This window comes from Aegilops tauschii, chromosome 4, assembly GCF_002575655.3.
Source record: "Aegilops tauschii subsp. strangulata cultivar AL8/78 chromosome 4, Aet v6.0, whole genome shotgun sequence".
NCBI classification, from domain to species: domain Eukaryota; kingdom Viridiplantae; phylum Streptophyta; class Magnoliopsida; order Poales; family Poaceae; genus Aegilops; species Aegilops tauschii.
Genome location: NC_053038.3, coordinates 227,829,484 through 227,901,572, shown reverse-complemented (window position 1 = coordinate 227,901,572; position 72,089 = coordinate 227,829,484). Strand labels below are relative to the sequence as shown.

At 47.2% G+C, this 72,089-nt stretch overlaps 1 protein-coding gene across 5 annotated transcripts; it reads left to right on the top strand.

The window, feature by feature from the left end:
- Window positions 1-35,020: 35,020 nt before the first annotated feature.
- LOC109736337 (1-phosphatidylinositol-3-phosphate 5-kinase FAB1B) lies at window positions 35,021-67,656 on the top strand. 5 transcript variants are annotated; one of them, XM_020295563.4, is made up of 12 exons: window positions 35,021-35,482; window positions 36,507-37,166; window positions 37,439-38,179; window positions 38,408-38,561; window positions 38,642-38,986; window positions 39,368-40,336; window positions 40,437-40,768; window positions 40,896-41,019; window positions 41,181-41,336; window positions 57,172-58,656; window positions 59,199-59,459; window positions 67,025-67,656. In XM_020295563.4, exons 2-12 carry the CDS (start codon window positions 36,559-36,561, stop codon window positions 67,367-67,369), a joined length of 5,520 nt encoding a protein of 1,839 aa, XP_020151152.1. In that variant the 5' UTR covers window positions 35,021-35,482; window positions 36,507-36,558; the 3' UTR covers window positions 67,370-67,656. The 5 variants fall into 5 exon arrangements, with proteins under 5 accessions (XP_020151152.1, XP_020151159.1, XP_020151166.1 ...); XM_020295570.4 differs by having other exon boundaries at window positions 36,504-37,166; XM_020295577.4 differs by lacking the exon at window positions 38,642-38,986 and having other exon boundaries at window positions 35,026-35,482.
- Window positions 67,657-72,089: the final 4,433 nt, after the last annotated feature.

Here is a 72,089-nt window from a genome sequence, read left to right as displayed (position 1 = left end):
TAATAACTCATATATATATATATATCAAATGGATATATGTGCATGGATCTTTCCCCAACATACAATTTTTCCAAGTCGAGAGTATTTGAGGATGGAATAAGAAGAAGTTAACTCAACATAAAAAAATGACAAGAAAAGTAAAAGATAGGCCCTTCAGAGAAGGAAGCAGAGGTTTTCATGCATTTTTTAGTTAGATGTTTGAGTATTTAATGAAAAGGAACATCACTTTAATATTGCCCCCCTGTGATAATAGCCTTCATTTAGCATTCCAACATTTTTATTACTCTATCATCACAAGTTCGTACAAAGCTTATTTCCCTTCCAATAAAAGATCAAACATATTTAAGGCAATTTTTATTGCATGCGCTGATGAAAACTTACTTGAGGAATCTTACTCAATCCATAGGTAGTTATAATGGACTCTCATGAAAGAAACTGAGTTTACGGGTTTTGGATGGGCAAGTAGTATTCCCACTTAGTGCGGAAGTATTTGGCTAGCAAACATTATAAACAAACACCATATGTTGGAGGACCCATGACAATATAACTTCTATGCAAATATACAGAAACATAACTCATTACATTGTCTTCCTTGTCCAGCATCAACTATTTGATCAAGTGTGAAAATATTCATTAAGGGTTCACAATATAAAAAGATTGTCCAAGATAGTGTATTTGCATGTGAAATCTCTCTTCCTTGTAGTGATCCTTCATTAATTGTTCAAATGACCAATGTTGTGTTTGTTAAATTTCAATAGATCATACTTCCTAAACCCAATGCGAAGCCACTACTTCCCACAAGATAAGCGTATGAAATTGAATTGCAATGCTAGGATACACAATAGCAAAAAAGCAAACAAGATACTCATACTATACTTTCTTACAGATACTATCACGAACTGATACAACGAAAACACAAAGGAACGACAACACAAATTGCAAACTATTTCATACTAGAACTTCTCCTAAACCACAATATAACTAAGGATTGAACTAATAGATAATAGTAGTGATGATACGATACCGGGGAACCTCCCCTACGCTTGAACAAGCCAAGGGTGGTGCCCATCCCCAAGTACTCAAACTTTCTTCTTTGGTGATGGGGGTGGTAATGGAGGACGCTTATCATCTTTGTTCTGGGGCATAGGTTTTCCATCAAGAAAAGAAGAAGCAGTCTCTAGAATCCTATCACCAGAGAGGGTCACCTGCCCTCTCACTCCACACCATGGAGCACCAATCCTGCTAGAAGGCCACGAGGACCAAGAGCAATGCCAATGATTCATGTGTAAAAGATAGGAAGTAGCCGTGTTCGCTGCAAGCCAAAGTTGATGGAGCTTCGAGAAGGGATCCGACCGAGCCGATGAGACATGACCAACAGGTACCTGAGCTCCACGACAATGCTCCCAAGAGATTGACAACGCTACGCGTCGACGCCACCGAGACCAAAGCACCGGGCAAGGGTTTTCGCCCGGAACCCTGATGTGGGGAGAGGGACCACAACGACACCCCCATGAGGGATATGACACCCACAGGCATCGCTGTCGCTGGCACCGAAGCGCGAAGCTTTCGCTCGGAGCCTCCCATGCCACACCAAGGTACCACGGGCACCAAATCCGTCGCCACCAAAACAGACCTCCATATCTCGATTTGGGAGACGCCCCTGCCGAAGCACCGACACCACCAGGATCCCCGTCGCTTCACTCCATGTTGTCCACACGACCATGGAGGAATGCCACCAGCACCACCACTCCGCCCCTTGCTGAAGAGCTGGTCGCCCAGTCCACCTTCTAGGGCCGCCCCCGACATCCTAGATCTTGTAGCCCCTAACCCCCACCACACCGCCTGACAACACCCACCGGAACACTGGGAAGAACCTTGAACCCTAGGCAAAGAGCAGCTCAGATGGTGGAAGAGACCACACTGAGCCCCCGATCCAATCCCCCTGGATTTGAACATGGTAATGCTCCTCTCATCGCTCCCGTTAACCATGATCTGCACCAAAGGCCCCAAGACCTCAGATCGACGCTGCCCCTTGCAGGATTGGATCTGAAGGTCCTGGCCAACCCACCTTGGGTGGGACGGAGTGGCCACCGCACACCGGCAAGTCCACCACACGATGGAGAACCTCCACATCTCAGGACCCAACCAGCCAGTGGTGCACCCATAGAGCTGGAAGAGAGTTCAGGGGGCCTAAGAGACACCCATTGAATATGCGCTGGTCGTGCACCGAGAAGGACGCACAACCACCGAAGTCGACGCGCGACAACACCGCCGCCCTGCAGCCACTCCAGCCGCGCCATCGTCCCACCGCCATGCCCTGTGCCAAAACGTGACACCCCCACCGAGATCCGCGCTCACGTCATGAACCCTCAACCAAGGGACAAGAAAAAATCCCTGCCACCGCCGACGCTGGCTGGGCTTCGCTCGACAGCGCACCCTGGCCGCAGTGAGGGGAAGAGGGGGAAGGGAGGTGACAGGGGAGGGTGACGGCGCCTAGGGTTCGCCCAGGCCTCTCACTGAGACACGCGAACGAACCAGTCTATCATAAAAAAGGCCCCTTTTTGTTACCTACAACCATTGAAAGGAAGAAGAGCAATAACCATCTTACAAAGAAATCACACACCAACTACCTAGATTTGTAGAGAGCCTACAAATCTAGGGTCGCAAACTCCCATCGGCCATTCACCGGCATCGGATTGAACGTCAAGGTTGGGGGAACTGGAGAAGACCTTATTCCAACAGTCATCACCGCCACTGCTTCATCGATGTCACCGAGAAAAACAAAAAAAACTAATAAGAAAAAACAAGACGGATGCACAGGTCTTCACTCATCTCATCATGGCCGTAGAACGGAGAAGAGAAAGGGATTCGCGAGGGGGTGGGGTCTATGCTCAAATAGAAAAGCAACATCTACAGACTGGAAAACTTCGAATTTTTTCTACTCGCAAGGAAATTGGCGACGGGAAGGAACGCAAGAGCTATTTATCGCATTAAGCGATTCTACAGACTGGTCTCACGTCGAGGTTTCCTACCCTGGTCGTTTACCAGGGATCGATCCGTGTGGTCGCGCACGGACATATGAAGAGCACTAGCCACTGCGCCACGCTAGCCGTTCGTGATAATAGAAAGGGCGTGACCCACTTGAAGTAAGACATGTCAGTTTTCTCCTTTTTTCTTTTGTTTCTTTCCTTTTTTCTTCCCCGGTTTTTTTTCATTTTTTTTCTTTTGTTTCTTCATTTTCTTCTTCTCCGTTTTCTTCATTTTTTCATCGCCCGAACGCTTATTCAATATTTTTGAAATACTTGTTCAACATTTTAATACTTATTCAATATTTTTTTCAAATACTTGTTCAACATTTTCAAATACTCGTTCAACATTTTTTATACCTATTCAACATTTTTTTCAAATACTCATTCAATATTTTAATACTTATTCAATATTTTTCAAATTGTTTTTCAACATTTTTAATACTTATTCAACATCTTTTAAATACTTGTTCAACATTTTGAATACTTATTTAACATTTTTCAAATACTTATTCAACATTTTTTAAATAATCGTTCAACATTTTAATAATTATTCAACATTTTTGAAATTATTTTTCAACAATTTTCAAATACTCATTCAACATTTTTTAATACTTATTCAACATTTTCCAAATACTTATTCAACATTTTTCAAATACTCGTTTAACATTTTCAATACTTATTCAAAAAAATTTAAAACTTGTTCAACATTTATTTCAAATGTGTTTTGAAGAGTGTTTTTTGTAATATATACATACATATATATATATATATATAATATTTTAAAGTATAAAGAAAAGTACAAAAATATATCAAAAAAGGACAAAAGAAAAACGAAAAAATAGGCCGTGGCTCCCGCGTGGCTGGGTCGTCCCGTCTGGGCTTCTCGAGACGCTAGCGCTCCCCCTGTCTCGCGTCAAGCGAGAAATATGGGTGCCCGAGAAGGAAAGCCAACGCTACCGATTCACGCTAATTTTTATTTTAAATAATACATTTTTAATTAATTTTCAGAAATATTATGCCAATTTTTTTTAAATAATACATGGTCATCTGGTAGCCGACTGGGTCTAGTCGGCCAGGAGGAAGCCGATAGGTACCCTGTCGGCTAGGAGGAGGACGATTGGTGCCCTATTGGCTACCTAGACTAGAACTAATTGTCTTTCAGTAGGACTATAAGGTCTAATTGTCTTCTAGTAGGACGATTAGTTCTAATTGGTTTGCAAATAGGTGCATGCCCCATTTTCTCAGCCTTATGTTTTCTGCTTTTTCAGCACCGGTCTGTGCTACAACCCTTCCTGACACGCATTCAGAACAGGATACGAGCTATCTACGAGGCTATCACGTGCAGTCGGACAAGCGATGTTGTTCACCACCAGCATCAGCGGCAGTCGCGTCCCTCCACGCACCGACATCAGCCATGTCCCCGTTTAGCACATCAGCCGACGACCAGGCCACCTTGTCCCGACCAAGCTGGCAGTTCGACGTGGCAGTACTGTAACACCCCTAGTGTCGTGCTATAGTAATCCCCTGTTAATGGTGCCATGTCATCACATTACTGTTGCTAATCTTCACTTGATCCAAATCACCATTCAAATTCAAATCCAATCTAAAGTAAAAAAAATCATATTTGTCAGACATGAAATCTAAAATGTTCATCTTGTGCCAAATAATCCCATAACTAATATTGGTAGTCAACCAACATTTTCACAAAGTGTTTAAGTGCACTAAATTAGCTAAAACAGTGCTTATAACTTTTGTTTAAATGCTTTTTAATTTGTAAAAATGCTAACCTGTTTTTATTTAAGTGCTAAACTAATTGTGGCAGTAGCCTAAAACATGATGATATTTTAGGTGTAAGTTTTATAATTTATAAAACTATTTTGGTTCTGAAAAGTTTTCAAAAGAAAAAACTAAAAGAAAAAGAAGAGGTGAGAGTGAGAGAAAGACCCCCGGCTAACTGGGCCAACCAGCCCAGCCGGCCAGCCCACTGGCCCATCCGGCCCCACTCCCTCCCCATAACCCCCACCGACACGGAACCCTAACCCCCCATCGCCCCCACTTCCCTCGGTCCCCTCTCTCTCTCGCTCGGTTCCCCTCCCCCTCGATCTGGATCGGGGGGCGCACGCCGCTCGCCCCCGACACCATCGCCGGACCTCCCCGCCTCGCCGGTGCCCCGCCGCCACTGGATCACCCTCGCTGCCATTCGCCGGGTCGCCCGCCACCTCGTCGGCGCCGCCTCCATGTCGAACTGCGTCGTCCTCGCCCCCGCCGCGCCGGACTGCCCCATCCCCACCTCTCCTTCGCCGGTCCTCCTCACGCCTCGCCGCCCTCTTCTTGTCAACGGGGGTGAGCTCCCCGTCGGACCCCGTCCGTCTCCCCCCTCCGAACGCTGCGCCCCACGCTATCCCGTCACCGTGCCCGCCTCTGCGTGGCCGCACCTCGTCGCGGCTCCCGCACGCCCGCGCGCGCCTCGCCCCAGTGCGCCCGCCGCCTGGGCCGGTGCTCACCACTGCCACCGCCTCCACTTGCGGATGGCGTTGTTCCGACCACCGCCGGCTCCAACCGCTCGCACTAGTGGGGGCGGCGCGTCGTGCACCTCATGTAGGTGGCGGCCACCGCCCGTTCGGTCGCCGGAGTGCGTCTCCGGTGGGCCGCCGTGACCTCTGTTGGTCGCCGGCGTGCACCAGCACGCGCACGCGTTAGAACCCGGCCAGTGTCTTATGACGCGTGGGCTCGGGTCATTAACTGCACTAATCCAACCACTAACTCCCACTGTAATCGAACCCCACCGCGCTAATTAGACCTTGCTAAATTAAAACTATGTTTAATACTACAGCAAATTACATGTGGGACCCGCTGACTAATGAGTAAACTTAAAACAATATTAGTTAGTTTCAGTTAAAGTTTTTGTCTATGACAGGTTGGCCCCACTTGTCAGTGGACCGGTCAACAGTCACGGTTGGCTGCTGACTGCGCGGTTGACCAAGTCAACTGTCCCCACCTCTCAGCCCCCAATACACTCTGTTGTGTACACATGCTGGATGCACTTAGCAATTTAACTATTTATTTTGAAATAATAATAAATTTAGAAAATGATTTAAAACTTTAAAAATTAATATAAAATAATCCGTAACTCGGATGAAAAAACTTTGTACATGGAAGTTGCTCAGAACGACGAGACGAATCCGGATACGCAGTCCATTCGTCCGCCACACATCCCTAGCATAGCAAACTTGCAACTTTCCCCCTCCGGTTCATATGTCCAAAAACGCGAAACACCGGGAATACTTTCCCGGATGTTTCCCCCCTTCGCCGGCATCGCCTAGTACCACGTTAGGGCATACCTAGCACCGCGTATTGCCTCGTTATGTTTTGTGATGCTTTGTTTGCTCCGTATTTACTGTTTCTTCCCCCTCTTCTTCTCCGGTAGACCCCGAGACCGACGCCGCTACTACCCAGTACGACTACGGTGTTGAAGACCCCTCCTTCTCGGTTGAGCTTCCAGGCAAGCCCCCCCTTGATCACCAGATATCGCCTATTCTACTCTATACTGCTTGCATTAGAGTAGTGTAGCATCTTACTGCTTTCGGTTAATCCTATTCTGCTGCATAGCCTGTCATTGTTGCTACAGTTGTTACCCTTACCTGCTATCCTACTGCTTAGAATAGGATGCTAGTGTTCCATCAGTGGCCCTACTCTCTTGTCCGTCTGCCATGCTATACTACTGGGCCGTGATCACTAGGGAGGTGATCACGGGTATATACTATATACTTTATATACATGACACATGCGGTGACTAAAGTCGGGTCGGCTCGTTGAGTACCCGCAAGTGATTCTGATGAGGGGGCTGAAAGGACAGGTGGCTCCATCCCGGTAGAGGTGGGCCTGGGTTCCTGACGGCCCCCGACTGTTACTTTGTGGTGGAGCGACAGGGCAGGTTGAGACCACCTAGGAGAGAGGTTGGCCTGGCCCTGGTCGGCGTCCGCGGATACTTAAAATAACACGCTTAACGAGTTCTTGGTATTTGATCTGAGTCTGGCCATTTGGTCTATACGCACTAACCAACTACGTGGGAATAGTTACGGGCACTCGACATCGTGGTATCAGCCGAAGCCTTCATGACGTCAGCAACGGAGCGGCGCGCGCCGGATTGGACTGGAACGCCTGCTAGGCTAGGTCTGCTTCCGGCCGCCCTCGCAACGTGCAGGTGTGCAATGGGCGATGGGCCCAGACCCCTGCGCCATAGGATTTAGACCGGTGTGCTGACCTCTCTGTTGTGCCTAGGTGGGGCTGCGACGTGTTGATCTTACGAGGCCGGGCATGACCCAGGAAAGTGTGTCCGGCCAAATGGGATCGAGCGTGTTGGGTTATGTGGTGCACCCCTGCAGGGAAGTTTATCTATTCGAATAGCCGTGTCCCTCGGTAAAAGGACGAACCGGAGTTGTACCTTGATCTTATGACAACTAGAACTGGATACTTAATAAAACACACCCTTCCAAGTGCCAGATATAACCCGATGATCGCTCTCTAACAGGGCGACGAGGAGGGGATCGCCGGGTAGGATTATGCTATACGATGCTACTTGGTGACCTTATCATCTACTCTCTCCTACATGCTGCAAGATGAAGGTGGCCAGAAGCATAGTCTTCGACAGGATTAACTATACCCCTCTTATTCTGGCATTCTGCAGTTCAGTCCACCGATATGGCCCTTTACACATATACCCATGCATATGTAGTGTAGCTCCTTGCTTGCGAGTACTTTGGATGAGTACTCACGGTTGCTTTTCTCCCTCTTTTCCCCTTTTCCTTTCTACCTGTTTGTCGCAACCAGATGCCGAAGCCCAGGAGCTAGACGCCACCGTCGACGACGACTCCTACTACACCGGAGGTGCCTACTACTACGTGCAGCCCGCTGACGACGACCAGGAGTAGTTTAGGAGGATCCCAGGCAGGAGGCCTGCGCCTCTTTCGATCTGTATCCCAGGTTGTGCTAGCCTTCTTAAGGCAAACTTGTTTAACTTATGTCTGTACTCAGATATTGTTGCTTCCGCTGACTCGTCTATGATCGAGCACTTGTATTCGAGCCCTCGAGGCCCCTGGCTTGTATTATGATGCTTGTATGACTTGTATGTTTTAGAGTTGTGTTGTGATATCTTCCCGTGAGTCCTTGATCTTGATCGTACACGTTTGCGTGCATGATTAGTGTACGATTGAATCGGGGGCGTCACAAGTTGGTATCAGAGCCGACTGCCTGTAGGAATCCCCCCTTTCCAACTCCTTGGCCGAAGTCGAGTCTAGTCATTGAAAAACTTTTACTAACATGGTTGTGTGTCTTACGGGCCCACGTCGCCATTGGGTGGTATTAGGATCTTTTACTCCTTGTCTATACTCTGGGACTCTGATCTCTCTTCTATTCGGGTTAAGTGAATTTTGCTAAATCTAACATTAGGATCTCGTTATCACTTTCACCTGGAGAGCCCCTTTTTACTGATGATCGTCTGCTGCACGTGAAGACCCTGAAGATACTCTCCGCTGATAACCCAAGAACTTGTGTTCATCGCTTTTGCAATTCCCTTTCATCGATAAACTCCTATGGATAACCACGTATACTCGCCATTCATACAATGTTTCCTAGTTGATCTTGTTATTACAAGATACCTCGAAATTCTCTCTGTTGTTCCGAGAATCCTTTGAGCTTACTGCCTTGTTGTTCTTTGTCACCTGAATACCCCTACGGATAATTCTCGCACTTACCGAGTATCCGCTCATCCCCGGTTGATTCAAGTATTTCACAAAAGTGTTCAAAATACCATTCGATCTTCCGAAAATCCTCAGGAGCCTTTTTGCTCTTGAAATTCTTGCTTACTTGCATTATGATTAATCTTAAGTCTCGTAATCTTATTGACATCTCTTGTCATTATCATTTTGAGTTCGTTGATTCAATTTGTTGCGAATGCTCGCAATCCTCAATCAGAACCTAGAATTCATCCTTCCGGCTCAGACGTCATTTGAAACGTGAACTGGTTATCGACCAATCAAATTGCCGTCGATTGTACCCCTAAGTCTATTCAACTTATCCATTCTTAATCAGACCATTGGCTTCTGATCCCTTGATTTGGAAATGATAATTCCTTTGCATTTGAGCTTTGAATTACTCAGTTGTTTTTATAGTCTGATGCCCTTTCGTTCCTTCTTCCTCTGATAGAGTACCGATACTCGCATCAGCTCCGTTGTAGACCACAAGACCCCTTGTTGGGTTATTATCCGACAGTGTCCTTCATATTCAATAACCTTGTGATCATTTCCATGGATATATAATGCCTTTGGTAATTTGTATCCTCTGCTTGATAACAATACTCTACTTTTGAGCTGGTGATTTTACACTTGAAGTTTGAGGTATATGTTTCTAAGATGCCCCGATGGATTGAACCTATACCTTCCCTAAAAACCGTATGAACCCGAAGTTTTTCACAAGCCATACCCTTCTGGTATTTTACCAGATAATTTTCTACCATACAACTTCATCGAATGCGAGAAGTGAATGAAAGGTTATGCATTGGAGTAGTGGGAGTCGACCTTGAACTTTGTGTTCATGCCCATGGACACGATGTAGATCTTATCATTAAAGCTTCTCTTAAATTAATTATTCCCTGGGTATAAGTTCATCTTATATCTGGATCTGGCCTTTTTCAATCGTGGTTCTGACCATGTTCTCCTTTAAATACCATTTCTCGTGCAAGTTTAAGCACTTGTCCTCTGCAGAGCAATACCCCCGTCCAACCTCTACTTTGGTCTGTCGTCGAGTATTACCCCCCTGGTATCTCGAGAATGCCAAGGAACTACTTAACTTCTTATGAGTTCTTCATCAACTAATATTCTTGCCGATTCCATTTTTCCAACGGGTTCTGAGTTGTTAGAACCCCTCAAGGACACCGATAAGTGAATCAATTCCGCACTCCGATTCAATAACTCTAAGTAATTTTTGTTGCTTACGAGTTTAATAATCCTTCAAGTCATTCCTAGCCTGCTCGGCTATGTCATTATCGTGCCGATTTTAACTGTGCTACCTGGACCTTCCCAGCGCACAAATTTCGACAGTGAGCTAATCTTGCGTTGATCTTCCTCGTCATATCACTTCTCCTTGAACAGCAAACTTGATTTCGAGTTTGTGTCCTAACCGCGGTTCCAATAACCTTTCGCTTTCATCATTCCATTGACTTGATGTCATCGTCGGTCAATTACATCTTCTTGAAAACCTCTCGACAGATTTGTCGTGATCATTGTCAACAATTTGACTTCTTCCAAGTTGTGTGTCGAAATTCAGGATGGGAAATACCATCCTTGCCCCTCGATGAATTGCGTTATCATCGACAACATTCTTGCCTCCCCCCAACACAAACTTGTTCATATTTTGTGTTGTATCTTGATTTCCCTGCTATCCAACTTATGTTATGTTCTACCGTGGGGTATTACCATCTTTGATGTCAAGAATGTCGTGAGCATTACTCCACCTCTTAAGAATTCTTGGTACAGTGATACTTCTCACCATCACCATTCTTTCTTGGTCCCCGTGTTGTTTCTAAACGAAATACCGACAAATGGTCTGTGATGTGTAAATTCTAAAGTTCTAGCAACCCTATTGCTTTGAAGTTATTGGTCTATAGTTTCATTCTACGTCTTTGGCTTAATGATGAACTCTTGTTTCGGAACTCGCTTCCATAGTTCATTTCCCGAGAATCTTACATTGTCATCTCGTCAATTGGTGTTGCGCCTTTTCTTCTCAAGCATCCCGAGTCTGAGGTATCCCGACATCGATTAGATCTGAACCTCGGTCAGATATGATGGTGGGAACATATTTCCCAGTGTTATAGCATTGGTCTTTATATGACCCGGTAAGGTGATATCGTGCTTAGCACACCTGGCCGGAGGAACTATTGTTATAGTTTCCCTTTTAACAAGGTTAACCATTCTTCCATCAGGAAATTGTAAGACTTATTCTATAAGTTGTTCCTGATGGATCCTTTGTGTATCCAAAGTCCGACCTTTGCTAGAAGACCTTGTCAATGCTATCTCGAAGCATGTCTGTGGTACTCCAAATTTCAACAAGAACATTTGAAGCCCAATGCTAAATGTCTCTTGCTCAGTTATCCAAACACTTTTGTATGGGTAATGGCATGAAATTTCTCTCCCCTTTCCTAAAGGGTTTTCTATGTTATATCCCATCATGGATATCATGCTCTGCTTGCCCTTGGGAAGGATATACCCCTGAAATTTGTGTTTAAACACGTTTTCCTTTCCATTATCCTGTTTAATATGAAGATCACCTTCTCCTTCCATTGTTTTGTTTGACCTTTCTGGTGATCTATATGATCTAAGCAGTAATATTCTTCTGCTTATGTAAACACCTTGGTGTACGACCGTGTCAGTAAGACCCTGTTGCTTTTGTTGATAGCATTCCGGTAACCACCGATGGACGAGAACTTTGCCTATTGGTCCGCCTCGTTCAACGAGCAGGAAAGTGGTTCTCTTCGTCCCTCGCCCTTGGTACCAAATGGTTGTTGCCGACATAATCGATAGTCTATCCTCTGACATGCCTTGCTATCGGCCCCCTTTCTACTTTTAACCCACATGGTGGGCTCATAACCCACAGTTCCACAGGATCGGAACCTGACTCTCCTGTATATCTTTGATTCCGAAATATTCTTGCAATTGGCTTCGTATCATGTCACGAGCCACCTTTCGAGAGATGATCTATTCCCGATGCTCCGAACCCCTTTATCACACTCTGTTCAGGTATCAATTTGTCCATTCGCTTGAAACTTCCTATTGTACCTTCATACTTTACTCCCGATGTTTATTAAGTTTCAACTCGAGAGATACTTCTGCCTCATTCCCTGAATTGTTCACTAGATAATTAACCCTATAAGGGTCAGTTCTCCAAAGTTACTCTTTACTTCCCCACTTAAATCTCGGGACGAGATTTCTTGTAGTGGAGGAGATTTGTAACACCCCCAGTGTCATGCTATAGTAATCCCCTGTTAATGGTGCCATGTCATCACATTACTGTTGCTAATCTTCACTTGATCCAAATCACCATTCAAATTCAAATCCAATCTAAAGTAAAAAAATCATATTTGTCAGACATGAAATCTAAAATGTTCATCTTGTGCCAAATAATCCCATAACTAATATTGGTAGTGAACCAACATTTTCACAAAGTGTTTAAGTGCACTAAATTAGCTAAAACAGTGCTTATAACTTTTGTTTAAATGCTTTTTAATTTGTAAAAATGCTAACCTGTTTTATTTAAGTGCTAAACTAATTGTGGCAGTAGCCTAAAACATGATGATATTTTAGGTGTAAGTTTTATAATTTATAAAACTGTTTTGGTTCTGAAAAGTTTTGGAAAACAGAAAAGTTTTCAAAAGAAAAACCTAAAAGAAAAAGAAGAGGTGAGAGTGAGAGAAAGACCCCCAAGCTAACTGGGCCAACCAGCCCAGCCGGCCAGCCCACTGGCCCATCCGGCCCCACTCCCTCCCCATAAGCCCCACCGACAGGGAACCCTAACCCCCCATCGCCCCCACTTCCCTCGGTCCCCTCTCTCTCTCTCGCTCGGTTCCCCTCCCCCTCGATCTGGATCGGGGGGCGCACGCCGCTCGCCCCCGACACCATCGCCGGACCTCCCCGCCTCACGCCGGTGCCCCGCCGCCACTGGATCGCCCTCGCTGGCATTCGCCAGGTCGCCCGCCACCTCGTCGGCGCCGCCTCCATGTCGAACTGCGTCGTCCTCGCCCCCGCCGCGCCGGACTGCCCCATCCCCACCTCTCCTTCGCCGGTCCTCCTCGCGCCTCGCCGCCCTCTTCTCGTCAATGGGGGTGAGCTCCCCATCGGACCCCGTCCATCTCCCCCCTTCGAACGCTGCGCCCCACGCTATCCCGTCACCGCGCCCGCCTTTGTGTGGCCACACCTCGTCGCGGCTCCCGCACGCCCGCGCGCGCCTCGCCCCAGTGCGCCCGCCGCCTGGGCCGGTGCTCACCACTCCCAGCGCCTCCACTTGTGGATGGCGTTGTTCCGACCACCGCCGGCTCCAACCGCTCGCACTAGTGGGGGCGGCGCGTCGTGCACCTCATGTAGGTGGCGGCCACCGCCCGTTCGGTCGCCGGAGTGCGTCTCCGGTGGGCCGCCGTGACCTCTGTTGGTCGCCGGCGTGCACCAGCACGCGCACGCGTTAGAACCCGGCCAGTGTCTTATGACGCGTGGGCCCGAGTCATTAACTGCACTAATCCAACCACTAACTCCTACTGTAATCGAACCCCACCGCGCTAATTAGACCTTGCTAAATTAAAACTCTGTTTAATACTACAGCAAATGACATGTGGGACCCGCTGACTAATGAGTAAACTTAATACAATATTAGTTAGTTTCAGTTAAAGTTTCTGTCTATGACAGGTTGGCCCCACTTGTAAGTGGACCGGTCAACAGTCACGGTTGACTGCTGACTGCGCGGTTGACCAAGTCAACTGTCCCCACCTCTCAGCCCCTAATACACTCTGTTGTGTACACATGCTGGATGCACTTAGCAATTTAACTATTTATTTTGAAATAATAATAAATTTAGAAAATGATTTAAAACTTTAAAAATTAATATAAAATAATCCGTAACTCGGATGAAAAAACTTTGTACATGAAAGTTGCTCAGAACGACGAGACGAATCCGGATACGCAGTCCATTCGTCCGCCACACATCCCTAGCATAGAAAACTCGCAACTTTCCCCCTCCGGTTCATCTGTCCAAAAACGCGAAACACCGGGAATACTTTCCCGGATGTTTCCCCCCTTCGCGGGCATCGCCTAGTACCACGTTAGGGCATACCTAGCACCGTGTATTGCCTCGTTATGTTTTGTGATGCTTTGTTTGCTCCGTATTTACTGTTTCTTCCCCCTCTTCTTCTCCGGTAGACCCCGAGACCGACGCCGCTACTACCCAGTACGACTACGGTGTTGAAGACCCCTCCTTCTCGGCTGAGCTTCCAGGCAAGCCCCCCCTTGATCACCAGATATCGCCTATTCTACTCTATACTGCTTGCATTAGAGTAGTGTAGCATCTTACTGCTTTCGGTTAATCCTATTCTGCTGCATAGCCTGTCATTGTTGCTACAGTTGTTACCCTTACCTGCTATCCTACTGCTTAGAATAGGATGCTAGTGTTCCATCAGTGGCCCTACTCTCTTGTCCGTCTGCCATGCTATACTACTGGGCCGTGATCACTAGGGAGGTGATCACGGGTATATACTATATACTTTATATACATGACACATGCGGTGACTAAAGTCGGGTCGGCTCGTTGAGTACCCGCAAGTGATTCTGATGAGGGGGCTGAAAGGACAGGTGGCTCCATCCCGGTAGAGGTGGGCCTGGGTTCCTGACGGCCCCCGACTGTTACTTTGTGGCGGAGCGGCAGGGCAGGTTGAGACCACCTAGGAGAGAGGTGGGCCTGGCCCTGGTCGGCGTCCGCGGATAATTAAAATAACACGCTTAACGAGTTCTTGGTATTTGATCTGAGTCTGGCCATTTGGTCTATACGCACTAACCAACTACGCGGGAACAGTTATGGGCACTCGACGTCGTGGTATCAACCGAAGCCTTCGTGACGTCAGCGACGGAGCGGCGCGCGCCGGATTGGACTGGAACGCCTACTAGGCTGGGTCTGCTTCCGGTCGCCCTCGCAACATGCAGGTGTGCAATGGGCGATGGGCCCAGACCCCTGCGCCATAGGATTTAGACCGGCGTGCTGACCTCTCTGTTGTGCCTAGGTGGGGCTGCGACGTGTTGATCTTACGAGGCCGGGCATGACCCAGGAAAGTGTGTCCGGCCAAATGGGATCGAGCGTGTTGGGTTATGTGGTGCACCCCTGCAGGGAAGTTTATCTATTCGAATAGCCGTGTCCCTCGGTAAAAGGACGACCCGGAGTTGTACCTTGACCTTATGACAACTAGAACTGGATACTTAATAAAACACACCCTTCCAAGTGCCAGATATAACCCGGTGATCGCTCTCTAACAGGGCGACGAGGAGGGGATCGCCGGGTGGGATTATGCTATATGATGCTACTTGGTGAACTTACCATCTACTCTCTCCTACATGCTGCAAGATGGAGGTGGCCAGAAGCGTAGTCTTCGACCGGATTAGCTATCTCCCTCTTATTCTGGCATTCTGCAGTTCAGTCCACCGATATGGCCCTTTACACATATACCCATGCATATGTAGTGTAGCTCCTTGCTTGCGAGTACTTTGGATGAGTACTCACGGTTGCTTTTCTCCCTCTTTTCCCCTTTTCCTTTCTACCTGTTTGTCGCAACCAGATGCTGGAGCCCAGGAGCTAGATGCCACCGTCGACGACGACTCCTACTACACCGGAGGTGCCTACTACTACGTGCAGCCCGCTGACGACGACCAGGAGTAGTTTAGGAGGATCCCAGGCGGGAGGCCTGCGCCTCTTTCGATCTGTATCCCAGTTTGTGCTAGCCTTCTTAAGGCAAACTTGTTTAACTTATGTCTGTACTCAGATATTGTTGCTTCCGCTGACTCGTCTATGATCGAGCACTTGTATTCGAGCCCTCGAGGCCCCTGGCTTGTATTATGATGCTTGTATGACTTATTTATGTTTTAGAGTTGTGTTGTGATATCTTCCCGTGAGTCCCTGATCTTGATCGTACACATTTGCGTGCATGATTAGTGTACGATTGAATCGGGGGTGTCACAAGTACCCACAACAGCAGGGTCCCACATCGAGCTTCGTGTTTCAGCCATAGCCACAACAGCAGGGTCCCACGTCGAGCTTCGTGTTTCAGCCACAGCCACAGCCAGCTGGTATGACTTAATTCTCTTTATTGTTTTCAGTATCAATTAAGGCGGCCTAATCCTTCATGACTTAACTTTACCTCTTATAGGAGCCTACGGATATCAGTCGCCTATGTTCGGACATAAGGCATCTATGTCTGGATCCGGGTGGGAAAACGGGAAAATGTGGCGGGAAAATTTGACGGGAATTAGAAAGCGGGAAAATGTGCCGGGAGATACCCGCGGGAAGCGGCGGCGCGAGATATAAGTGGGAGTCCAGAAGAGGGAAACATAGGGCTGAGAAAATGGGGCATGCACCTAGAAAACTAATCGTCCTACTAGAAGACAATTAGTTTCAATCGGCCAATAGGTAGCCAACAGGGCACCAATCGGCCTCCTCCCAGCCGACAGGGCACCTATCGGCTTCCTCCTGGCCGACTGGACCCAGTCGGCTACCAGATGGCCGACTATGTGTTCTTTTTGCGGGAAATAGGAAGATTTCATTACTCAAGGCAGCTTTTCAGCCATACACAAATTTACAACTTCCTCTATGCCCGTACCAAACCAAATAACAGTACGGGTTGTGCTCCGCCCGTAAGCAGCGAGACTATGACTAACTTTATTTTGAGTACGTCTAATATGCGTAATTGAAATCTCCCGTGGGTCCTCAGAAATCAGTAACTGAATGTCGCGCACAAGAGTCCTGTATGGAGAGCGGTCCCCATGACTCGTATTTAGCATCAAGACTGCCTGTGCGTAGTCCAACTCGACCACAATGGGTAATCTGGTCCGACGAAGAGCAAGATCAAGGCCTTCTTTGCACACCATGAGCTCTACCTCTAGTCCATCATCACATGCAGTGATCTGCCTACATGCAGTAAAGATAATAGCACCGATGTCATCACGTAGCACCATTCCACCACCAGCCGCCCTTGTTTCGTTGATGTAGCTCCCATCTGTATTTAATTTGGTCCAGCCATGGGCGGGCAGCGACCAGGGCATGTCCAGTCGCTGATCCTTGGCTTGTTGCATGTCGCTACTGCTCTTGCTAGCTAGTACGTGCACCGCCATTTTACCTTTCTCAGTATTCCCCGATGGATGATGGTGAATGCATAAGAGCGAGTTTATATACCCATGTAGGAAACGACGCGATGCTTCCGTCGGAGGGGCTAGCTTGCCATGCGTGAGTTCGTTCCGGACGTACCACACGCGCCACATAGTCATCACGGCCACCATGCGAATATTGTCCGAGAGCGGCTCGAGCAGTGTAAAGAGCCACTCCGGCCCGGTATTGCAGACATCATCAATGTCTGGCAACGGTCAGTCCAAGGCCATGGCACGCCAGAGGTTCTTAGCGAGGGGGCACCTACACATTGCGTGGAAACCGTCCTCTCGTTCCACACCACAAATGGAACACACATCAGTATGTTCGAGGTGGCATGAAGATTTATTTTCCCAAGTGGCCAGAGAATTGGAGACAAGCCTTCATGCAAAAACTTGCGTACCTTTGGGGGAGCAAGGCACCCCCATATTATTTTCCAGATGGCGCGACGACCATCCGGTGCCCTGCTCGTGGCAGTTGCCGATGGACGCCCGCGCTCGTCCATGGCTAAGCGATAGGCGGATCGGAAGGTGAAGATACCGTTCTTTTACGATGCCTAGGCGATGATGTCATCAGCGATACGGGGCGATGTGCTAATCCTGGTGATGGTGTAAACATCCACCGGGAGGAAATGGCGTCGAAGAAGGTCCAGATGCCATACGCTAGACTCGTCCAAGAGCTCCGCCACTCTCCTAAGGCGACAAGTACCTTGCTGTGAGATGGGCTGGCGCGTCGGCTCCCTAGGCAGCCAGGGGCCTCGCCAAATTCTGATTTTTTGCCCATCCCCGACGCGCCACACGATGCCTTTCTTCAGCAACTCGAGGCCATACTGAATGGCCTGCCAAGTCGGGGAAGCGTTCCCCGAGAACACCGTGTCTTTGAGGCGGCCATCCAGATAATAACGAGCCTTTAGTACCTGTGCACACAAGCTATTAGGATTAATGAGCAAATGCCACGCCTGTCGTGCAAGAAGGGCTTGGTTGAAGAGACGGAAGTCCCTAAAACCCAGACCACCTTTCATTTTATGTGCCAAGATTTTCGGCCAATCCATCCAATGAGTTTTCCGCTTGCCTTCAGAGGAACCCCACCAGAAATTCCGAACCATCCTATTCAGATCATCACACGCTGACATTGGTAGTTTAAATACGCCCATGATATAGGTCCTGATGGCTTGTGCAACAAATTTTATCATAGTTTCCTTGCCAGCAAGAGAAAGGGTGTCACCCCAAGCAATGATTCTTTTTAGGAGCCTCGACTGCAAATTCTGAAATTTACCTCATGACATACGTCCATCAGGCGTAGGCAGCCCCAAATATTTCTCTTCAAAAGTTGTCAAGTTAACTTTTAGAATTATATGGACTCTCTCCTGTACGTTCATGGTACAAGATTTGCCAAACAAAACACTGCACTTAGACGGATTGATACACTGTCAAGTGGCTCTCTCATAGGTATTAAGCACCCCCTGTACCTTTTTAGCCTGTTCCTCCTCCCTTTAAAGAATAGCAAGGTATTATCTGCAAAGATCAAGTGAGACACGCCAGGGGCTTGTCGACAAATTTTCAGAGGTGTATAATCGCCTTTTTCCTCACCATTTTCAACAAAGCAGACAGACCATCAGCCACAAAAAGGAAGCAAAATGGGGATAGAGGATCACCTTGCCGCAGCCCACACGACGATGCAAACGGATCCAAGAGGGTCCCATTAAATTTAATTGTGTATCTCACCGAGGTGACACATGTCATAATCCAGTCCACCCAACGGCGAGCGAAAACCCATCTTTTGCATCATTCGCTCCAAGAAGATCCCGTCCAGCCTGTCATATGCTTTAGACAGGTCCAATTTGTAAGCACAGAAACTTTTATTAGGGTATTTCTCCTGCTGAATAAGGTGAATGCACTCAAATGCTACCAATGCATTATTAGTGATCATCCATCCAGGCACAAATGCGCTCTGCTGTGGTGAAATAATCTCATCCAAAATAGGCCGCAGACGGTTTACCAAACATTTGGCTACTACCTTGTAAATGACGTTGCAAAAACTGATAGGTTGGTATTCCATGAGCCTCTCCGGGTTATCAACCTTTGGGATGATAACTATGGAGGTATTGTTCACCCCATCTGGCATTATTCCTGTTCGGAAAAATTACTTCACCCCGGCAATGACTTGCTCTCGCATAACCGCCCAGTTTCTTTGAAAGAAACATGCGGGAAAGCCGTCCGGACCCGGCGCCTTGAGCGGCCCTATCTGGAAGAGCGCATCGGCAATCTCCTTATCTGTAAACTCTGCACACAGGCCAATGTTCATTTGATCAGTGACATTTGTATTAATTAAATCAATCACCGGATCAGCACCCAGTGTTGTCTCAGCTGCAAAAAGATTAGAGAAATAGGACGTGGCCATGGCAGCCATGGACTCATGATCCCTATGCGTCACCCCTGCATCATCAGCAAGAGATTTTATGTGTTTTTTTGGGCACGCCATACCGCTTTCCGATGGAAAAACTTTGTGTTGCGGTCACCTCCCCTCAGCCATGCAACTCGGGACCTTTGCATCCAGAGCATCTCCTCTCTATAGAGTAGTTCATTCATCCTGTCAGTGGCCTCCCTTATCTCTTTCCTGTCTGCATTCATCCTGTCAGTGGCCTCCCTTATCTCTTTCCTGTCTGCATTCATAGACATCAGCTCTTCCAAACGAGAACGAGACTTTTTAATTTCCTTGATAACATTACCATTTTTTTGCAACTCCACTCTTGCAAGATTTTCATCATATTTCCCAATCCAGCAGCAATATCACCCAATTTAACATGGACCCCAAATCAGTCCAGGTGTTCATAATTACCCCAGGGAGAGAGGGATCTCTCTCCCACATCACCTCATACTGGCGACATCTCCTGCCGGTCGCCGGTGTAGGATCCTCCAATACGCACCGCAGTAAGATAGCCAGGTGACCCGAGCTGGGCGCCACTAGGTGATCCACCCTAGCGCTCGCAAAAATGTCACGCCAAGAGTTGTTGGCGACGACACGATCTAGCCGGACTTCAACATTAGCCCGACCACCAAGATCGCCCAAGCCACAAACTTCCAGAATATCACGAAAGTCAATCATCTGACCTGCCGAACGAGGCGTGTCGGAGAAGTGCTTGAAGCTCTGTAACGCCCGGATAATCAAGCTACAGTAATCCCACGCTAATGGTGCCACGTCACCATAGTTACTGTTGCTAATCTACCGTTAGGTCCAACCGTTTCAAAATTCAAATTTAAATTAATGTCGACAATAAAAGTTTTTCAAAATTTAAAACAAAAATGTTCGGGAGATGCCATATTTTGCATAAGTGAATATGGTGTAGTAAACACATTTTTAGAGAATGCCTAAATATTTTAAATTGAAATAAAACAGAAAAGAAAATAAATAAAAGAAAGAAAATACAAAAGAGAAAACAAACAAAAAAAAGGAGAAGGAGCCCCCCCACTGGACCCTGGCCCAACTGGGCCAACCCCCAGGCCCAGCCGGCCACCCACTCCCCCCCCCCTTATCCACTCACCACCGACACCCCCCCACTCCCCCGAAATATCCCCCCACTCCCTCGATTTGGATCGGGATCGAGGAGGAGACCACCGCGCCTCGCCGTTGGACGTCGCCATGCCGGAGCTCCTCTGCCGGCCTGCTTCCTCCTCCCCACCGACATGCCTCCCCGTCGTCCGCTCGTCGCCGTCGACCACCCTGAGCACCGCTGCCCGAACCCCTACACCACACCGTGAGCTGCCCCTCCCTAACCCCATCTGTCCACCGGCATGCACGCGCCCGGGCGCGCGAGCCCGTGCCCCCTGGAACCCTGTGCGTCGCCGCGGCCCCGCTCCCGTCGCTGCTCACCCCACACCCCCTCTGTGCGCGCGCTCGCGCTCGCCGCGCCGCGACCGCGCCCGTCCGCGCACCCGCGTGCCGCCTCTGCCGCTCTGCCGCTGCGCCGCGCCGCCCACCGCCAGCGTCCTCCACGGTCCCGACCACCCTGCTCCGTCGTGCCGCCGCCACCTGCTGCTCGACGCCGCCCTGACCGCGTGCACGCCGCCGCTCGCCCGCACCACCCCTCGGCGTCGTCCTGATGCTGCCTCGACTTGTCTTCCCCCTCTACTGCGTTGCTCCCCGGGCCGGCCCCTCGCGCGAACCCCCCATCCTCCGCTGTTGTCCGCCACTCGGTCGTCTCGCCGGTGCAGATCCCGGCCGGCCTCGCCGTGGCCAACGCCCCTGCTCCGGTCCCTGTTGGCTCCGCCCGCACCTGGGCATGCGCCAGTTTGGGTCGCGCCTGCTAACGCCCGGCGCCCGCTTTGGCCCCTAGGGCCCATGACATCAGGGGCCCACCCCAAAAAAAATGATTTTAAAAAAATAAAATAATAATAAAAATAATAAATTAATTAATAAATATATAAATAAAATAAATAATAAAATAAATTTGATTAATTAATTAACTAAATTAATTAAGTTAATTAATCCTGTTTAAATTAATCTAATTAGTTAGTTAATTTAACTAAACAGTAGTTAATTAGCTAACAGCCCCTGACAGGTGGGACCCACCTGTCAGGTTGACCAGGTCAACGGTCAACGTTGACTGCTGACGTCAGCATGACATCATGCTGATGTCATAAATCCAAATTTCGAATTAAATTAAATAATTAATTAAATTCCAGAAATTAATAAATTCTTTTGAAAATCATATCTTTTAATCCGTAACTCGGATGGAAATACTTTGTACATGAAAGTTGCTCAGAACGACGAGACGAATCCGGATACGCAGCCCGTTCGTCCACCACACATCCCTAAACTATCGAACTCACAACTTTCCCCCTCCGGTCCGTCTGTCCGAAAACGCGAAACAGCGGGAATACTTTCCCGGATGTTCCCCCCCTTCGCCGGTACCACCTACTGTCGCGTTAGGGCACACCTAGCACTGCTCATTGTCATGTCACGCATCGTCATGCTTATGTTTGCATTGTATTTACTGTTTCTTCCCCCTCTTCTCTCCGGTAGACTACGAGACCGACACTGCTGCTGCCCAGTTCGACTACGGAGTTGACGACCCCTCCTACTTGCCAGAGCAACCAGGCAAGCCCCCCCTTGATCACCAGATATCGCCTATTCTTCTCTATACTACTTGCATTAGAGTAGTGTAGCATGTTACTGCTTTCCGATATCCTATCCTGATGCATAGCCTATCCTTGCTACTACTGTTGTTACCTTTACCTGCAATCCTACATGCTTAGTATAGGATGCTAGTTTTCCATCAGTGGCCCTACATTCTTGTCCGTCTGCTGTGCTATACTATCGGGCCGTGATCACCTGGGCGGTGATCACGGGTATATACTTATATACTCTATACATGATACCTGTGGTGACTAAAGTCGGGTCGGCTCGTAGGAGTACCCGCAAGTGGATCTTTGTGGCGGAGCGACAGGGCAGGTTGAGACCACCTAGGCGAGAGGTGGGCCTGGCCCTGGACGGCGTCCGCGATTACTTCGACATAACACGCTTAACGAGTTCTTGGTATTTGATCTGAGTCTGGCCAGTTGGTCTATACGCACTAACCAGCTACGCGGGAACAGTTATGGGCACTCAACGTTGTGGTATCAGCCGAAGCTCTTTTTGACGTCAGCGACGGAGCAGCGTGCGCCGGATTGGACTGGAACACCACTAGGCTAGGTCTGCTTCCGGCCGCCCTCGCAACGTGCAGGTGTGCAATGGGCGATGGGCCCAGACCCCTGCGCGCATAGGATTTAGACCGGCGTGTTGACCTCTCGGTTGAGCCTAGGTGGGGCTGCGACGTGTTGATCCTCCGAGGCCGGGCATGACCCAGAAAAGTGTGTCCGGCCAAATGGGATCGAGCGTGTTGGGTTATGTGGTGCACCCCTGCAGGGAAGTTTATCTATTCGAATAGTCGTGTCCCTCGGTAAAAGGACGACCCGGAGTTGTACCTTGACCTTATGACAACTAGAACCGGATACTGAATAAAATACACCCTTCCAAGTGCCAGATACAACCCGGTGATCGCTCTCTAACAGGGCGACGAGGAGGGGATCACCGGGTAGGATTATGCTATGCGATGCTACTTGGAGGACTTCAATCTACCCTCTTCTACATGTTGCAAGATGGAGATGGCCAGAAGCGTAGTCTTCGACAGGACTAGCTATCCCCCTCTTATTCTGGCATTCTGCAGTTCAGTCCACTGATATGCCCCTTTACACATATACCCATGCATATGTAGTGTAGCTCCTTGCTTGCGAGTACTTTGGATGAGTACTCACGGTTGCTTCGCTCCCTCTTTTCCCCCTTTCCTTTCTATCTGGTTGTCGCAACCAGATGCTGGAGTCCAGGAGCCAGACGCCACCGTCGACGACGACACCTACGACACTGGAGGTGCCTACTACTATGTGCAGCCCGCTGACGACGATCAGGAGTAGTTAGGAGGATCCCAGGCAGGAGGCCTGCGCCTCGTTCGATCTGTATCCCAGTTTGTGCTAGCCTTCTTAAGGCAAACTTGTTTAACTTATGTCTGTACTCAGATGTTGTGCTTCCGCTGACTCGTCTATGATCGAGCACTTGTATTCGAGCCCTCGAGGCCCCTGGCTTGTATTATGATGCTTGTATGACTTATTTATGTTTTAGAGTTGTGTTGTGATATCTTCCCGTGAGTCCCTGATCTTGATCATACACATTTGCGTGCATGATTAGTGTACGGTCAAATCGGGGGCGTCACAAGTTGGTATCAGAGCCGACTGCCTGTAGGAATCCCCCTTTCCACACTCCTTAGCCGAAGTCGAGTCTAGACATTACAAAAACTTTTACTAACATGGTTGTGTGTCTTACGGGCCCACGTCGCCATTGGGTGGTACTAGGATCTTTTACTCCTCGACCTTTACTCTGGGACTCTGAACTCTCTTCTACTCAGGTTAAATGAATTTACTAACTCTAACACTAGGATCCCATGACCGCATTCACCCCAAAGTTGGATAAGCCATAGTTGTTTCTTAGAATAGTATTTTGAACAATTCACACACTGTCATTTGACTCCTTTGAAACGTCTTTGCTTTCAGATGGAACCCACGAGGCAGGTCGTGCGCCACACGACGGCCATTGGTGCCTCGGGATCACCTGCTGTGCTAGCTGAGATGATGACCTATCTGGGTTATCGCTGGCACCCTGAGTACACCGTCTACGAGGAGTACCAGGACTTTAACCAGGAGCAGTACCGTGCCATCGTCCACCTCTACTCGCGGGAGTATGACTCCACTACTGTGCTGCACACCGCTCATGGTGTTGGTGTGACCATCGATATGGCTGTCCACGATGCTGCTTATGCTGCTCTGACACGCCTTCGTGGAGAGTATCGGGAGTTGGACACCTCCCCTTTCAGGGACATTGCTATCGCATCTGATGTTGGTGCGGAGGGATACTATACTGCTGCCTACTCCACTGTCACCCGAGAGCCCTTCTACCATCAGAACCTGGTTCTGCATGCTGATGGGCTGGATCGAGCTAACCGAGCTCTTCGCCACGATTTGTACACCACCCGTCAGCACCTTTACCGTGCTCTGACGCTGTTGCACCCCTTTGTCCGATCTAGGGAGCTGCCCCGTTCTGCGATCTACCCAGCCAGGACTGTGATGCCCCAGGGTGTCGGCTGGCCAGATGTGGGAGGCCACTCTCCCGCACTTGGACCTCTTCTGCCACCTGAGCGTCAGGTTCTGCACCAGAGTATTCGCGGACCCCAGGTTGCTGACGTGGAGTTCCCGATGCGACACTACCAGCTTTCAGGCTACACCTACCTCCACAGTACCTCTTGGGACTGATGTAGGCTTGCTTGTTAGTGTTAGATGCATTCGCCGCGAGCCTGTGTGCCGCCTATGTTGTTTTAGTCTATGTACCGAACTCTGTGTACTGAACTCTATGCATGACCCCCTTTTGTAAGTTATGCCGACTACTATGTAGTAGCTATCGGGCTCCTTTCATTATGCATGTTTCATCATGAATGATTCTTGTCTTTGCAAATTTCTCAATGCTGAACTACCCCTGTTATATATTAGCAGGATGGTTAGACCAGGTGGTCGTGGTAGTGGTGGCAATGCCCCACCACCACCTGAGTACATGGCTGGTATGATCCAACAGTTCGAACTGAACCGCCAATTCATGGAAAATATGATGGCTCAGTTTCCTCGCCCCAATATGGACCAGCAACCAACCCTAGTAACTCTGCAGTATTTCATGCGCCTCAATCCAACTATGTACCGCAGCTCAACTCAGCCTCTGGATGCTGATGACTGGCTCCGTGACATCACCTATGAAATGGAGTCTGCCGATGTAGCCCCTGCCAGCTATGTCAACTTTGCTTCCTTCTTTCTGAAGGGACCCGCAACTCAATGGTGGGACAGCCACAGGCGTACTCTGCCAACTGGAACAATCATCACCTGGCCAGACTTCCAAGCTGCTTTCCGTGCCCGCTTCATTCCTCAGGGAGTCATGGACCGGAAGAAGCATGAGTTCCGCAACCTCACCCAAGGAAACAAAACTGTTGAAGCTTATCAGCGGGAGTTTCTGGACTTGTCTCGCTATGCTGAAGAGGACATTGCAACTGATGCACGCAGACAGGAGAAGTTCCGTGATGGCCTTCAAGCTGACATCAAGCTCGCACTTCTAGTGCATGACTTTGCTGATTTCGCCACCTTGGTGAACAAGGCCATCAATGTCGAAACTGGCCTGCAGGAATACCAGAGCTCTCACAGGCGCAGCCGTGACACGGGCTCATCTTCGGGCCCGCCCTCACAGAAGCGTAAGATATGGATCCCGAACAGCATGTACCGTCCAAATGCATCTGCCCCAAGGCAGACCTATGCTGCACCTCGTCTGCCTCCACCACCATCTAGGCAGTCAAGACTTCCAGCTCCACCGTCCCAAGCCCCTGTTCCCACTCCCAATAATGGCTTGTGCTTCAGGTGTGGTCAACCAGGACACCGTGCTAGAGAATGCAACCAGAACCAGAATCAACTGGCCCTTCCAGCAACTGGCCGTGGTAACAACCAGCCCCGCAACAACAATGCTAAGTCTTATGGTCGTGCTCATGCCAACCACGTTGATCTCAACGAAGCTCAAGACCAGCCTGCTACTGTGATGGGTACACTCCTCGTAAATTCAGTACCAGCATCCATTTTATTTGATACAGGTGCATCACATTCATTCATGTCAGAAGATTTTGCATTCATGCATGGCATTAGAAGCGAAGACATGAATGCTTCACTATTAGTACACACCCCTGCGGGCCAATGTCGAACCTCCATGATTTGCAACGACATCCCCGTTGAAATCGAAGGACTGGAATTTCTTGTCTCTCCCATCGTACTGAAGTCCTGTAGCATTGATCTCATTCTGGGAATGAATTGGTTAAAAGCGCATACTGCTTCAATCGTTTGCACCACTAAGACCGTCCATCTGCTACACCCTTCAGATGAGATAGTTACTTACCAAGCCCATCTGGTGCAAAATGCCGAGGCAAGGCTCTATGCATTGAATGCATTGAACGCTGCACCACTCGAGGGCATTGAAAACATTCCCGTCGTGCGTGAATTCCTCGACGTCTTTCCTGAAGAACTTCCAGGGATTCCCCCTGCTAGAGCTGTCGAATTCATCATCGACTTGAAACCAGGCACCACTCCTATAGCCAAGCGACCCTACAAGATGTCGCCGCATGAACTCCTTGAGCTTAAGGAGGAAATCGACAAATCTCTTTGCAAAGGATTCATTCGCCCAAGTTGCTCTCCTTGGGGAGCACCTTCTCTCTTTGTCAAGAAGAAGGATGGGACAAACCGATTAGTTCAAGCCTACCGACCTATAAACCAAGCTACCATTCAGAATAAATACCCTCTTCCTCGGATCAATGATCTGTATGATCAACTGGCGGGTTCGTCAGTGTTCTCTAAGCTTGACTTGAGGTTGGGTTACCACCAGATCCGTGTTCGCGAAGAGGATATCCCAAAGACCGCCTTCGTGACTCGGTATGGTTCATACGAGTACACCGTCATGTCTTTCGGTTTAACCAATGCTCCAGCCACCTTCTCTCGTCTGATGAACTATATATTCATGGATTACCTCGACAAGTTTGTCGTGGTTTATCTGGATGATATCCTGGTATTTTCCAAGAACGAAGAAGAACATGCTGAACATCTTCGACTTGTGCTGGAAAAGCTACGAGAGCATCAACTATATGCCAAGTTCTCCAAATGTGAATTCTGGCTACCGGAAGTAACCTATCTTGGGCATGTCATCTCTAAGGATGGTATTGCCGTCAACCCTGAACGAGTCCAGGCTATCCTTGATTGGACTCCTCCCAAGAACGTTAAGCAAGTCAGAAGTTTTCTCGGTCTCGCCAGCTATTGCCGTCGATTCGTCGAGAACTTCTCCAAGATCGCCAGGCCTCTGACTAACCTGTTGCATAAGGGCGTCAAGTTCCAATGGACAGACAAATGTCAAGAAAGTTTCCAGGCACTCAAAGACAAGTTGACTTCTGCCCCAGTTCTAGCTCCACCTGATACTAAGAAGGACTTCGTCATTTACTGCGACGCTTCCCGTCAAGGATTAGGCTGTGTCCTAATGCAAGACCGCAAAGTGATTGCTTATGCCTCTCGGCAATTGCGCCCTCACGAAGAGAACTACCCAGTTCACGACCTCGAGCTTGCTGCTGTCATTCATGCGCTGAAGCAGTGGCGACATTACCTTCTCGGTAATCGTTGCGAGATCTTCACTGACCACCAAAGTCTGAAGTATCTGTTTACTCAGCCAGACCTGAACCTCCGTCAACAGAGATGGATGGAGCTTGTTGCAGACTTTGACTTGGGTATTTCCTATACGCCAGGCAAGGCTAATGTAATGGCTGATGCCTTGAGCCGCAAGTCTTACTGCAACCACCTCCAGGTTCACAAGGTTCAGCCCTCACTTATTGAAGAATTCAGGAAGCTGAACCTCCATATTGTTCCTCCGGGTGCACTCGCTCCCCCTCCTAAGGAGTTTGGCAAGGTGAACCTCCACGTTGTTACCCAGGGTTCCCTCAATACCCTAGTTGCTAAACCAGATCTCGTGGACAGCATCAAAAGGCTACAGAAGTATGACTCTGAAGCCCACAAGATTAAGCGCTACCTCGCAGAAGGAAAGCCCTCATTCTTCACTATTGCTGAAGATGGCACCTTATACTTCAAGGGCCGCCTAGTGGTGCCATGTGCAGAGATAAACCTGGATATGACACAGGAAGTTATGAAAGAAGCTCATGATACGCCTCTATGTATCCACCCTGGTAGTACAAAGATGTACCAAGACATCCGTCAGAGATTCTGGTGGTCTAATATGAAGCAAGACATTGCTCGTTATGTTGCTGAGTGTGACGTTTGCCGTCGTATCAAAGCAGAACATCAAAGACCTGCTGGGACTCTGCAACCTATCTCTATTCCTGAATGGAAATGGGACCATGTTGAGATGGACTTCGTCACTGGATTTCCCAAATCACAAAAGGGTAATGATGCTATTCTCGTCGTCATTGACCGTCTTTCCAAAGTTGCACATTTTCTGGCGGTCAAAGAAACGATCACTGCTAGCCAGCTGGCAACGCTCTATATGTCCAGGATTGTTTCACTCCACGGTATTCCATTGGTTATCAGTTCAGACTGTGGCAGCTTGTTCACTTCAAGATTCTGGGCAAGTTTCCAAGAAGCCATGGGAACTCATCTGTCATTCAGTACTGCGTTTCATCCTCAGTCGCAAGGGCAAGTTGAACGCGTCAACCAAGTTCTCGAAGACATGCTTCGAGCTTGTGTTATTTCCTTCGGCAAGAAATGGGAGGAATCTCTCCCGTATGCTGAGTTCTCTTATAATAATAGCTATCAAGCTAGTCTGAAGATGGCCCCCTTCGAAGTGTTATATGGACGAAAGTGCCGAACCCCTCTGAACTGGTCAGAAACTGGGGAACGTCCACTCTTCGGTCCGGATATTATCCAAGATGCCGAAGAACAAGTCCGCATTATTCATGAGAATCTCAAGACTGCTCAGTCACGTCAGAAGAGTCAGTATGACCGTCATCATAAAGACATGGTCTATCAACCTGGCGAAAAGGCTTATCTTCGAGTCACACCTATGAAGGGTGCTCACCGCTTCGGGATCAAGGGCAAACTAGCTCCTCGCTATATTGGCCCATTCACTATTCTCGAAAGGCGTGGAAAAGTGGCATACCAACTGGAGCTTCCGCCGAACCTTTCTCAGGTTCACGATGTGTTCCATGTGTCACAGCTCCGCCGTTGCTTCACGGACCCAATCCGAGCAGTGGATCATGAAGTGCTCGAATTGCAGCAAGACCTCTCCTATAAGGAGCATCCGGTCCGCATTCTCGACCAAGCTGAACGCCGCACACGTCAGAAGGCGATCAAGTTCCTCAAAGTCCAGTGGTCGCACCATTCTGAAGATGAAGCCACTTGGAACGCGAGGATCGCCTGCGTGATGAATACCCCGCACTGTTTCCTTCTACCTCCTAAATCTCGGGACGAGATTTCTTGTAGTGGAAGAGTTTTGTAACGCCCGGATAATCAAGCTACAGTAATCCCACGCTAATGGTGCCACGTCACCACAGTTACTGTTGCTAATCTACCGTTAGGTCCAACCGTTTCAAAATTCAAATTTAAATTAATGTCGACAATAAAAGTTTTTTAAAATTTAAAAGAAAAATGTTCGGGAGATGCCATATTTTGCATAAGTGAATATGGTTTAGTAAACACCTTTTTAGAGAATGCCTAAATATTTTAAATTGAAATAAAACAGAAAAGAAAATAAATAAAAGAAAGAAAATACAAAAGAGAAAACAAACAAAAAAAAGGAGAAGGAGCCCCCCCATTGGACCCTGGCCCAACTGGGCCAACCCCCAGGCCCAGCCGGCCACCCACTCCCCCCCTTATCCACTCACCACCGACACCCCCCCACTCCCCCGAAATATCCCCCCCTCTCCCCCGATTTGGATCGGGATCGAGGAGGAGACCACCGCGCCTCACCGTTGGACGTCGCCACGCCGGAGCTCCTCCGCCGGCCTGCTTCCTCCTCCCCACCGGCCTGCCTCCCCGTCATCCGCTCGTCGCCGTCGACCACCCCGAGCACCGCTGCCCGAACCCCTACACCACACCGTGAGCTGCCCCTTCCTAACCCCCTCTGTCCACCGGCATGCACGCGCCCGGGCGCGCGAGCCCGTGCCCCCTGGAACCCCGTGCGTCGCCGCGGCCCCGCTCCCGTCGCTGCTCACCCCACTCCCCCTCTGCGCGCGCGCTCGCGCTCGCCGCGCAGCGACCGCGCCCGTCCGCGCACCCGCGTCCCGCCTCTGCCGCTCTGCCGCGCGCGCTGCTACTCTGCTGCGCCGCGCCGCCCACCGCCAGCGTCCTCCACGGTCCCGACCACCCTGCTCCGTCGTGCCGCCGCCACCTGCTGCTCGACGCCGCCCTGACCGCGTGCACGCCGCCGCTCGCCCGCACCACCCCTCGGCGTCGTCCTGATGCTGCCTCGACTCATCTTCCCCTTCTGCTGCGTTGCTCCCTGGGCCGCCCCCTCGCGCGAACCCCCCGCCCTCCGCTGCTGTCCGCCACTCGGCCGTCTCGCCGGTGCAGATCCCGGCCGGCCTTGCCGTGGCCAACGCCCCTGCTCCGGTCCCTGTTGGCTCCGCCCGCACCTGGGCATGCGCCAGTTCGGGTCGCGCCTGCTAACGCCCGGCGCCCGCTTTGGCCCCTAGGGCCCATGACATCAGGGGCCCACCCCCCCAAAAAAATGATTTAAAATAAAATAAAAATAATAAAAATAAAAATAATAAATTAATTAATAAAAATTAATAAATATATAAATAAAACAAATAATAAAAATAAATTTGATTAATTAATTAATTAATTAACTAAATTAATTAAGTTAATTAATCCTGTTTAAATTAATCTAATTAGTTAGTTAATTTAACTAAACAGTAGTTAATTAGCTAACAGCCCCTGACAGGTGGGACCCACCTGTCAGGTTGACCAGGTCAACGGTCAACGTTGACTGCTGACGTCAGCATGACATCATGCTGATGTCATAAATCCAAATTTCGAATTAAATTAAATAATTAATTAAATTCCAGAAATTAATAAATTCTTTTGAAAATCATATCTTTTAATCCGTAACTCGGATGGAAATACTTTGTACATGAAAGTTGCTCAGAACGACGAGACGAATCCGGATACGCAGCCCGTTCGTCCACCACACATCCCTAACCTATCGAACTCGCAACTTTCCCCCTCCGGTCCGTTTGTCCGAAAACGCGAAACAGCGGGAATACTTTCCCGGATGTTCCCCCCCTTCGCCGGTACCACCTACTGTCGCGTTAGGGCACACCTAGCACTGCTCATTGTCATGTCACGCATCGTCATGCTTATGTTTGCATTGTATTTACTGTTTCTTCCCCCTCTTCTCTCCGGTAGACTACGAGACCGACACTGCTGCTGCCCAGTTCGACTACGGAGTTGACGACCCCTCCTACTTGCCAGAGCAACTAGGCAAGCCCCCCTTGATCACCAGATATCGCCTATTCTTCTCTATACTGCTTGCATTAGAGTAGTGTAGCATGTTACTGCTTTCCGATATCCTATCCTGATGCATAGCCTATCCTTGCTACTACTGTTGTTACCTTTACCTGCAATCCTACATGCTTAGTATAGGATGCTAGTTTTCCATCAGTGGCCCTACATTCTTGTCCGTCAGCTGTGCTATACTACCGGGCCGTGATCACCTGGGCGGTGATCACGGGTATATACTTATATACTCTATACATGATACCTGTGGTGACTAAAGTCGGGTCGGCTCGTAGGAGTACCCGCAAGTGGATCTTTGTGGCGGAGCGACAGGGCAGGTTGAGACCACCTAGGCGAGAGGTGGGCCTGGCCCTGGACGGCGTCCGCGATTACTTCGACATAACACGCTTAACGAGTTCTTGGTATTTGATCTGAGTCTGGCCAGTTGGTCTATACGCACTAACCAGCTACGCGGGAACAGTTATGGGCACTCAACGTCGTGGTATCAGCCGAAGCTCTTTTTGACGTCAGCGACGGAGCGGCGTGCGCCGGATTGGACTGGAACGCCACTAGGCTAGGTCTGCTTCCGGCCGCCCTCGCAACGTGCAGGTGTGCAATGGGCGATGGGCCCAGACCCCTGCGCGCATAGGATTTAGACCGGCGTGTTGACCTCTCGGTTGAGCCTAGGTGGGGCTGCGACGTGTTGATCTTTCGAGGCCGGGCATGACCCAGAAAAGTGTGTCCGGCCAAATGGGATCGAGCGTGTTGGGTTATGTGGTGCACCCCTGCAGGGAAGTTTATCTATTCGAATAGTCGTGTCCCTCGGTAAAAGGACGACCCGGAGTTGTACCTTGACCTTATGACAACTAGAACCGGATACTGAATAAAATAGACCCTTCCAAGTGCCAGATACAACCCGGTGATCGCTCTCTAACAGGGCGACGAGGAGGGGATCACCGGGTAGGATTATGCTATGCGATGCTACTTGGAGGACTTCAATCTACCCTCTTCTACATGTTGCAAGATGGAGATGGCCAGAAGCGTAGTCTTCGACAGGACTAGCTATCCCCCTCTTATTCTGGCATTCTGCAGTTCAGTCCACTGATATGCCCCTTTACACATATACCCATGCATATGTAGTGTAGCTCCTTGCTTGCGAGTACTTTGGATGAGTACTCACGGTTGCTTCTCTCCCTCTTTTACCCCTTTCCTTTCTATCTGGTTGTCGCAACCAGATGCTGGAGTCCAGGAGCCAGACGCCACCGTCGACGACGACACCTACGACACTGGAGGTGCCTACTACTATGTGCAGCCCGCTGACGACGATCAGGAGTAGTTAGGAGGATCCCAGGCAGGAGGCCTGCGCCTCGTTCGATCTGTATCCCAGTTTGTGCTAGCCTTCTTCAGGCAAACTTGTTTAACTTATGTCTGTACTCAGATGTTGTGCTTCCGCCGACTCGTCTATGATCGAGCACTTGTATTCGAGCCCTCGAGGCCCCTGGCTTGTATTATGATGCTTGTATGACTTATTTATGTTTTAGAGTTGTGTTGTGATATCTTCCCGTGAGTCCCTGATCTTGATCGTACACATTTGCGTGCATGATTAGTGTACGGTCAAATCGGGGGCGTCACACCACATAGCCTCATTGAAGTCTCCCACCACAACCCACGACATGTCAGCTAGTTGATGAAGATCCCGAAGGAGAGACCACATGCGATGACGGTCCTCCGTCCGGGGCTCGCCGTATACGCGGGTAAGCCTCCAAGGTGGCTCACCCGCCGCAGCAGTCACGTATGTATCAATATATCATTCATTAATATCTTTTACATCAAGACTCAACGACTCACGCCAATACAAAGCGAGACCACCACTAAGACCAACACTATCTGAAGCATCAAAACCACTTAGACCTAACCGAGCATGGTACCTCTTCATTTTATTCTTAGACTGCCTAGTTTCACAAAGAAAGACGACACTAAGGGAATGAGCCTGCACTAGGCTCACAAGATCACGAACTGTCGGAGGGTACCCTCCCCCTCGGCAGTTCCAGCTTAGAATATTCATTGCTCCTGATGGGGCTCAGCTGGCCCCGTCAGGTCGCCGGCGGCCCCAAGGCCGTCTACCTCCACAGTGTTGGTCTCCTCCATCATGCCCTGGTCAAGAAGCTCCTCTCCACCCTTGGCCTGCTACCCTTTTGGTCTCCCTTCCGTTTTGCATTTTTTGGTGTACCTGAAAGCAAAGGGTCAGTGGAGGTGGATGTGTTGGCATACACCACCATGGCTTGGCTGCCATCCACTTCCCCTGGACGTATCACATGGTCATCTCCCGCATTGCGTTTGCCCAGAGTGGACAGGTCATCAGATAACTTTGCATTGGCCATCTTAGCTTCATATGATAGATCACGTAGCGGTGGAATGATCTTCGAGCTTCTGGGTTGGGGAGGCGTCACATCCTGGGCGCCCTTGCTTGCATTCAGACTTGTGGCGGCAGTAGCGTTGGACTCCTTATCTTCCAACTCGCCATCACAACCATCAGACATGTTACACATTTGTTCTGCCAGAAATTCATCAACGGCTGGGTTTCCACTGTTGTGCTCTGGTGTTTGCATGTTACGGCGAGCTGACACGGCCGGGCCCCATATCGCTAGCATCTTCACTCGGAGGTTCAACGCCATAGGGGCCAAAGTTCTCCCGTAGGAAGGCTTTGGGCGGGCGGCGACCGCAGAGGGTGCCCCTTTATCGCCCCCACCATCCTCTGGGTTCCCTTTGGCCAGGCTCGGCTTCGTGCCCACGGACCTCGCAGACGTAGACATTGCGGCGGGGAACGACGACGGGGCAACTCCTAGGTTAGATCGATCTGGAGGTTTTGACGGCTTCTGGCGCTTCACGACTTCCACCCGAGGCTACTTTATGTAGGCAGAATCATCCGATTCATTGCGGGAGGGGACATGAAGCCCTAATCCATCCGGACGACGTGAGCCTCCCGGATTCCTTCCAGACCTCGACTTTGGCTTAGCGACGTCAGGACCACTACAACCCGAGAGGGTGCGCGATCTGTGGGCGGACGGGGCCGCGACGGTTCCATCGTCTCGCCGAGGCAGAGACATGGAGGACGAGCCACCCGCGGCCGGAACGGCGCCCGGCGGCGGGGCGATCGCCTCCTGATCGCTAGGGGCGCAAAACCCTAACATCGTTAAAAAAAATCTTTTTTTCTAATGGCCGTCTATGCATTATTTTTGAAAAAATAATTTTGACGTAACATTTATGAAAATTAATAAAAAAATGTACTCCCCCGTCCCATAATCCGACGCACGGAGGGAGTATTGTTTAAAAGAATTTGGCCAGATTCGCAACTCGCAAGGAGCCCCTTGTGGGCCCTCCGCGACTTCCTCGTCTCCCGGCCCTGTCACCCTCACGCCCCACATGGGAAAAACAAAACCACAAAATTGAAGAAATATTACAGAAAATATAGAAATAGAAATTAACTCTCTCCCCACCTTCTCTCTCTTCACGTTCGTCTCTCTTCCTCTCCTCCGCGGATCCGCGAACCAAAAGATCGATCTTCTGGCCCCATCCCGATCGGATTCTGGCACCGCCCTTTACACGGCACCGCCCTTTACACGGCACCGCAGCTAAACGGGCTCCCGATTGCATCGCGCGGCGCGCCGTCTCGTGCCGTGTGGCCCCGGCGTCGCCAGCGCCAATGCCCGACGCGAGCAGCGCTGCCGCCCAGGCCCCGCCGCCTCAACGCAACACGGGCGCGGGGCGCGACATATTGTGGTGATATCATACTTTGTTTTCTCGTAGGCGGCACCTGATTGATCTTGGTTCTCTTGGAGGCCCTTCTGTGGATTCCGATGCAATTTTTGCCACGGCCCTGGTGGTGCTAGTTCTGATCAGTTTTGTAGTCTTGATGAGGTATAGCCCCCCGGCAATATTATTGATTCAGTATCTCACTTGCATAATTTTTTGGGTTAAATTAAGGCTGAAGTTGCGGTTGCTCTAAAATAGGCAAAAGCGATTAGGCTAATCTACCGCAATGCCAAACACAGCCCAAGTGCAGCGAGGCATGATGTCCTAGATTGTTAGTGCCATATCTGAACAAATTAGATACTGTATACTGAAAGCTGTGGATTCTTTCTAGGTGCTTATACTGTTGTGCTCTGTATGTATTGTTGATTCCTTGTATGCCCGTGGAATAGAGCATGTATCTTTAGACAACTTAGTAATGGAATTCTAAAACTGGAGGTAAAATACCATGTTAGCCATACGATAACTTACAGCAGTTTTAGTTTATCATGCTCCTGCTATTTTGTCCATTGTGAAAAAATTCTTTTTGCATTACAAATGCAAACATTTTTTTGGTGGTGGGTGTTCATACTATATTGTGGACAAGGCACACATTATAATTTATTTTTAATAGAACATTTGTGTTAGAGCATCTACAACTGGGCTCCCCCATATGCCCGGGCGCATCCGTGGACGTTTGGGGGGCGGATTTTGCTAGGTTCGGCTGTAGATGCTCTTAGATAGTTCTCCCTGCAAGATCTTTCTTAGGGAAAGCCTAGATTCATTTTATTAATTTAATAGAAAATAGGATTAGATAAAGTGTCTAGAATAAATGTCGGCACTACACTGCATCTGGACTCCCACAATAGACGTTACAGCCAGACTTAACCAATACATGAATGAACTCACTGTCTACAGGATTGAATGGGTCTTTGCAGCATTATCTGCATGTTATACAAAACAATACTTTTTCGACGACCAATTTCTATTGCACTTTATATGCACTACCTAACAATAATTATAATATTTTCAAATTTTTTACCACCAAGTTCAAATAGTTTGACTGCTTGCGTTCTTGAGCAAAACTCTTTTCTTTGTCAGGGATTATGTCATATTGAGTGCATTTCTGATTACATTTATTATTTTGCAGCAGATGAGGATGCAACTATGAGGATTTCTTCAAGGTGGTACCATTGCAGCCACCCATGGAGGCCTCGGATAAAACTTTTGCTGATGTAGTTAAGCTTTTGACATCATGGCTGCCTCGACGGTCGAAACCAGACAATGTCTCGAGGGACTTCTGGATGCCTGATCACAGTTGCCGAGTGTGTTATGACTGTGATGCACAATTCACCATATTCAACCGCAGGCACCATTGTCGTCGTTGTGGGCGCATATTCTGTGGTAAGTGCACAGGGAATTCCGTCCCAGTTCCAAGTGGCCCTGATAAAAGCGATGATGAGGGGGATAGGATTCGTGTCTGCAACTTTTGCTTTAAGCAATGGGAGCAAGAGCAAATTGCTGCTGTCAAACAGATACTGCCGGTGCTCAGTCCTTCCCTGTCTGAGGCGAGCCTGTTCAGTACAAAGTCAACTATCACCATTAATAGTGTTAGCACACCAGCTGCATCTTACTCTACTGGAAATTATCAGCATGTGGCTCATGCTTCCAACATTGGTCCTCCCCCTCCCAAATTTTCCCAAGACAAAGTTTCCCACAGTATGCAAGGCAGCCATGTGCCTGAGATAAGTATGTCCTCTATTTCAAACAGAGATGACTCTACCTTGATGCAGTTTGGCTATTACACAAACAGGTATTCTGAATAAGACCTCATATCTTATAACATTACCCAGTTAAATTGTAGTGTAGTATTGTCTATTCTCCTTAAATACCCCGCTATATCATATTATGCACTATGTTTTTCTTAATTACCATGACTGTAGCTTCAGAAAAGGAATAAAATTAGTTTACTTAAGATTTAAAGATGAAATTGTATTGATTTCCTTGTGTGGTACTTGACTAATTAACAAGTTATGTTGCTTGAAAAACTTCTGCCTCATCATGTGATGTCACATTCTTCTTCAGGAGTGACGACGAAGATGAAGAGTTTGGTGCTTACTTCTCTGACAGGCAGGTGCAACATGAACAGCATAATAACCAATACTTCCGCTCAGTTGAGTTTGATGAGTTCAATGCATCGTACAATACAACAATATCAAAGACTATTGAAGTAAATGTAATTCCAAAAGAGTTATCAGCTTGTGCTGTTGACCACGGATTCCCCAGTACATTGCCAGTCACCAAAGTGGAGGATGAACCAGAACTTGATAATAGTTCAGACTGCGGGGCTGCATCGTCCATTTATGCTCTGGAAACTGCCGATACAAATTCAGTGGATTTTGAGAAGAATGATTATTTTTGGATTCCTCCAGAACCAGAAGATAAAGAAGATGAGCTAGAAACTGATTTGTTTGATGACGACGATGACGATGATGAGCCTGTATCTGATGGTGGACGGTGTTACCTTCAATCATCAAGTAGCTTCGGTAGTGGAGAATTTCGAAGTAGAGACCGCTCAACTGAAGAACACAAGAAAGTAATGAAGAATGTTGTTGACGGACATTTCAGGGCTTTGATTTCTCAGTTGTTGCAGGTGGAGAATATCACATTAGAGGAAGGTGATGACATGGGTTGGTTGGAGATTGTTACTTCGGTATCATGGGAAGCTGCAAACTTCCTCAGACCAGACACAAGCCAAGGTGGTGGCATGGATCCTGGTGGATATGTCAAAGTTAAGTGTTTAGCAAGTGGACACCGCAGTGAAAGGTGAGATATCTCTTGTTTATACATTAGACTCAACTAGCTACAACTGAGATCCTGGTTGACACTTCATGAAGCTCTATCTGTAAATATTTCCCCCTTTATGGGGTCTACATTCAATAAATGGTGATCCTGTTCATCCCGTCAATTAGCATTGGACAGTGTTGACTTTGATGCTACATCGAGACATAACAGTTTGAATATTAACTGAAACATGTCTCCATTTTCTTTCAGCACTGTTGTGAAAGGAGTAGTCTGTAAGAAGAATGTCGCACATAGGCGCATGACTTCCAGAATAGAAAAACCTCGCCTTCTTCTACTTGCTGGAGCTCTTGAGTATCATCGAGTTACGAATCAGCTGTCAAGTATTGACACATTGCTCCAGCAGGTTTATGAATCTTTTCATGCTTCTTGTTATGCAATCTTAAGCTTGCATTGGCCTTACATGTATTTTTCTATGATATACAGGAAACAGATCACCTTAAAATGGCGGTTGCAAAGATTGTAGCTCAAAAACCTAACCTACTTTTGGTCGAGAATACTGTTTCTCGCTATGCTCAAGATTTGCTTCTAGAAAAGAACATATCACTAGTTTTAAATATTAAGCAATCCCTCTTGCAGCGTATAGCTCGTTGCACAGGTGCTCAGATAGTTCCTTCCATTGATCTCTTGCCATCTCAGAAACTTGGTTATTGTGAGTTGTTTCATGTAGACAAACATATTGAACATTCCGTGACTTCGGGTAATAAGACTAAGAAAATGCTGAAGAACATGATGTTTTTTGAAGGATGCGCAAAGCCATTAGGTTGCACTGTAAGTGATATAACCACTTCCTGTTATTTTTTCTTGGACACCTGAGCTCCAAAAGTGTATTTACTATTTTATTTACAGAAAGAGACATAGTGCTACTTAGGATTAGGGTGATCATAAGTCGTAACAATAACTTGTTTGCTTATCACCATTGCTTGTGTATTGCAAACCATATAGTGTCAAAAAAAAACATTAACATTTTTTTCTCTAAAAAAAGATCATCCTATTTGAGATGGTGGCTTTCAGAGCATTTTATTTTTATTTTTCAGCAAGATACATAAAATATCTGTACATTTTTTTCCTGTCATCCTCCAGTTTGTCTGCATGAAACATTGGAACATAATATCTTCCTGAAAATATCATTTTACCCTATGTGACCTGCAGGTTCTGTTGAAAGGTGGCAGCATGGATGAGCTAAAGAAAATTAAGCATGTGGTCCAGTATGGCATATTTGCAGCATATCACTTGGCCTTAGAAACATCTTTCCTTGCAGATGAAGGTGCCACTCTGCCAGAACTTCCCTTGAGGTCTCCACTGACTGTAACCTTACCACATAAGCGATCTACTGTAGACAACTCTATTTCAACGGTGCCAGGTTTCACAATTAATATTTCCAACAGCCAACAGGCAACTGATAGTTTTGAGCACCTGGACACAGACATTGTTATATCAATTGACCCAGGTGGAACAGCTGTGGTTGAACCACCAGTAGACAGTGATTGCCTTACTTCTCAAAAGGCCAACTCTCATTCTTTTGGACAATTGTGTACCAGTGGTTGTAGCTTTAACAGCAGTAATGGTGATAAATTGGAGAAGGTGACTGCAACTGCAGATTCTGTATCCATGTCTTCAATCACTACGCATTATGTTCCCACGGATCCTTCACATATATATTCTACTGTAGAAAAGAAGTGTGTGTATTCTAGTGATTACCATACTGATTATCCAACCAGTTCAGATGGTAAGACAGTGAGAGCAGATTCAATCAACACAAACCATCATCAGAGCACGTCTGCAGTCAGCACAAATATTACTAATTATTCTAATCTCAAGGAGCCATTAGAGGGTTCAAATGCTTTGCCTAATGTGAGAATCGTCAATGCTAATAATTTGTTGGTAGTGCAACCAATGTCTAGTCCTGCAGTGCAAAATCAAGAAACCAATCAAGGACATGTCACATCAAATAAGACAGAAATTGTGCCTTCTGACCATCAGAGCATCTTAGTCTCTTTGTCCATACGTTGTGTATGGAAAAGATCTATTTGTGAGCGTTCCCAGTTGTTACGCATCAAGTATTATGGTAACTTTGACAAGCCTCTAGGAAGGTTTTTGCGTGACTACCTGTTTGATCAGGTTTTCTCCCTTTCCTTTTCATTTCCTGTATGTGTAATTTCATCAACTTCTTCGTTTCTATTCTTCACATGTCTCACAGTAGTTACAATGATTTATACAGGGCTATCAGTGCCGATCCTGTGATAAGCCACCTGAAGCTCATGTCCATTGCTACACTCATCGCCAGGGGAGTCTAACAATATCAGTTAGAAAACTTGCAGATGTTGTTTTGCCAGGAGAACGGGATGGAAAAATTTGGATGTGGCACAGGTGTCTAAAGTGCCCCTGGAGTGATGGCTTTCCACCAGCTACTCATAGGATTGTCATGTCTGATGCTGCTTGGGGTTTGTCACTTGGTAAATTTTTGGAGCTTAGCTTCTCAAATCATGCAGCTGCAAGTAGGGTAGCCAGTTGTGGTCATTCTCTCCATAGGGACTGCCTTCGGTTCTATGGGTAAGCTGTGTTCAGATGATTGCCTTTCCAAACTGAATTAATCTCAGTTTACTTTCATAGTGAGTAGGCACCATACATTATAACAGATTGGGCATCTTGGTTTCTGATAATCTGCTTCTCTATATAGGTTCGGAAAAATGGTGGCTTGCTTCCGATATGCACCTATTAATGTTCATTCAGTCCATGTACCACCTCATAAACTTTATTTTACTCACCAGCCTTTGGACTGGATACAGAAAGAAGTAAACGAGGTGTGTACCGTATAGCAATAGTAGGCTTGGTTTGCATAAAAAATGCGTCTGTTTCTGCCTTCGTCAAACATGTTAAAGTTATTTCTTCATTTTTAATAGTTTGCTATCATAGAACTGTTTGGTTTTCAGCTCAATGGCTGACATTTGATCAAATTTGACAGGTTATTGACCGGGCAAAGGTTCTGTTTGATGAAGTATCACGTACTTTACACCTGATCTCCGAGAAAAAGGCTCACTGCAGTTCTCTCAATGTGGAATGTACCAATTACATTGCTGAACTTGAAAGCATGTTTCGGAAGGAAAAGTTAGAATTTGAGGTGCGCTGCCTTTTGATACCACATTCTTGTAACATATCCATTAAAATAGAGCTTAATTGTAATTTCAACACATGGAAAAGTCACACCACTATAGACAGCTCCAACGGCACGGACAGATGGCTTGAACTATACCACAAGTAAGCTTGCATGTGCAACGCACGTCTCACTTATCATCAAATAATTATCAAAATATGATTTGATATTTACATAGTTTTTCATCCATATACATGATATATCGCCAATAATAATGTTTCTCATGTGGAGGCAAAATAACTGACATGAACAAATGAAGAAGGTGCAAATAAGATGAAAGATCAACCCATTTATACGTAACATATGGAGCTACTACCTAGGGATCACTTGTTAGCATTCTTTTGTAGTCATGTTATAAGTTCCCTTAGTTTTTCACGTAGCTCGATGAATGTATTATAAGTCTCGATCAAAATACAAATATCCAAATCGAAACTTCACAGAGTCAAATTAGAGTGGACAGACATCCAAGTCCCCTCTTTGTATGTTCAAATTAAGTCCAAATAAAAAAATGTTAAGAAACATAACACATGTCTACCCAAAAAGGAAATGACTAAATATAATAGATATATCTGGTAGTATGGTAATATTTCTCAATTATTATCATAAAGAAAAATCAATAATTATCATAAAGAAAAATCAATAAAAAAGACATCAAAAGAAAATTATACTTATAATAGACTCAGGGATCATCACTATCTGTTAGCAGTTCACGCCCCTGGTAGTCCAACAATTAATCTGAATATGGCAACTTACTACAAAGTAGGCGTACAAACATGCAAATCTTCATTGGCAAGAAATAATATTTTTCATGTGGTCAAAACCTCCTGAACAAGATATTAATCGCATGCCATCATCTTACTGAACCCATCATACAAAGCATTGACAAAGGACGAATGATTTAGAAGCTGATCTGTTGATCAGAGTAATTAATTCCAAACAAAAATCTGAAAAAGGCACAATAATTCAGGTTACCCACAAAACTCCATGTATCCATCACATATTTTTCATGTGATCGTGAACTTACCTAAAACAAAACAATCAAGAGGAAGACTGTCATCCAATAATCCATGAGAACATTGCAACGAAATTCCTACTGGTAAGGCGTTTCTAATATTCTTCTTCTTGAGCAACTTCTCCTTTTCCCTCTCCCTTCTCCCCTTCTTTGCTTCCCGTGCCTCCCTCTCCTCTTTCCTCAAACGCTCATCTTCAGTTAACTGAAAATCAAGAACTGGAACTCCTATTTCAACGCACTTCAGAAAGTGGCAAAGCTCAGCATACCCATTGCCTAGTATCAAAGTTAAACTGCTTTAGATATAAAGGTTGTAGGCTTCGCTCCATACGGAATAAGGAGCATCAATCAAATATTCAGTACTAAATGTAATTCTACTACCACAAATTATATATGTTCTTTTTGTAAAATTTGCCGTACTCCTCATCATAGGTGCAATGTCACAGGCAAGGTTATGAGATCGTTTTTGTAGTTAGAAACTTATGCTTCAAATATTTTTGAGGTTAGTAAGCAAAAGGTTGTCTGTCGCAGTGTCCTGATTTCTCTCGGGCCAATCAAAATCAACAGTGCACCCTGATCCACCTTCCAGTAATGCAACTATGAGAAAAAAGAAGAGATGTTAGCTGATAATGGCACACATACATGAACACGGCCGCATAATTAGCAAGTTGCAACCTACAATCATATACTCTTCTCACTTAGTCCACTCATGCCTATACTTACCAGCTACAACATCAATGGAAGGGAACCATGCAAGTGAAAGAATATATAGGATGACATAGCTGTCATCACCGAATCAAACATGCATCACGAAATATAGGATGCTATAGCTGCAGCATTGGTTCTGTTGGATTCCATTCAGCCGTGTGTTTCCAGAATCGGCGGAACCTGCACCACATCGTGCCCATCCAAATATCATCATTAAAAAATATTTCAGAATAGGATCAAATAATCCTACTTCTATGGAAATAATGCATTCTAATCTTTGGCAACATAGCTCTATATTCAATCTGAGGCTTTCTGAGTGGAGGGTAGTTGTATGCGAGGATAATCAACTTCCCTGAACAAACATACAAAATAGACTATTTGAACAGAGGCTGATGTAGAAGATAGCCACTACTATTAATTTGTAACATAGCTCACAGTATTCAATTTGAGGCTTCCATATCATGTTTTAACTACAACAATCTTAAAAGCTAACGAAGAAAAACATAAACTCCCAATCTGCAAACTATCCCACAAAATTTCCGTGTACAACCACCTGACATCATAGGTAGGCCTCCAACCTGACATCATAGGCTGGCCTGCAATTATCTTCAACTGCACGGGCATCACAGGTAGGCCTCCTTGTCGACTACAACATAGAACAACGGAAAAGTTAAGATTATCAGGTAGAACAACTGAAGATACTTATAAACAGTAATAACATAAACATAGATCGTCGAAAGCAAAGGGGAAGAACCGGGTGGGGGGGGGGGGTGGGAGAATAGGCTTACAAGTTTCGTCTCCGGCGGTGGCAGCGAGGATGGCGGCAACCACTGTTTGTGAAGCGTCCCTAAAGCGACGCTTAAGCGTTAGAGCGCCCTCCAGGCTCAAGGCATTCAACTCGCCTTAGGCAGGTGCGTCCGCCTTAGACATTAGAGCGTCTGAAGCGCCTGCTTAGGCGTCCTGATTGGCGCTTCAGTGCAGAGCAGACACTTTAGACTAGCCAGGCGGGGGCACAGAAATTTCAGGCGGGAAAACTGGGTCACATGTGAAACAGTTACAGGAGGGGAAAGAAAAAGAGAATCAAAACCACATGCGTGCCCAGGCTTTCTGCTCTCTCCTCTCTCCTCTTGTTAGAGATACGACAGGCAAATCAACACGATGAAGAACGAAAAACAAGCAGGAGATACAAGATTTAACGTTGGAAACCCCTCCAACACGAAGGGGAGAAAACCACGGGCGCGAGCCAGCAAATCTTCACTATACCGAGGGAGGTTACAAACGCCGGGGATTTACAACTGATCAACTTAACCCGTGCGGCGGCTTACAAAGGATATATATAACACAGGCGACCTAGGTCAATACTGATCCGTACCGTGCGCGCGCGGCGGCGGGGGGGGGGGGGGGGGCAGGTGTCAGGGGCGGCCCACATGGGCTAACTTCAAACTCACTTCGCCCCAAGCCTACCGATGACGGGCCTTGCTTCGCTCCCTCGTCAGAAGTTAGCTTTTCTCTTTATACTTGAATTTGGATCACAACATAACAAAAACTCCACCTTGAGACAAATTTCATCTTGTAGCATGAACGAGAACCTCCTCCCTGAACAACAAAGAAAACACTTTCGGCGCCAAACAGCCACTAGGGCTAATGTGTTATACCAACTAAGTCTGAGCAAAGCTCAAACTTAGCAACAGGAACTGGCTTTGTCAACATATCAGCAGGATTATCATGAGTACTAATCTTGCATACCTTCAGTGTACCTTGCTCAACAATGTCTCGAACATAATGATATTTGACATCAACGTGTTGTTCTCTCATGGAACATCTGATCCTTAGTGAGGTATATGGCACCCTGACTGTCACAAAACAGATTAATGCAAGAATTATCTCGACAAAAGCTCAGCATACAAACCTTTCAGCCAAACTGATTCTTTAATGCTTCTGCAATAGCCATGTATTCTGCTTCAGTGGTAGATTGGGCAACTACTGGCTGCAACGTTGCCCTCCAACTCACGGCACAACCACCAACAGTGAACACATAACCTGTAAGGGACCTCCTCTTGTCCAAATAGCTGGAAGCAACATCTGAATCCACATAGCCAGCTAGTCCTTCATTAGTCCTGCCGAATTTCAAACAAGCATTGAAGTGCCACGAAGGTACCTCAAAATCCACTGAACAACCTTCCAATGTTCTTTACCGGGGTTAGCCAGGTATCTACTGACCAAACTCATTGCAGATGACAAATCAGGCCTAGAACACACCATGGCATACATTAAAGAATCGACAACACTAGAATATGGAACTCTTGACATATACTCAAAATCTTCATCCGTACTACGACAATTAGAAGATGATAATTTGAAATGAGGAGCAATGGGAGTGCTTACTGACTTAGCATCATACATGTTAAAATGATGAAGAACTTTCTCAACGTAACTCTGCTGACTAAGAAATAACAAACCAGACTTTCTATCCTTCATAATCTCCATACCTAGAATTTTCTTAGCAGCACGAAGATCCTTAATCTCAAACTCACTATTTAACTGCGCCTTTAAAGCAGTGATCTCTTTATTGCCCTTGGCAGCAATCAACATATCATCGACATATAGCAACAAGTATATAGGTGATCCATCAACAAATTTAATGTAAACACAACTATCATGTGCAGACCTCTTAAATCCATGTGCTATCATAAATGAATCAAACCTTTTATACCACTGTCTCGGAGACTGTTTCAAACCATATTGGGACCTCTTTAATTTGCAAACAAATTTCTCCTTACCAGGCACTATGAATCCTTCTGGTTGGTCCATGTAAATCTCCTCCAGTTCTCCATGCAGAAAAATAGTCTTAACATCTAACTGCTCAAGCTCAAGTTCATGCATAGCAACAATACCAAAAAATGCACGAATGGAACTATGCTTCACAACTGGAGAGAACACATCATTATAATCAATACCTGGTATCTCAATGAAGCCCTTGGCCACTAACCTTGCCTTAAACCTCGCGGGCTCACTAGGAGACAAACCCTCCTTTCTTTGAAGGTCCATTTGCAGCGAACGGTGTTCTTTTGTTTAGGCAAGCGCGCAACATCCCATGTGCCATTTTTCTCAAGTGACTACATCTCTTCCTGCATAGCAGCAATCCACTTCTCGCGGTCACCGGAAGCAACTGCTTCAGTGTATGTGGATGGCTCATGGATGTTCTCAACCTGTTCTGCACAACTGAAAGCATAATGAACAATGTCACACTCTTCAATTAGGCGTTTAGGTTTCTTAATGACTTTGTTCTGCCGGCTGCAAGAGACTGAACTTATCGTTGCAAAACATGGTTGAGTGCTGCACAACATCATCATCATGAACCTCTGTATCTGGAGCATCATCAACATTATCATCAACCTGTGCATCTGGAGCAACATCATCATTATCAACAATTACATTTTCCTCATCAAGGTGCTCCACCTGCATAGTAACTCGTCGTGGCTCTACATCAAAAGTATCCGTGGAGTGTGGACAGATCATCATGATACATAACATATTCATTGAAAATAACCCTCCTGCTCACGAAAACCTTATTAGTTTCAGGATTCCATAACCTTTATCCTTATACTCTTGAACCGTAACCAACAAACACACGCTTAATAGCTCTAGGCTCAAGTTTTCCATTATCAATGTGTGCGTATGCAGTGCAACCAAAAACTCTCAACTATGAATAATCAGATGGTGTACCAGACCATACCTCAATGGGAGTTTTCTTATTAAGTGGAATAGATGGTGACCTGTTGATGAGGTAGCAGGCGGTGGAGGCGGCTTCAGCCCAAAAACGTTTGCCCATGCGAGCATTGGACAACATGCAGCGAGCCCTGGAGATGAAAGTTCTGTTCATGCGCTCAGCCACACCATTCTGTTGAGTGTACGTAAACCTGGGAATAGTTTGACATCCAGGCCAAATCCAGTCCAGACTGTATGAGTATAGCTCTAGCATCCAAACCAAAAACTTGTTGCTAGAATCTACACCAAACCAAACTATACGTATTTTCCACCCAATCCAGCTCAAACTGTTTCCAAGTTTTGGATTAAATCCACAAACTCAAACCATGGACAAAGCACAACAGCTGTGTAACTAACTAGTGAGTATCTGCTGCTCGGGTGTTGGAACTTGGATACAAACAAACTTGAAGAAGGCAGTTGCCGTTCAGGTCATGATCGTTTGCTCAGGGTGTGTTGGTCGCTGGCGTCTCCTATGTTAGCTAAAAAGGACTCATGGCGCACCGGCGATCACCGGAGACAACAAGACATGGCGGGAGAATGGACATAAAGAATTTGGTCACGGACAAACACCTTGCCGAACCGACGGTTTTTCTGTTTTTCTCCTCGAGCACGAACTCGATCCGCTTGGTACAATACACGGGAGGGGACTTATACGCGCGTGCACTCGTGCGCCACGCCGCGCTCTCGACGCACCCCACTCGCACACTCGCCACTCCCGTGCTCCACGGCTTGCGCGCCCGACGCGCATGCACACAGTCGACGCGGCCGGCTTGCGCGCCCGATGCCCACGCCGCGCTGTCGACGCACGCACACACGCGCCCGTGCCCTGTACGGACTGCTCCTGGCGCACACGCACGCCAGTCGCCACCGTGCCTGTCACGGCTTATTCCCAACATCCTAGGTTCTATGCCGGCGTCGGCGTGGTCATGGATGTCACCCTTGTCGTTGGCGTGGTCATGGAGGTGCAGCAGGTCCAAGTCAAGATCATCTTCTTCCAAGTCAGAGGCGTCCATGGCACGAGTACGCACGTGGACGAAGCTTGGGCTGGACGATGGATAGATTGACAAGAAGCAACTGAGCGTGCTGGGAAGGCGGTGGCATTTGGACCTTCGCTTCAGACTAATCGATCAATCCGGTCTCAAACCATAGTTTGCAGCAGTTTTCCACCCATAAGTCTGAACCCAACCCAAACCTATCCAATCCGTTATTAGCCACAACCCAAACCGAACCGAATTGTTTGTCTATCTAGATCCAGTAGAGACCAAATTAGTGAGACCAAATCAAAAACCAAACCAAAAATTAAGTTTTGATCCAAACTATTCCCAGATTCAAGTGTACGGGACGGTGTGGTGCCTGACGATGCCCAAGTTTCTGCAATAACTGTTAAAAGCTTTTGAACAGAATTCCATACCATTGTCAGTGTGAAGTATTTTTACCTTCCTCTCAGTTTGCCTCTCTATCATAACTTTCCAATCCATAAAGGCATCAAACACATCATACTCTTGAACCACCTTCTTGCAACTTGTGCGTGAACAACTTCATCTTCATGTGCATCTTATTGGTCAGATCCTTGGACATGCAGATCGACTCCAGTTTCAGCCAGAGAGGTGCTGCAGATTTCTCCTCCAGCACTTCTTGCAAAATATTGTTAGATAGATGAAGATGAATCAAAGACAAAGCCTTATGATCTCTGCGCTTCTCATCCTCGGTCCACGCCTTCGGTTCTTTTCCACCTAAGCCATCTAGCGCCTCGTCCAGATCGGGATGCGCCAGCACAACCCTCATCTTCACTTGCCACAAGGAAAACCTCGTGTCATAGTCCAGCAGCGGAAGATCGAACTTCATCGATGCCTTGTCGTCGAAACCCTAGACAGAAACAAGGCTCTGATACCACTTGTTAGAGATACGACAGGCAAATCAACACGACGAAGAACGAACAACAAGCAGGAGACACAAGATTTAACGTGGAAAGCTCCTCCAACACGAAGGAGAAAAAACCATGGGCGCAAGCCAACAAATATTCACTATATCGGGGGAGGTTACAATGCCGGGGATTTACAAACAACTTATCCCAAGCCTACCAGCGACGGGCCTCGCTCCGCTCGCTCGTCAGAAGTTAGCCTCTCTCTTTATTCTTGAATCTGGATCACAACATAACCCTCTGGTGGCAGCTTCCTCCTCAGATCTGCAGCAGCTTCCTCCTCTCCGGCTGCAGCTCCTCCCCCCTCCTCTGGTGCAACCCTCTTCCACTAGACCAACAACACAAGGTATGGCTCCTGCCCTCTGCATTTTCTTTGGGAAGAAGAGCAAGTGCAAAGAGGGTGGAATGGATGGATGTTATGTGGGCTTTACAACCAGCAACATATGGTATATATGTTTCACTAAATGGTTCTCTAAACTACTGCCCATTAGGTTTAGATCAGTCTAAAGCGTCGCCTCGCTTGACGCTCTAGCGCTTAAGCGGTGAGCCCCGCCCCTCCCCCAGCGCCTCGCTTTGCTTTACAGCTTTAAAAACATTGGCGGCAACAACTTATGAGGGACAAACTAAAGCATGCTTCACCTCCACCCACACGAGCTGCAGGCCAACCTACACTTCTGAAATTGTTAACAGTAGCTTAATTTGTGAAGCGTTCATCAAACACCCAAGAAAAAAAACACCAAGGCCCAAGAAAACAACATGAAAATAGATTGAAGCACACATACAATTGAGGCTGCAGCGGAATTTGCCACAGATGAAGGGGACCTTTGACGCAGAATAGACCGATCAAAGGACCTGAAAATTACAAAATATACAAGACCTTATTATTGATAATTGTTGCAATTACACGACATTCCTCTAAAGTATTTGCAGTTATGGGTCTCAGTAATCTGAATGTGTAGCAAAACTCTGAATTTTGCACCGTAGAACAGTTGTGCTGACTCAGACCAGCAGCATGTATTTGTATAAATTTCAAGAAAAATGGCACTTCTCAAGTACTAAAAAGTGAAACTCTGAATTACGTGCCATAGGACAATTGTGCTCACTCAGGGTTGCGGCTTGTATGCGTACTACTTTTAAGAAAGGTAGCGCTTCAGCAAGTATGAAAAGATGATATGCAAATGCCAACTGGAAGCATCAAAACCAAACAAGTTCTGACAATTAATTTCTCTGCTTTGCTAGGGCGGGCGCTTGTCCTCCATGGTTTATCAGGTAACCACAGTCGAAACTAAATGGAGGTGGAATAAAAAACAAAATCTGCTGGAACATTCACTCGTCTCTTGCAGAACGACAAGGCCGGGGAAGAATACCTTCAGATGAGGCCGGCGACGGAAGGGTGGAGACTTGTGCGGATCTCGAACCTTCAGATGAGGCCGATGACGGAAGTGATGAGACTTTTTCCCATTTGTGATAAATACCGGAACATGATTTACTGGAAAGGATATGGGTGTCGTCGGCGCGCCAATTGGTGAGGGATTTATCGCAGAAAGAGCTCCTCGGGCGTCTCGTGGGAGGTGAGGAGGGCCGTCGGTGGCGTGCGTGGGTAGGCGTGGAGCGGACACGCACTCGCGGCGGCCGGGCATGAAGGTGCACGAGGCGGCGGCCGAGCGTGCCATCGCTCTGGCAGCGGAGCAGCGGCGGTCCAGCGTGGAGGTGCGCTGGTGAAGGAGCAAGGGCCGCCGGGTGCGGAGGCGCACCGCTGAGGAGAGGGTGCGGAGGGGCGCCGTGCTAGATGAGGAGCAGGGGCGGCCCGGCGCGTGAGATATGTAGCGGGCAGAGGAGGGATTGAGCGGTCGGCGTGGGATCCAGCGTTTACAAAAACTAGCAAAAGGGCCCGTGCGTTGCAACGGGTAGGAAATAATAAAAATATGGGTCGCAACCTTAAGATTGAGGAACTTCAAATTCTAGACTTGACATTGGTGCTCGTATTTTTTTGGATTTATTCTAGGCCTTTTGGCAATGTGTGTTCAGTGGGAGCTAGACGTTCACATCGACTACATAGGCGTCTATAGTGACTTCCTCAATCTTAAAATGATGTGCCGGTTCAGTTTATCAAAAGTGCTCATAACGATAGAATGCGCGTGCGTGTGTTCATAAGAACGAATATATGTTCATACGTATGAGCGCCTGCGTTTGTACTATGTTTAAAAAAGGAAATAATAAAAACGCGAACACATGTGCTTGCGAAAACCGTATATAGCACTATTATAGGCAATTATTTTTCACCTTATAAATAAAGAGTAGAGCAAAAATTGCTGAAGAACATCTAGAAGGTATGTCATCTCATTCATTGTTCACATTACATGTTTTCTTTGATTTTCTTACACTACAACTGACTTTAACAATGAGTGCGCCCAGTACTACTATGTGAGAAACTATATTTGAATACTACAGGCACTTCTACAGCATAGACATGAAAAAAAAAATCAAATCGAGCTATCGGCAAGGGAAAAGCCATATACATCGAATTTGAGCAACCAGCCAGCCAGCCAGGCCAACCGACCAGGCCGTCCCACCTAAGGCCCAGCCAACCCCATAACCCTAGCTCGCAGCCCGATCACCACTTCCTCACCTCCTGCCTCGATAATGATCTTCAAGTGCAAATGGCAGCTAAAGAGAGCAACGTGAAGCTAACATCTTCCAAATTAATGGAAACTTATCAGTACAACATGAAGCACCTACTGAACCTTATAAAAGAAACTTATGATTTTTCATAGTGAGCTTAAGAACTTGTAGAATCTACAAAGATAAAATATGTGGATTGTAATAAAAACATATTGTAAAAAGTAATAACTACTTCGTTACTGTTACCTTTTCTTTTGAGAATGTGAATTTGTGCATTCAAGAATGTGAATCTTTCATGAAATGTTGAAGCCAACATCAGAAAATCTATTCTAATATAGAATTTGTGCATGCAGTGTCACGTAGAATTTAATGCACCTAAATTTGACTCTACATGAAAACTAAATTGAGCGAGAGTTTGTGTGAAAAGCAACGGATAAAATTAGGCCATTTCCAAGTTGTAAACATAAAGCCAGATCCTCTTATTTCAATTTACAATTTGAAGCCAATAGATTTTAGACTTTGATTCATACCATCCAATTGTGAAATTATTGACGTTGTAGTTGTTGCCACATCCTCTTATTTCAATAATTGCCGGCACTTGACACCACCGGGCGAGCAAAAAATGCACAAGAAAAAATGAGGAGCCATGGGGATTTGATCCCTTGACCTCCAGTATGTAGAACTGCTGCGCTAGCCATCTCAACTGAATGTGGACTTCGTGCAAGAAGCGGGCTTCGGCTCCTTACAAAGAAAACATACAACACTCATCTTCTCCAGAGAGTAAACGGCGGAGCTCGGATGTGATGCCGGCGAGCAAACATGGCGTCGACTGCGGCTAGAAGACAGCGGTGGGCGTGTGGATTTTAGCATGGATGCGCGGGAGCGAGTGGCTGAGGCAAGGGTGCGAGCAAAGTGCTCGGGTGCGCGGGAACTCGAGGTCGAGCAGGAGGTCGTTTCGGGCACGCGGCAGCCAGGCACAGCTGCGTGCGTGCAGAAACGGTCCAGGGTGCAGCGCGCGAGTGCGATGTGGGCTCGGCTGGTAGAAAGCAGGAACCGTGGCGAGGCAGAGCCGTCGCCCAACCTTCATGGCAGCCGCCGCTTGAACCTCGCAGGTCACCGCTCATGGAGCCACTCGTCGCCGCAGCTCCTTCGGAATCACCAGATCCACCCGCCTCCGCTCCATTCCCGGTGCGGACCCTCGCGAGCCCTTCCCCTCGTCCTCCTGATCGAGCCGAGCCGCCATGGACGGCCGTTGCGTCCGCGTTGACTGCAGGCGAGCGCGCGCGTCTGACGCATACGGCCCCGCCTCCCTGCCGTTGTTGTAGCCCTCCGCCGGCAAGGGCGCCACCCCTCAACTTCTCCTGCCCGTCCCACCCTTCTTCTCCTGCCCCGCCGCAACTGGAAAAAGGAAGCGGATGCGTCTGGATAAGAGGCAGGGGTCTTATTGTAAAAAATGAAACGTTTTTTGACATCCAGTAAAAGAGGGATTGCATGTTCAAATACTGAAAAGCAAATGGTTTCTTTTGGAAAAAGGCCACGACGGTGAACCCAACAGACTCAATCCGTGCTTTATTATTAGGGAAAGATTTAGTGGGATAACCGTATGCTAACCACGCGTGGTTGATGCTAAACATCAGGATGATTTTGATTGTTAGATCCGTTGATTACAAGGACGAGCTTAGAACTAAGAAAATCTAGCATCTGTCGACGCACAACTCAGCAAAATATAACTGTGACCATTAAAGCCCCAACTCATTTTGCTTTGTAGAGAATAAGACCCAACTCATTTGTTTTCAACTTTCATGTGTGCATAGATGCAAATATGAATCTTTTGGGTAATGGTATTTTTTTTCGAGAAAACGCAAAGGGCCTTTGCGTTTCATTTCATTGAAAAGGGAGAGAGTTTGGAGCTACAATCCTCCTAGGAGGCGGTTTCACAGAAATCTAGCGGACACTAGTGTACATCCCAAGTGGCGGGCAGCACAACTCTAAGCCCTGTGGCGCCTGCATCAGCCCAAAGTTTGGCTTCGTCTTTGATTCTGCTGACGATGTTGTGGATGGTTGGTTGTGCACGATCAAAGATGCAGTTGTTTCTATGCTTCCATATCATCCATGATGTAAGAAGTGTCGCGGATGCAAGTCCCTTGCGCATCTTCGGAGGGGTATCTTGCTTGGCGCTGTGCCACCAGTCGAGCAGGGAGCTGTCGTCATCCGGCGTTCTGCATGTCATGCGCATCCAGGAAAGGATCTCGTGCCAAACCTGCCGTGAGAAGGGGCAGGCAAGCAGGAGGTGATGCATCGTCTCCGGAGCCTGGTTGCACAAGGGACATGCCGTGTGGTGCTGGAGCCCGTGTCGAGCAAGCCGATCCGCCGTCCAGCAACGGTCGAGGCTGGCGAGCCAGTGGAAGAACTTTACTTTCGGTGGCGCCCAACACTTCCAAGTGAGCTTCCAGTTGGCGCATGTGGTTGACCCGTGGAAGGATGCAAGGTAGGCAGATTTGGCTGTGTAGGTGCCGGCCTCGTTCCACTTCCAAATCAGTTTGTCAGGCTCGGAGGAGAGTGTGATGCCCTCAAGAAGGCGCCAGAGCAGCAAGTACTGGCTGATTTCATGGATTCCCAGGATGCCGTGGATGTTCCGTGCCCAAAGATGAGCCTGCAGGCCCGCAACAACTGTCCTGCTCTTCCGTCGCCGCTTGGGGATGCAGGCGTGCAGCATGGGGGCGATTTCGCGCACGGAACGCCCATCAATCCACCGGTCCTCCTAGAATTTGGTGCTGTGGCCATTCCCAATGGACGTGTGGGTGCTCGCAATGAAAAAGGCTTGCTCCTCGGCCGAGAACTGGAGGCTGAGACCAGCCCAGGCACGGCGTTCGTCAGTTTTCCTGAGCCAGAGCCAGCGGGTCCTTAGTACCATGCCGATGCGCTCCAGGTCGTGTACACCCAGCCCGCCTAGGCATCGAGGCCGCGCAACGCGGCGCCAGTTAACATGACAGTGACCGCCATTGGCCTCGGCGCGCCCGGCCCAAAGAAATCCACGTTGAATCCGCTTGAGCATCCGGAGGATCTTCTTGGGCGGCACCAACACAAGCATCTGGTGCAGAGGTATCACGGCGAGCACCGATATCACAAGCGCGAGTCGGCTTGCTCGGTTCATGAGCCAGGCTTTCCAGGTGGGCAACCTGCCAGCGACCTTGTCGACGAGGGGTAGCAGCTGCGCGGTGGTTGGGCGTCTGATGGTCAGCGGGATGCCCAGATATGTGATGGGGAACGCGACGATTGGGCAGCCTAGGCTTTCGACGACGGGCAGCACGGCGTCGTCGTCGCAGCGGATGAGCGTGGCGGTGCTCTTGGTAAAATTGACGCGGAGACTGGAAGCTCGGCCGAAGAGTTGTAGGATTGCCTTCACGGCGTCGATGTCCTCCTGCTGGGGGTGGCAGAATAGAACCACGTCATCCGCATAAAGCGAGATGGGTGGGATCGATCTGGAGGGGTGTAGGCGACGTATGATTCCGAGCTCTGCAACGCGCTTGAACAGGCGACCAAGGGTGTCGACGGCCAGGACGAACACTTGCGGCGACATGGAGTCTCCTTGGCGCAGGCCCTGGCGGTGCCAAATTGGGGGGCCGGGGCTCTCGTTGAGCATCACCTTGGTGCTGGCAGATGATAGGAGAATCGCCAGCCACTCAAGGAATCTGTCCCCGAAGCCGTATTGCTTCAGCACCTCGAAGAGAAAAGGCCAAGACAGCGAGTCGAAAGCCCGTGCGAGATCGAGCTTGAGCAAGACCCGCGGCGCGCCCAGCTGCAGCAGCAAGCAAGCAGACTGTCGTACCAAGACGAAGTTGTCGTGGAGGCTACGCCCAGGGATGAAGGCCTTCTGGTGGTTGTTGCTGACAAGAGTGTCGAGCTTGGGCGCGAGGCGGAGCGACAACACCTTCGCGAAGGTCTTGGCAACCAAGTGAATAAGGCTTATTGGCCGATAGTCGCGCAGGCAGCTCGCGTCGGCCCGCTTGGGTAGGAGGGTGAGCAGGGCTTGGTTGAGGCGCGCGAACCCGCGCGCACGCATGACGTAGAGTTGCTGGAAGACGGCGGCGAAGTCGGCCTTGATCGTGGGCCAGCAGGCGCGTAGAAACTCGGCGGTGAAGCCAGCAGGCCCTGGCGCCTTGCGCGCGGGCAGCCGCTTGACAGCGTTCCAGATCTCGTCGTCGTCGAAGGGCGCATCGAGCTGAAGGAGGTTTGTTGAGGGCGTGATCAGCTGCGTGATGTCAAGTCAGCAGTCGCGGTCGACCTCGTTGCCAAGCAGCTCATCAAAGTGCGCGTAGGCGGCGGCAGCCATGTCGGCATGGTCAGTGTGCGCATGGCCGTTAACGCTGAGGCTGTGCACCTGGTTCTTCTGGCGGCGATAGGAGCGCTGCTGGTGGAAGAAGGATGTGTTCGCGTCTCCGTCCTTGAGAGAGGCGATGCGTGACTGCTGCCGGGCGATGGTGCGCTCAAGCGACGCTAGCCCCAAGTAGGAGCCCTTGATTTGCTTGCGCAGCCATTCCTCATGGGCTGTGAGGGTCCTGTCCTCCTGGGCCTTGTCAAACCGTAGCAGCAACTCTCTGGAGAGGGCAAGCTTGTGCCGGACATTACCAACCGTGCGTGCGCTCCAACTAGTCAGCTTGCGGGCGTGGCCTGCAGGCGTCGCACGAGCCGCTGGAACGGGTCCGCGTCGTCCACGGAGAACCAAGCTTCCACGACGACGTCCTGCAATCCAAACATACTTCAACAATATGCACAAACCATCTCCATCAGTTTGGACTTTTGCTTCTACTGGTTGGTGCATGGAACTTAATATGGTATCAGAGCCAAGAAATCTTGGGTCTACAAATATGAATCAGATGCAAATATGAATCTTTCAGAGTCAAGTATATGAAACTTCCAATGTGGATTTACTCACGTGAGTGTGAGTGCTTTTGTAATTAGAACTAAAAACAATACTCACCCTCTTTCTGTCCATGTTTAAGTCTTATCCATATTAAGTTTCATATACCAAAAGTTAGAACGGATGGAGAAGGTTAGGTAAATCCACATATACTTAAAACACTCACACTCACGTGTGTCTTGATAAGGCCTACATGTGAACAGAAAGAGAACAAACGATTTTTATTTGATTTGTGAAAGCCGAGACTTGAACCCAAGACCTCTTGGCTTTGATATCATATTAACAACTTTTATGCACCAACCAGTTGAACCAAAGGACCGAACTGATGGAGAAGGTTGGGCAATCCTCATACTTCAACACATACTCCCTCCGTCCCAAAATTCCTGTCTTAGATTCATCTAGATACGGATGTATCTAACACTAAAACGTAACTAGATACATCCGTATTTAGACAAATCTAAGAAAAGAATTTTGGGACGGAGGGAGTATTAAGTAGCGGACAGATCTAGTGATAACAAACACAAAAAGACAAAGGTGCTACCATGTCATCCTTTTTTTGTCAAACTTTTTAGAATTGGCTGTATGCATCTTAGTTATGCAGAGGCCGGGTGTCACTCATAATGCTTTGTATCCGCTTGATGCTACATTTTTGAGTTAATAAAACGCCCTTTATCGAAAAATGTCATCCTTTTTTGTTAGAACATGAAATCAACTAGAAATTTCCAGAACATTTGTGTAAGTGGTCCTTGAAATGATTTGAGCACCATAAAAGATTCCATTCCTTTCTTCTAGTCCTGGATGTATGTACTTTTAAGAGGTCAAAAGTTGATTGATTTCTAATTCTACTAATTAGGGATGTCTGAATAAAGTTTTGAAAAAGGAAGTGCCGAAATGTCAACCAGACATTCTCGAGATTAATAGGCTGAGGAGACAGTTACTCTTCCATTCATACTTGTGGGATCAAAGGCTGTTATTTGCTGCAAGATCAGATAGGAATCGCCATGAACTATCTAACACCAGGCAAGGCGATAAGGAGACAATCCATTCCGTGGATGGTGGTGCTGATCCAAATGTCACAGAACAGCCTCAAAGAGAAAATAGTGGCAGTGTGGCTGCTAATAAAGATGTTAAATATGCTGAAAACCTCCAGGAAAGTATTTGTGGACAGAATTGCAGCGGAGTTGATCGAAGTAATAGTTATTGTAATCTTGACCAGCGGATACGGACAAGTGAGTCGGATTTCCTCCAAAGAAATATCCAAACACCTTTGTACAGCAGCGTCAGTGTGAATGGGGATTCAGTTCCTTTTGAGCCTGATCTTGTTGCTCGACGAACCCTTTCAGAAGGGCAGTTTCCCAGTTTATTGGATGTGTCGAATGCACTGGATGCAAAATGGACTGGTGAGAATGATCCTGTCACTAGCAAGGTAACATTGCCAGATTCTACGGCATCGTCAGAGGACTCAGAAGAACATATCAGCGATACTACACCTTCGTATGCCTCTGTATTGCTGAATAAGCTAGGGGATAGTGCAGAGGACCATTCCAATTGGATAGGAATGCCTTTTTTACAATTGTACCGTTCTCTTAACAAGAAGTGGAGTCGTTCAAAAAGGTTTGATGCGCTCATTGAATATACACCTGTTTATATTTCTTTCTTAAGGGCAGTGGAGCGACAGATTGGGCCCAAATTTCTCTTTCCTATAGGGATCAATGACACTGTTATTGGAGTATACGATGATGAACCTACTAGCATCATCTCGTATGCACTTGCCTCTCATGAATACCATCTTCAGCTGTCAGATGAGCTGGAAAGAGAAGCAACGGATACTTCACCCCCACTTTGTGATTCAAGAAGTGTATCCTTAACTGAATCAGTGGATGAAACTACTTCTGAACTTCTAAGAACTGTTGTGTCAACAGACGACAATATTGTCTCCATTCCAGGAAGCAAGAACCCATCCACTTCGGATCCACTTTTATATGGTAAAGTAACTCACATAAAGGTTAATTTTGGAGATGAAGGTCCTCTAGAACAAGTGAAGTACACAGTAATTTGTTACTATGCGAAACAATTCGATGCATTGAGGAGAATATGCTGTCCATCGGAGCGTGACTTTGTCAGGTCACTAAGTCGTTGCAAGAAATGGGGTGCTCAAGGAGGCAAGAGTAATGTTTTCTTTGCAAAATCACTGGATGACAGGTTCATAATTAAACAGGTTACCAAAACGGAATTGGAGTCTTTCATGAAATTTGCTCCAGACTATTTTAAATATCTGTCCGAGTCAATTTGCACTGGCAGTCCTACTTGCATTGCAAAAATTCTTGGTATTTATCAGGTAGTTTCCATTACTGTTTTCTGCATGAATTCCTTTGCGCCTTTTCCACTGACTGAACAATAAAATTTATTTGCTCTGCCTTTCGGATATAAGTTTCTGATGGTCATAGTACCATAGTTTAGGTGACTTCATTTTGTTAAGGATCGCTTATATTGGAAAAGCCTATATCTGATTGTTATTTTTCTGGATGGAACTGAATATTCTATTTATATTAGTTGTCTTTTCCGGAGAACTATTAGTGAGTGAATGTATTGGAGGGAACTAGCCCTCCTTCTATACTGATGTTATTTACGTAGTCATATTTTCCCAACTTCGGGTGGTTAGCCATGTAGAAAATGAACCTCTACATTTTGCATTACATGTAATTTCAGATATAATGCTTTACTCTGTTCAGAAAGTAGCGGCCGAAGCTATATTTCTCTTTGCAAAGTCACAACCTCATTTTGGGTTTTCTGAGTGGGAGATTTTGATTTGTATATGTAATCTTCAGAAGTGTTTATTTTTAGATCTCTTACTCAATATTATCCTTTGGGAATGAATAGGTTAAGAGCCTGAAAGGTGGAAAGGAGGTGAGGATGGATGTTCTGGCCATGGAAAATCTTTTATTTGAACGTCGTGTGACAAGATTATATGATTTGAAGGGCTCAACAAGATCAAGATATAACCCTGATTCAAATGGTAGCGATAAAGTACTTCTTGACGAGAACTTGCTTGAAGCGATGCCTACTTCCCCTATTTTTGTCGGGAATAAGGCAAAGCGGCTTCTGGAGAGAGCTGTTTGGAATGATACTGCATTCCTTGCTGTAAGTACAACTTATTTGCATACTTGATTGCCAGATATTGTGTACCTCTGTATTAGTATATAGTCCAGAGAGCGGCGTTGCAAAGACCGAGTTCCATGGAACTCGTTTTTCAAAAAAATAAAAATAAAAATATATTTAGAAGTTTCAAAAAATGTCAAAAAATTTCTACAGATACATATGTATATTCTTTAAAGTATGTATAAAATTTCATCAACTAATTTGATTATTTGCATGTTACACAAAAGAACACATACTACAACAACAACAACAACAACAACAACAATAACAACAACAACTTAGTCTCAAACAAGTTGGGGTAGGCTAAAGGTGAAATGCGACCAACTCATGGCTCTGGCACATGGATAGCAAGTTTCGACGCACCGCTGTCCATAGCTAGTTCTTTGGTGATACTCCAATCCTTCAGGTCTCTCTTAACGGACTCCTGCCATGTCAAATTCGGTTTACCCCGACCTCATTCTCCGCGCGCTTTAGCCGTCCGCTGTGCACTGGAGCTTTTGGAGGACTGCGCTGAATATGCCCAAACCATCTCAGACGATGTTGGACAAGCTTCTCTTCAATTGGTGCTACCCCAACTCTATCTCGTATATCATCATTCCGGACTCGATCCCTCCTCGTGTGGCCACACATCCATCTCAACATACGCTCTCCGCCACACCTAACTGTTGAACATGTCGCCTTTTAGTCGGCCAACACTCGGCGCCATACAACATTGCGGGTCGAACCGCCGTCCTGTAGAACTTGCCTTTAGGTTTTGTGGCACTCTCTTGTCACAGAGAATGCCAGAAGCTTGGCGCCACTTCATCCATCCGGCTTTGTTTTGATGGTTGACATCTTCATCAATACCCCCATCCTCCTGCAGCATTGACCCCAAATATCGAAAGGTGTCCTTGTTATGAAGTGAGCATATATTCCATCGGGCCAACAGGCCAGCACATATACATGAAGGGAAATAAGCAAAGAAGCCCCTATACAATATGATAACTACACACACAACACAACCCTGTTCTAACACCCCCCCTCAAACTCAAGGGGGATCTTGGACACCGAGTTTGGACAGGAAAAGGTTGTGTTGGGACCGTGTCTGAGCTTTCGTCAGAAAATCAGCAAGCTGAAGCTTCGAGGGCACATACTGAGGGGCCACAATTCTGTCTTGCACCTGAGAACGCGTGTAGGAGGCATCAACACCGATGTGCTTGGTGAGCTCATGCTTAACAGGATCATGGGCAATGCTGAGTGCCCCAGTGCTGTCGGAGAGCAGAGGGGTCGGTGCAGCAGTGGAAACACCAAAATCTTGAAGAAGCCACCGTAGCCAAGTAATTTCTGCAGTCACGGACGCCATAGCTCGCAGCTCAGCCTCAGCACTGGAGCGAGATACAACAGTCTGCTTCTTGGTCTTCCAGGCAATCAGGGAGGAGCCAAGAAAAACACAATAGGCAGAGAGAGAGAGCGGCGATCAGTGGGATCGCTGGCCCAGGTAGCGTCACAGTAGGCCTGAAGCTGAAGAGAGCTGGAGCGAGGGAAGAATAAGCGACGAGTCACAGTACCACAGAAGGTAACGAAGAACACGAAGAAGGTGACTGTAGTGAAGTTGAGTGGGAGCAGAGACAAACTGACTCAGAATGTGCACAGCATAAGAAATGTTAGGACGAGTGATGCCTAGATAGACAAGGCTCCCAACAAGATGGCGGTAGTGTGTGGCATCTGCAAGGGGTTCACCCTCACCAGGACGAAGATGGAGACCAAACTCCATAGGAGTGTCAACCGTGCGCTGATCAGTGAGGCAGGCACGAGTGAGAAGATCGTGGATGTACTTCTCTTGAGAGAGATAAATACCCTCAGGGGAAGAAATGATCTCAAGTCCAAGAAAGTAGCGAAGAGAACCCAAATCAGTCATCAAGAATTGCTCATGTAGACGTTACTTCACAAAATCAATGAATTGGTGGTCAGCCCCTGTGATAATCATGTCATCAACATAGAGTAGTAAAAGGGTGCGACCGCGAGGAGAAGTGTGAATAAACAGAGCAGGATCATGAACACTAGCAGAGAACCCGATCCTTGTGATTACGGCGGAGAAACGCTCAAACCAGGTACGAGGAGCTTGTTTCAGCCCGTAAAGAGCGTGCCGAAGGCGACAGACAGTGCCATCAGAGACAGTATAGCCAGGAGGCGGCTGCATATAGACCACTTCCCGCAGCTCACCATTCAAGAAGGCATTCTTGACATCTAATTGAGAGATGGACCACTGCCGAACAGCAGCAACAGCCAAAAGAGTGCGAACAATGGTCATGTGAGCAACAGGAGCAAAAGTCTCATCATAGTCATGACCATACTCCTGCTGGAAGCCACGCGCAACAAGACGAGCTTTGTAGCGCACAAGAGAACCATCTGAATGTGTCTTAACCTTGTAGACCCATTTGCAAGTGATGGGTCTAACGCCTGTAGGCAGGGTACAAGGTCCCAAGTGCCTGTGCGCTCAAGAGCATAAATCTCCTGTGCCATAGCATGCTGCCATTCAGAATGAGCAGCAGCCTCACGATACGTAGACGGCTCAACAAGAGTGGTAGCAACAGCAACATAGTACGCAGGAGGCTGGAGAGTGTGGCGATCACACAGATTATACCGAGGAGCAGGAGGGGTAGGTGGTTCTGAAGGAATGGGACCCAACAGGGAAGGAGTGGAAGTGGAAGTGGGCGCATCCGAGGGAGAAGGGTGTTGAGCACGACGGGAGTAGACAAAAGGAAGCATAGAGAGAGGGGAAGTGGAAGGTGGCGCATCAGAGGGAGAAGGGTGCTGAGCACGACGGGAGTAGGTAAAAGGAAAAGGAGAGAGAGTGGATGGCTCAACCCGGGTAGGAGAGTCAGGAATAGAAACCTCATCCTGTGTAAGCTGAAGCTCATGAGCAGACACAGGTGAAAGGCTAGGAGTGGACCTACAAGGTGACGATAAAGGTGAAGAATCAGGTAGAGTCAAAAAAGAGAGAGGCTCGACTAACGACTCGGTGGTGGCAGTAGAAGAATGACGAGGGTAGAAGGAGCAAGACTCATCAAAAGTGACATCTTTGGAGATTCTCAGTCTCCGAGCAATAGGGTCCCAGCAACGGTAACCTTTGTGCTCCAAACTGTAGCCAAGGAAAACACATTCAACAGATTGAGCAGTCAATTTGGTGCGTTCATGAGGGTGGAGAAGAACAAAATAGGCACAACCAAACAGGCGTAGACCACTATAATCAGCTGGACCATCACCTAGATGATCAACTGGTATCCCTCCCTGAAGAGCAACAAAAGGCTGAATATTAATGAGGTAAACAGCGGTAGAGACAGCCTCAGCCAAAAGTGTGGGGGGACAGCAGAAGATAAAAGAAGAGCCCGAGCAGTTTCAAGGACGTGACGATGTTTGCGTTCAGCCACCCCATTTTGAGCATGGGCACCAGGACAGGAATACTGAGGAAGGGTACCCTGTTCAGCAAGGAAACCACGAAGCGCATGAGATAGGGGTACTCGCCAGCCGAATCAGCACGAAAAACTCGAACAGAGGAATCATACTGAGTGCGAACCATGGTAGCAAATGACTTGTAAATTTGAAGCACTTGACTACGAGATGACATAAAGTAGATCCAAGTGTGGCGAGAAAAATCATCAATGAAAATTATATAATATTTGTGACCCCCTTTCGAAACAAAGGGGGCAGGACCCCATACATCAGAGTGAACAAGTTCAAAAGGTCATTGAGAAACAAAATTACTAGAAGGATAGGGGAGTTGTATCTGCTTGCCAAGCTTACAACCCATACAAGTTAGTGAACTATCACCAGATACAGACCCTAGAACACCACTCCTAACCAAAGAAGACAAGCGGGAGCCACAAATGTGACCCAATCGATGATGCCACTGAGCGAAGGATGTGGTGGAGGTGGCAGCTGAACCAACAGGGGTGGTGATGTCCGACTGGCTAGAGGACGCAGCGGAAGGAAGGTGTGGCCAATCGAGCTCCCAAAGGCGCTGAGAGTCATGGCGCCGAGGACCGATCCCAACTAGAGTCCCCGTACGACGATCCTGAACACAACAAGAGTCAGAATCTAGAATAACACGACAACCCAAGTCAGTAACTTGACCAGCAGATAGAAGTTGCATAGTCAGTTTAGGAACATGAGAAACGGCAGGGACATGAAAAGAAGACGTGGAAAGAGTCCCTCTTGCGGCAACAAGAAGAGAAGTGCCATTTGCAGTCTGAACCGTAAGTGGAGAAGGCACAGAGTTGACAGCACAAAGGTGATCTCTGTGTGGTGTCATGTGGAAGGAGGCCCCAGAATCAAGAATCCAGGGCAAAGATGTACCTGACGAAGAGTGCGATGGTGGACCAGACGTCTGACCAGCAGAACCAGCAGAACCTGAGGATGGTGCAGAAGCAGTAAGGCGGCGCAGCAAGGTGAGCATCTCCTGGTGAACCTTCTCAAGGGAGCCCTCACGAGAATTAGAGGAGCTTCCCGAGTCCTTTTGAGGACGGCCACCTCGGTGACCCTGTTTCCTCCTCTTGATGCACTCCATGATCACGTGACCATCCTGCTTGCAGTAGTTGCAGAAAGCACTAGTGGAGGTTGCTGCCACCTGTGTAGAAGAGGGCACACCAGGCAGCGGTGGTGGAACGCGGGCAGCCGGGACTGCTGAAGAGGATGGCAATAAGCCCGTGCTCCGTAGACACACCTCCTTAGATCGCACCTCAGCAAGGGCCTCCAGAGTAGAGAGCCGAGGACGGCGTGCCAATAGCTGAGCATGACTCTGCTCGAACTCCGGCCGGAGGCGAGTGAGGAAGTCGTAGAGGCGACGAACCTCCAGGTTAGCTTGTTGCCACACACAACACTGACATCTGCAACAAACATCAGCTCCCAGAGAGTCCAATTGGCGCCACACCACCGACATCTCCTTGTAGAAATCATCCACAGTAGCATCTCCCTGTTGTAGTTGTTGCTCTTGACGAACAACAGAGAGATACATGGCATCCCCTGTAGACTCATAGCGATGGCGAAGGTGCTCCCACACCTGATATGCAGTGGTAAGGGCCACCACATCCATGGTGAGATCAACATCCATGCTGTTCACCAAGATAGAAGAGGCTTGAGCATCATTATTTGTCCATTGCTTGTATAAGTGGAGTTGATTCTGATACTCTTCAGTGGCCTCTTCAAAAGCATCTAGCATCTCACCTTGCTTGGTTTCATCGGCATCAACAAGGAAGGCCAACTCAGCCGGAGGAGTGGGCAGCAGGGGACAAGGCAGAGCACCAGAGAGGTGCTCCCAGACCAGCTGGCCTCTCATGTGCAGCTTCATGTGCTGCACCCAGTCCCTGTAGTTCTGTCCGTTGAAGATAACAGGACATCGTGGGACTGGGACAGCACCGGTGGTGGTGGAGGGCGCCATTCCAGAGAGCAGATGCAGCAGCTGTTGAAGACCAGCAGCAGCAGGAGGCACAGCTTGATGGCGGCAGCAGACCAGGAGGAGAAGAGCAGCAGCAGCCGCACGTTGAAGAAGAGCAGCAGCAGCAGCTCGTTGAAGAAGAGCAGCAGCAGCAGCAGAGAAGAGCAGCAGCAACAGCAGCTCGTTGAAGAGCAGCAACAGCAGCAGCAGGTTGAGGCGGCGGCGCCGGCCGGGAAGGACGGCGGCAGCAGCGGCCTGGAACGGCGGCGGCCTGGACCAGCAGGCGGCAGCGGCTACCAGGAAGAAGAGGGGAGAGGCTCGATGAAGAGAGGAGCGGCGGCCGGCGGCGGCGACCAGAGGCGGCGGCGGCTGGGGAACCTAACCCTAGCTCTTATACCATGTTATGAAGTGAGCATATATTCCATTGGGCCAACAGGCCAGCACATATACATGAAGGGAAATAAGTAAAGAAGCCCCTATACAATATGATAACTACACACACAGCACAACCCTGTTCTAACACTTCTGAGGCACCACCTGCCCATCAAGGCGAACCTCCTCCTCACACCTAGTAGTACTGAAACCGCACATATGTACTCGTTTTTTTTACACAAAAAAGACAAATATCTGACCCAAATACAACAAAGAAAAAACTTATTTTAATTTGTGTATTTGTCTTTTTTGTATAGATCACATATGAATGCGTATGTTTATGAAATTTTATACGTGTATACTACAACTATATGTGTACATACTTACTTACTTACGAAGCCTTTTATCCCAAACAAGTTGGGGTAGGCTAGATATGAAACCCTTTCACGAGGACTTCCCAGGAGGTCACCCATCCTAGTACTACTCTCGCCAAAATGGGTTTCATACCAAAAAGACTGGCTAGTTTTTACGTTGGCTCGCCAAGCCTATCACAACCCTTAGATTTGAAACCCTTTCACGAGGACTTCCCAGGAGGTCACCCATCCTAGTACTACTCTCGCTCAAATGAGTTTCATACCTATGAGACTGGCTAGTTTTTACATTGGCTCGCCAAGCCTATCACAACCCTCCTCCTTTACCCGGGCTTGGGACCGGCTATGCCTAGAAGACATAGGCGGAGTTATACTACAACTATATGCGTACATGTATAATTTTTTTCAGAATTTATTTAGGTATAGAAATCTCTGAAAAAAAAGGGCTCTATGGAGCCTGGCCTTTGCTTGCACTTTTCGACATAGTCCATCCTTATTTTGTATATCAGCAGTTAGCTACGATCACTTTTCTACCACCATGGGAAATCACACACAATATAAGTGTGTGTGTGTGTGTGTACCTCTTTATCATTCTCAATATACATTGAATTATTCCAAGATACCACAATATAAGGTTTATGAAAAAAATTCATCGGAAGCCTTAGATTATGCAAGATACCATTTTTACATACAAAAACAGTATATGTGCAAATAAAATGAAACACATCGACTCAATGAATGTTTTCATACAATCCATTTTGGGGTTTCTAGCAATTATTAGATAAGTATATGAAAAGTAATAAAAAGAGTTATATAATCAGTTCATCTCTGTGGTATATGAGGAGCAGGTGTACATAATCATTTTCCTATTGCATCTGATGGTTTGCATTGTCAGACTTTGACCATCAATCTGAATGAAAATATGTTTCTTTAAATGAAACTGAGTATAAATTACTCCCTCCGTTCCACAATGTAAGACGTTTTTGCAAGCTAGTCAGCGTCTTATATCATGGGACGGAGGGAGTATGAAACTACATTTCATGAAAGATCCAGTAATAGAAATGCGTGTTGTCGATATTGGTACGTTTAAGACGACAAATGTATCATTACTCATTCAGTCATTCTCAATATTGGTAACTCAAGCCCGCTAGAAATATTTGTTTCTCAACAAGTAATGCCTTTTGAAATGCGGAAAAGTTATTACATATAGTTAAAAGATGAATACTATAACAAACAAAAAAGATGATCTGATATAATGTTTGCTTACAGGTAGGGCCTTGCCTAGGAAGTATCTAGTCTGGTAGAATTCTGAATGAGTTAATATGTCATGCTTTTAGTCGCACAATAAGCATGTGCAATTTCTGATACAAACATTGGTAACTTTGTTGCAGTCTATTGACGTAATGGATTACTCTTTACTTGTCGGTGTTGATGAGAAGAAGCACGAGCTTGTTATGGGAATCATTGATTTTATGAGGCAATATACATGGGACAAACATCTAGAGACATGGGTGAAAGCTTCAGGAATATTAGGTGGACCAAAGAATGTATCACCAACTGTAATTTCACCAAAGCAGTACAAAAAGCGTTTCAGGAAAGCTATGTCAGCCTACTTTCTTGTTGTCCCAGATCAATGGTCGCCTGCAGCAATTATCCCTAGCAAGCAAGTGGCTGACAGCGGCCAGGATAGCGATCAGTTCGTCTCCATGGGATCATCATCCTTGCTGGACCGTTGAGATGCAGGGAACTATTGTGGAATAACTACTCCTTTTCTTTTGATGACGTATATATATTTTGATTCGTTGCAATTTTGCTCATCCTTTTTTACTGGCCGGATTTTCCGGCGCCTTCATTCTTTTCTTCTTTGGAAGATCAAGATGTACAAAATCAAGCTGAAGTTATAGATAGAAACTTAACAAGTGTATAGTGTGTATAAACATTAGTTTAGTGCACTGATGTATCATACCCTGTAGAAAGAATCGAATCATTTTTCTTACCATTATAGACAATATTTTACTTGTTATTTTCTACTCTCTCTGCCCTGAATTACTTGGATGTATCTAGATAAATCTAAGACAAGTAATTTGGGATGGAGGTAATACCCCCTCGGTAAAGAAATGCTCCCTCCGTTTTAAAATATTTGTCTTTCTAGAGATTTCAATAGGTGACTACATATAGAGCAAAATGAGTGAACTATGCTCTAAAATATATCTATATTCATCCGTATGTGGTAGTTCATTTAAAATCTCTAAAAAGACAAATATTTAAGAACGGAGGGAGTATAAAAGCATTTAGATCACTACTTTAGTGATCTAAACACTTATATTTCTTTATAGAGGGAGTACATTTTAAAACATGTTTATTGTACCCCTTTCTTGTCTAGGTAGTAAATTACACAAAACAACCGTAGTTTGGATTAGGATAATAAAAAAGACAGATCTAGAGAGCAACATCTGCTAATTAGGCCTTCCAAGCACACATTCATGACGGGAAAAAAATCCTACTCCCTCCGATCTTGTACTAAACCCGCCTTAACTAATATGGATTGAAGGGAGGTTAAAAAAAATGGATTGAAGGGAGTACCTATCTTCTTTAGTGTCCTAAAAAAGGAAGCCGGTCCTCGATGTCCAGCCATCCGACGGACACCATGTGCGCTGTGAAATTTTTGTCCATCTCCATGCACATGATTTAGTTGCTCTTTTCTTGATTTTTCAGAAGTGCTATAACTTTCAAATTGCACACTGGAATTAAGATTTGCTTCACCGTGAGTCCTCACTACGAGTTCTTCAAAACCAGAGCCATATGAGCATGTTTTGACAAACATTTTTTCTATGCAATTTAAGTGCTATGGATATCAACTTTAGCGTAATGAGAACTAACTCCCTCTTAGGTTTGCCTTCCATGATGCTAGTTGCATAATACTATTGTAAGTTAGATACCATGACCACCAAGTAGCGTAATGTTACCCTTAAGTTTCCTACCATGACTAGTGAGTAGTCTAACATTATTCTCATGGTAATGTTGGCAACTAAGCATCGCCAAGACAGACAATCGCATGAAAGTAACTTATATTGGCATCACTGATGTAGGGTAGAACCCTAGGGACCCGATCTTTCATGAAATGGAGGGATCCTACGAAGAACACGAAGAACACGAGGGGAACACGCGGGAAAACGCGAGAGAAATCACTCAACCAACAAGATTCGGTCACACATATGCTAGATCTTCGGAACACAAAGAGATACACGATCCACAATCAACAAGGGACGATACATAGGGTAACCGGTTCTTCTCTGTGAGGAGGTCTTGAGTTATTCCCGTTAGGAGTCTTGAATCCAAGTGGATCTTCTCCGTAGAGGCACGGTCTCTCTCAGAGGAGTAGATCCGGATGGATGAGCAAGGTTCTATCTCACAAATGAGTTATCACTTTACTAACCCTAACTAGGAGGAGGAGGAGGTCTATTTATAGTCTTAGTGCAAATGGGGGCGAAGTGAAGGGGTACATGGGCCTCGGGCCCGAAACTGTGCGCAGACAGGTACCGGACGTCCGCTGGGTATCAGTCGTCCGGTGGCTCGTGGGCGTCCGGACGTCCGATAGTCGCTGGACTTCCGCTAATTTCGTTCCGTGAAGGCGGCACCGGACATCCGGTCACCTCGGGCTTCTGCTAATTTTCCTTCGGTGGTGATGGTGCCGGTCGTCCGGTGGAGGCCTGACGTCCGCTCCCTGGGAGGTGTGGCCGGTCGTCCGGTGAAGGCCGGACGTCCACTCGCTGTAGCTTGCGTTGGCTGGGACTTGGGTATGCTGGGGCTTCAGGTGTCGGTCGTCCGGTGGAGGCCGGGCGTCCGGTGGCTGTAGATTCAATGGAAGCTCTTCTTCTTGTCCCTCATACTTGGTGTCCTCGCCGTCTTGTCCGTTGGATGTAGCTGCTCCGTGGTCTTCCTCCAAGTACCTGATCACACATAGTGCTTCCGTTTGAGGTAGTAGCCATGTCTCATGTATAGAAAGTGGTATTTCGGAGAGGAGCGAGTTCACCTTATCCTCGATAGCATTTGTTCGGGCTCTTGTCATTGGTCCAAGTGGTGTCGTGGGAGATGTCGATACGTCCATGGGGATGATCGTGGGATGCTCCGTATCATCTCCCCCTTTGGGAAAGATCCAACCTCGGATCGAAATCTTTATCACCACGGTAGGGCGAGAGATCCTTGACGTTGAAGACGTCGCTCACGTTTTACTTGTCGCGCGGGAGGTCGATCTTGTAAGCATTGTTGTTGTAGCATGCTAGCACCTTGAAGGGTCCATCGGCTCGTGGTAAAAGTTTGGACTTGAGTTCGTTGGGGAAGCGTTCCTTGCGAAGGTGTAGCCACACGAGATCTACAATATTGAATATCATGGGTTGCTTGTTGACGTTGAGCTTGGTCGCGAGTCATTGTACTTGGCGCTCGATTGTGTGCCTTGTATCTTCATGCATCTTCTTGAGATAGTTCACCCGGGCACTCGCGTCCATGTTGATGCGCTCTTGTAGTGGTAGAGGAAGAATGTCCAATGGGGACAATGGGTTGAAACCGTAGACGACCTCGAAGGGGAACTTGCCGGTAGTCGAATGTCTTGCACGATTGTAGGCGTACTCGGCGACGGGTAGGCACTCTTCCCACTCCTTGATATTCCTCTTGATCAACACGCGTAGTAGAGCGGAGAGCGTTCAGTTCGTCACTTCCGTTTGGCCGTCGGTTTGTGGATGGTATGCCGTGGAGAATAGTAGCTTGATTCCGAGCTTGGCGCATAAGGTCTTCCAAAAGTAACTCAAGAACTTGACGTCGCGGTCCAAGACAATCGTCTTTGGCACTCCATGTAGGCGCAAGATTTCTCTACAAAAAAGATTTGCAACATGTGAAGCATCGTCTATCTTGTTGCATGGTATGAAATGTGCCATTTTAGAGAATCGGTCCACAACAACAAACACGGAATCCTTTCCATTTCTAGTCCTAGGTAAACCAAGTACAAAATCCATGCTAATATCTTCCCATGGGTGATATGGAATTGGAAGGGGTGTATAAAGACCATGAGATTGAGCTTTGGACTTAGCTTTGCGACATGTCGAACATCAGGTGGTGAAGCGTGAGACGTCGCGGAACATCTTGGGCCAAAAATACTTCTTAGAGAGCGTAGCAAATGTCTTGTAACGTCCAAAGTGTCCCATTAGTCCTCCTCCATGAGATCCTTTCAAAAGTAACAAACGAAGAGAAGACTTGGGGATGCAAAGTTTGTTAGCTCTCATAAGATAATCATCTTTAATGTAATAGCGTTCCCAAGATGTATGCGTCAAACACTTGGCATAAGGAATTGCAAAAGTAGGATTATGCGCATACAAGTCTTTTATGTGGTCGAAGCCAATGACATTCAATTCAAGTTGAGTAACAAGCATGCATATACGGGAAAGCGTATCCGCCACAACATTTTCCTTGCCTTTGATATACTTGATGACATAAGGAAATGACTCAATGAATTCACTCCATTTAGCATGATGCTTGTTCAACTTAGTTTGACCCTTAAGATACTTAAGTGTTTCATGATCGGTGTGAAGAATGAACTCATCAGGACGGGGATAATGCTCCCAAACATGCAAGACTCTCACTAAAGCATATAACTCTGTGTCATAGATTGGATAATTGAGTTGCGCTCCGGAAAGTTTTTCACTAAAGAAAGCTATAGGGCGCTTCTCTTGCATTAACACACCTCCTATGCCATAACCGCTAGCATCGCAATGAATCTCAAATGGTTTATCGAAGTTGGGTAAAGCAAGCAAAGGAGCATGTGTAAGCAAATTCTTAAGCTCATTGAATGCAGTATCTTGGGATGGTCCCCAAACAAAAGGCGCATTTTTCTTACTCAAAGCATGCAAAGGTGAAGCAATGGTGCTAAAATTCTTCACAAATCTACGATAGAAACCGGCTAAACCAAGAAAACTACGTACTTGTTGCAAGTTAGTTGGTTGGGGCCAAGTTTTAATAGCATTGATCTTAGATTCATCTACATGAACACCCTTAGAAGACACAACGAAACCCAAGAAAACAAGCTTATCAACACCAAAAAGGCATTTATCCATATTAGCATAAAGGCGCTCTTTCCTAAGGGTTTGCAACACGGTTCTAAGATGGGTGACATGATCCTTGAGAGATTTGCTAAACACAAGGATATCGTCAAAATAGACCACAACAAATGCACCAATATAAGGTCGAAGAACAAAATGCATGACTCTCATGAAAGTACCGGGTGCTTCGGATAAACCCATTGGCATAACAAGCCATTCATATAAGCCAAATTTGGTCTTAAATGCGGTTATCCATTCATCACCTTCTTGGATGCGTATTTGATAGTAGCCACTCTTAAGATCAATCTTAGAGAAAATGGTGGCTCCGCTAAGCTCATCTAGCATATCATCTAGGCGTGGAATAGGG

Coding starts and splice junctions, on each gene's coding strand:
- LOC109736337 (XM_020295563.4), top strand. CDS start 36,559: ATGGAGGCCTCGGATAAAACTTTTGCTGATGTAGTTAAGCTTTTGACA. Junction 38,987..39,367: donor CAAAGCCATTAGGTTGCACT/GTAAGTGATATA, acceptor TGTGACCTGCAG/GTTCTGTTGAAAGGTGGCAG. Junction 40,337..40,436: donor GTGACTACCTGTTTGATCAG/GTTTTCTCCCTT, acceptor TGATTTATACAG/GGCTATCAGTGCCGATCCTG.